The sequence below is a fragment of the Lates calcarifer genome, linkage group LG13 (assembly GCF_001640805.2).
Source record: "Lates calcarifer isolate ASB-BC8 linkage group LG13, TLL_Latcal_v3, whole genome shotgun sequence".
NCBI lineage: Eukaryota > Metazoa > Chordata > Actinopteri > Centropomidae > Lates > Lates calcarifer.
The window spans coordinates 21,907,947-21,980,035 of record NC_066845.1 but is presented as its reverse complement, the minus strand read 5'-3'; the positions used below and the strand labels follow the sequence as shown (position 1 = coordinate 21,980,035).

The window sequence follows — 72,089 nt, the reverse complement described above, 5'->3', positions numbered from 1 at the left end:
GAGGCACACAACAAAGACAACACATACAGGACACCATACACACATAGTGCATATACATACACACGCACAAACACACACACACACACACACACACACATTCAGGATGGACATTATGGAAGGAGTCCATTTGCTTATAGTACAACAAAGACAGGTACACACTGGCACACACATGCACACTCATAAACTTAATGCACTGCCAAAATAAAGCAGAAAGCTTCCACTTATGGTCTGTAACAAAGACAACACTGAACAAAACACACACACACACATGCACACACAGTGGACACAGAGCAGACAGTGGCAAGGCCAAATTCAATCCACTCATAGTCTAAAATGATGGCCATCACACAAAGGGTACACACACAACCAGCAGGTACAGCCAGTACAGCATACACTCTCACACACTAGTACTATATTTCACAACCCAACCACCCACCCACCCACACACACACACACACACACACACACACACACACACACAGATATGTTGATATGGTTAGATTGGGGAGCAGCCAGCCACTGAAAAGATTATTCTGGTTTTGAATGTTTTTTTTTTTTATCATTTGCTAAGATATGAGAATGTGGTGATACCACAGACAAAACTGTCAGAGCATCAGACAGGTTGGGAACAAGCTTGTTCCAAACTTTGTCTCACCTCTCTTCTTGCAGCAATGTTCCCACGTTGCCAAATCTTGGCTATTAACCTATAGTACATAGTACATAGTACAATGTTATTATTATGTCACCAATGGGAAGGATGGCCACAGCTATGAAAATAAGAACCAGACTGTAAAATATCAGAATGATCCTGACACATGTTTGAATTGATCAGAATACAGGCTGGGTATCATTTCAAGGGTGATTTGATCATGTAGTGTAGAGTTTGTTTATTTAATTTAATTCATTTTATTTATTTGTATGTAACCATGTGCAATATTAAACATAATATGCATTACTATTGTAATACAATAATAATGCATCCATTATTAGTGTGAAAACAATGTGACAATGTGAAAGGTGTGACTTGTAGTGATAAACCTAAAGAAAGTTACCGACTGAATCTGAAGGTTCTCTTAACTTTATGGGGCTTTATATAACAAGTTTTAGCTCATTGTTTAGCTGTCTGCTTTCCAACTTCATTGTTTGGTTCACTCTCACTGCTCTCATTGTGTTGTTTTTAGCTGCAGAAAGCATCTGTTTTCAGAGAGGAAACTCTAAAAAAGCACTGTACACTACCTGCTCAGCAGAAAACTGCAGAGAGATACAGTTAGAGACCAGTAATGGGAATTATGGCTCTTTTTAGTGAGCCAGATCATTTGACCCAGCTCAGCCACGGAGCTGACTCTTTTAGCTCCTAAACAACTCTTCATTTAGTGCCACTTTTATAACGTATTTTTATCATTTATTTAGACGTGTAAATTAAATAATAAACTATCCACAACACAAACCATTCAAAAGAAATCACAGTCAAAATGGAGCATGGTGTGCCAAATAACAAATGTTGTGTTCACTAAATGTTGTTTCCGCTGCCACTAAATTACATACCACACAGGGGCTGCACTAAACAAACAGAATTTACACAGTTCTACACAACAGTGCACATCCACACAATGTCAGCAAGAAGTATATGGTGGACTTGTTCAAAGCAAAGATATTTATATACTTGATATTGTATATTTGATAGGGCTGCCCAAAAGGACTGTTTACCTGAGTCACATTGTAAGCTGGGGGACATGTTAGAAATTCATAAATTTGACCTTAATCATTTTTCAGAGTTTTTACAAACCGACATCCAAACACCTCTGACTCATAATACCACTGTGCTAACTACTACAACCAATGGGCTAACAAGTTTGGATTAATTTAACAACAGGGGTTAGCTGTCACTAGATGAGACCCGCAAAAATGCTGTTTGACATATATTTGTTCTTATAATGTGTCCGTTCATTAACGGCTGTCTCTGTATTTGTCAAACATATGCCAGAGAAGCTGTTTTGATTATTATGTTGTTTAAATCATGCTCTTTGCTCTCCTTGTAAAGCACTGATGGAGCATATCTTATGTGTATGTCTACAATCTAGAAATGTCAGGCGTAGACTTTTACACTCATAAGGGACTCAGTGGTATTAGATGACTGAGATCACAGAGTTCATTCATTTATTTCATGAAGGATAAATGTGTCTAAGTACAGTATAAAACTTCCTAAGGTGTGAAACAAGCAGAGAAAAGATACTTTTTAAGCCACCTGCTCTGGTGAGCTGCCAAGTCCCTGTCAAGCCAGTAACCAAACTTTCAACTTAATCTGTTCTTCCCTAAAACTCTACCCTGTGATCAAGCTGGTGAAAGTTACCTGCCTAAATCAAATAACGGAGTGGTATTGTGTGTGTGGGACCAAATCGGAAGCTTCACACCGCTCCTAAATCTACCCCATGGCAGGGAGTACCTGCTGCCTGCTATCTCAGTCCCTTCTGTAGCCTGAGGCCATGAAAGCAGCCTTGGCTAACATTAGGCTGCATTTCCTAGGGCTCAGTGAAACAGAGTACCACCTGTCCTCCTCTAATAAAACAAAAAGTAGCATTTCCCTCCTCTCTGTCTTCCGTCTTCACAAAGACAATGAACTGCTGCCTCTTTTACAGCATGCATTGAGGTTTGGGCTGATGGGCAAACCCTCCTTCAGGCTCAGGAGGAGGAGGAGGAGGAAGAGGGGGGAGGAAGAAGTCAGCTGTAGCACCTGCAGTGTCACAGCCTGGCTTGTCTGTCAACCAACCAACCAACCAACCAGCCTCCAATCTATCCCAGTCGTTGTGCTGCCTGTCTGTTGTCGAGTCTCAAGTATTCTCCCAATTCCCGCAGTTCAGCTCGGGATGACAAACAGCTAATTAATTTCCCTGATGCCGGGAGAAGACTCAAGCTGGGGAGGAAGACTGCCTTTAGCAAAAAAAGAAGTGGGGAGATTAATTCATGAAGCTTTTTTTTCTCTCTCCTGGTAGCATTTGTATGAGGCGTTCTTGTTGTGGACTTCAGAATATGCTGTCCTCTCCTCTCTCTCCTCCTTTTCACACACTTACTCACACTCACTATCTCTCTCTCACACACACACCTCTAATTCGCATTCACCTCCTCCTTGTCTGTATTTTCCTCAACTTTAGCCTTTGGCACTCTCCCTCTCCAATGACCTCATACGTCAATATAAACCAAAATGCATATACTCATTAAAATTCATGTTAAAGCCACTACATTCATAAGAATTAAGAGGTAAAATAACATGAGAATAAAGCAGGAATGTGGCTTTACCCTTTATTGGCCACAGAATGAACTCTACTTTACCTGCTGAATTAGTGTCTGAGGGACTATTTATGTAGAATAAAAAATAAGAGTTTACTGTACTGCTCTGGAGATAGAGAAAGTTGTCAGACTAAAAGGAGTATTTGTATGCATTTTAAAAATCTGATCTTTATCATTTGACAGAGAAAAACAACTTCAACTGTTCCTGTTTTTTCCTAAGGCGAGGGAAGAGACTGATACAGCAAAGCAATTGATCTCATTATGCCACTGCTGAATAGCGTTATGCTCATTACATCACAGCTATACTATAATACACTATAATCGAATTATGATGTATTGAATTCAATTCCTCCTCATTGCAGATACTGAGAGTATGTCTCTGTTTCCAGTCTGTCACATGAAACAGGTCATTATTAGTTTCATACTAAAAATGATGTACATAAAGGGTACTTTAGTGAAACAATTGGCCCTTTACTTTTAATGAGTGCATATATCATAAAGCAATCTGAAGGCAATAATCATTCATTGTTATTGAGACGATGATGCTGCTTTGGGGACCTGAAAACTAATTTCCTTCAGGCTAGAGCAGAGGTTTTAGAGACTGTTCACTCTGCAGCAGAGAGGATGAAATCTGATTGTTAGACTCACATGGTACAGATTTTCTATTTTCTAGTCAGTGTTAACAGAAAAAAACTGCAAAGGGGCACTTTCTTTTTATTCCAATTTGGATCACACGGCTACATACAAAACCAGATCCAGAGGCAAATTGCCAAAGGTTCCATGACAATGCAAATCTCCCATTTTATGTCATTCACCTGAAACATCTGTCTTCTTTCCTTTTAACATGGAGTCAGTGCCACAGCTTCTGCTGAGGACACTGAGATCAGCCACTGCAACTGTTTCCAGTAACATGGAGTTTTTATTCAACAATTAAACATTTAGATAATAAAAGGCCAACTCAGACAATTTTCGATATTCTACATTTCATGACAAATTATAGGGGAGCAAAAAAATAAATAAATAGATAAGTTAAAATACTACATACAGACAATATAACTGGGAAAAAGCAAAAAATTTGAATTAAAATTTTTTTTGGTGCCAAAAATTTGTGTCAAAATCTTGTGGGTGGGTAGACTCAGAAATAGTCCTTAACCCCCATATAACCACATATTATACTTTAAAAAAAACCTATGGATTATACATATATAACAGTAATGAATGGATGTTGTTACCTTTGGACAGAGCCAGACTAGCTGTTTCACCATTTCCAGTCTTTATGCTAAATTAACATACCGCTCTTGTGGCTGTAGATTTTTATTTACTGTTCCACTAAGCAAGTGCCCCTAAACACACCCTAATCATATTTTATTTTCTATACACACCAGCTTCCCCCAATCTCAACCATGGTGTAGTTGCCATGTGCAGATATTAGAAAGCAAGAATTCTAAAAATGTGGGCAATGAACAAAGAAAAAAAATGCAGTCAAGGTGCTCTGCAGTCATCAGGTTACTGAACTGGGTATAGTTCATTTCCTAAAATAAATGAACTAAAAAAAATAGTGCATACAAAGAAATTGTAGAGTGGGAAGATCCAAAAAAGCAGAGAGAGCTCTCACTTAAGTTTGGTAATATGAAAATGTCGATCTGAGCAGAGATGTGTTTCAGAGAACAGAGTGAAAGAGATGAAGAAGTGTCTCAGCATGTGTGTGTGTCCCAGTCCCTAAGCGTAAGGTGAGAGGGTTGTTGTGCTCTGTGTTTTATTGCACTCCAGCCTGCAACTGAGCCAGACTTTTAATTGCGGTAGCGGCAGTGGGAGGGGCTGTTGGGGCGGCTCGTCACCCTGCTGCCGTGAGCTGGGAGGCTGGGAGCCAGGGCAGGTCCTGATCCCCTCCCCGGGGGCCCTGGGCCCCAGCAAACTGTCACTTCTTCTGTCACACCTGAGGCTCCCAGTACAGCCCCCCAAACCATCCCACCCACCCACCACCACCACAACCTTCTCAACCTTCCACCCTCCCCTTCTCCACCCCACCTCCCCTCCAGCCCTGCACCCGCCAGGCCTGCTGACATTATACAGCTCAAAACGTCTGTCTCTACGTGTCCGCTGATCAATAGACTTGACTCGGAGCATATCGATGCTGGCATCGGCCTCATTGATCACATCCGGCCTCCATGGTTGGGTTTTCAAAGATAATTGGGCCCGGGAACCTGCCTCCTTATGAGTGACAGTGGGCTGAAATGATAATCAACTGGAACCAGTCCAAGTACAATCCCAGCAGGACTGGCTGGACTCAAGGCAGACAGGGTTTCCTATTTTTAAAAGGATGTTTTAGTTAAGCGGTAGCTTCCAACAGCCATTCAGAAATCATAAATACTGTATCTATGGCCATTGAAAAACTGCTGTTATCACTATATTATGACAATATGTGCAAGAATCACGAACAAAATGTTTAAGGTAAAGCTGTGACTATCAACAACAAAATGTAGAAGAAAGGCATAATTTACCAAACCAAAAATATCCTCCCACTTGGTCCCCTCTCAAATTATGTGTCTGAGAGATGATGTAAGGCTTTAATAAAAGGCCAGGCTGCTGATATTGATATTCATTATTATGTGGCCTGAGCTAACCCCATTATGTTCCCATTAGGGTTAATAACACATACAGCTAACTCATTTGTTTCATTTAGCCATTCTACATATACAAAATTAAAAGCCACTGAATGGTGACAAAAGGAGATGGAATGGTTTCACTTGATTTGTGCACATTTTCAATGTGTGATGCTGTTTCAAGGGTTTTAAGAGAAAAGAGAGTCATCTGAATATCAAAAGACATCTATGAAGGATAATGAGCATGCTAAATCAATATTTCATATGGAAGAGTGAGATTTATAGTGTATTGTGTGTCAAGCAGTTCTTTTTTCCTGACACAAATTCATAGCTGCTTTCCAGCAGGTAGCCACAACAGAGGATCAGCAGCACCAGAATAGTTTTGTGAGGTAGTGATGTAGCTGGTGAACTGGGTGAACAACGGTGAGCTCAGGGCATAGGCCTACATATTCAGAGAGAAGAGGACTCAACCTGCTTTTGGAGGATGAAGGCTACTAAAAATAAGCCAGAGGAGCAGAAATCACAGAGACAGAGAGAGGGAGAGAGGAGGAACTGCCATCAGCAGGCAGGGCTGGGTTTTGCCCCTCACTGATTTAAGCCAGAAAGCTCCCACATCTCCACTGCTGCCCCCTCTGCCCCATCTCTGAGAGCAAACCCCCTGTGAGACGCTGTGCCCCTGTGCTCAGGCTGTCAGGCCAGCACACCAGCTCGCTACCGAGAGGCATTATGCTAATGGGAGGGCCTCCTTCCTTCTCTCCCTCTCTCCCTCTCTCTGCGGCCCTTCACTACTCGGTGGATAGGCTTGCCTAAGGGCCCTGCTGCTTGTTTTGACAGAGCATCCCCTGATAGTTGGGATTAGTCCAGCTTGTTTGGCTAAACTAGGAGATGGGGATCTTAGGCTACTTTGAGTTTTTGGAGCTCCGCTGGAGCCAGATGCCTCCTGCTTTTATCCCCACCAGGAGAGGGCCTGCACCCCCCAAGGCCTGCCTACAGCCATGGGCAGCCATAACCATCCAGGCAGTGTCAGGACCCATACTGCACACACACACACACACCCAGCACAGAGAAACACAACACACTTTTACACACACACACACAATCCTCATATCATATCCAGAAGACAAAATATTCACAGTACATAAATAGTCAAACAAAACCGTGAGAGGAGAAGGCAGATACAACCCACAACCATCACAAGCCTCCTGTGATGCAACCTGGAAATACAGCAAGAGCTGTTCCATGTTCCAAGTCAGAAACCAAAAATCCAAAACAAACATGAAACCATTTGACACACAGTGAAAAGAGTTAAAGAATTATAGTGATTGTTTGATTCTGTCATTCTGGTTGCAGTTTTCCTGGCAGGAGAGAGGATAAAACACCAGGGTCCCAGCACTACCCACGGAAACCTTACATGAGGAAGTGCTGTTTTATGGCTACATTCCTGCTCTACATTAATGGAGGCGTCGGGCTGCTATCCCTTTGAGAGAGGTTTGAACCTCTCTATTAAAGTGGCTGACCTGTGGTCGGTAGTTCAAACAGCCGGTATGCACATTAACGTCACATTCCCGGCGTTAGTGTCTGAAGAAAGAGGAAAAGAGAATAAATAAGAGGAGGCGGAGTGATCTCCCTTTCAGCAGCCATCCCCAACAGGAGGCCCACACTATAATTTATTCACTAATGTCAGGTGGGTTCAGGCAGACTCAGGGTCATCCTCAAACTGGCCTGCTCCCCTGTTTTCATCAAGGTCAGCTGGATGAAAAATAGAGCTATCCCCCATTAGACTGACTACAAAACACTGCTGCCAAGGCAAAATGCACAGAGAGGAAGATTTAGAAGAAGGATAAGAGAAGGTAGGAAAGGAAAGTGAAAGTGAAGACAAAACACAAAAGCTGAAAGGAGGGGAAAAGAAAGGAAGGCAAAAATGTGAAGAGAAGGTGGCGAAAGTCAAGAAGAACAGAAGCAAAAAATCATAAATGGCATGAGAGGAAATGGAAGATGAGGGCGAATTGGAAGTGGAATTGGAGTGGAAAAAGGAGATGATGAAACACAAGAAGAGCATAAACAGGAAAAAAATAACACAAGAAAATGGAAACAAAATGAAGAAAATGAGAAAAACAAAAGATGTTAGGACAAGAAGAATGAAGAGGAGAAAATTGATTTTATAAAGAGCAGAGCAGAGGAAAGAAGAGGTGATGAGGAAGACGAAAGAGGAAGAAAGTGAGAGAAAAAGAAGAGAGGAATCAGAGAGGAGAGGAGGGTCTCAGGAGGGCTGGGTCATGGAGGCCCAGGGGTGATGTCAACCTATTAAACTGATTTCACAGGTTCCCTTAACGAAGCCTCTGGCATGTTAAAGGGCAGGAAGCATCCTATTTCAGCCTTTTCTTCCCTTCCCCGTTAAAGCAGAGAGAGTGTGGGACTTATCGACAGCTCCTGACAAACAGGCATGAAGGAGGGCAGCTGCTGGGGCGCTCCTCTCAGGACCCAAAACACAAGGTGGTATTCAGCGGCAGACCTGCCGCTCTTCAAAACCCAGCCAAGCTCCATTTCAGTGCTGCACACTGCCCTGACAGAAACCTGATGCTGAATGTTGAGCTGTGGGCTTCCACTGATGAAGGGTTATTCTGGGCTGATACCACAGTAGATATTTTTGGAAGGAAGCTGCCAGTGGAGAATAGTTTGCACTTTACTGTTTTTGAGACAAAAAATGTTCACTCAGATTGGGTGCCAAAATTTGGAGCTTGTCAAACACTGCATTTTTAGTCATCTTGTAGATTATGTTAATGCACACTAATTTAATCAGACTTCCTATGCAGCCAGAACCTGCAACTTTTATGCTCACACTGTAGAAAACAATTGACCAGCCATGACATGAAGCTCAAGATGAAATGAGAGATAATGGTTTTGGTTAAATATTGAAAAAAAAAGTACACTGGAGAGTGAGGACAATTTTGCAAAATCTAAAAAGTCTACATCCTATGCAAACTTTTGTCAAATCATTGCTTCCTATAACATCTGCATCACCAAGATTAATGTTTGAATTAATGAATGGATAGTGATTACGGTAAATAAAATATGATTAACTTATGGTTAGGAAAGCTACTAGCAAAGATGCTGGGGGTTATATTATAGTTATATACGGATGTCAGAGGAGAGGACTAGGGCTAGCCACCCTGACAGCAAAGCCACCGTTGGCAGATCACACAAAAAAAACCCCGCTGATATTGTGGTCTGGGTTTATTGTGGACTTTTCCGACGTCTGGCGTCTGTCCATCTTGGATTTTACAGACTTGTAACACTTGCACTTAACCTGGCGAGTTGTCAACCTGTCTCTGCTGCGGCTCTTCCACTCCTGTGCACTGCCGCATTCGTGGGCTGCCCAGTCAAGGCAATGGTAGGAGAAACACTGCTGTTGTTGTGTTACGTTACCAGACCTCAAACTGCGCACAGGTGGGCTACAGTTTCTGTTTTAACACTCTCGCTACACGTTTGAGTAGAAATACGTATATTCTTTTCCCATCAGTATGCTGTAATTATTATCTGAATTAATGCAATGATAAATATTTATTGTTGCTGAGAATTAAGCGTGGCATTTATACTGGGGCACAGCTCATTTATACTGGGGCACGTGCCCCCACGTCCCTGATTGACGTCCCTGACTGACAGCACAGAATTATCTCTCATGACAAAACCACTCTGACAATGTGTTTCTGTTGTTTGAGAGCTGAATTTGAACTTTACCCATGCTAGAGAGTAGCTGAATCCAGCAACACTGAATTATGATTCTTACTCAACAATCATTTGTAAACCAACATAGTTTTTACAGGACAGAGTTCTTGAATATCTGAAGAGCTAAATAATAATAATAATAATAATAATAATAATAGTAATAAATTAAGGAAATTGAGTTGTTTGCATGAAATATTGACTTGTATGACTTTTTCAGATACGTATTGTGTGTGTGTGTGTGTGTGTGTGTGTGTGTGCGTGCACATGTGCGTATCCTCTCCTTCCCAAACATATACTCAATCTGCTGAATCGTCCTGTCTGTTATCTGCACCTGGCACTCTGTTGCCTTGCTGTGAGTCCCTGCAGCATATGCTACCAGGTGTTATCTCCCTCCAAACGCAATCTTTCATCAAGGTAACCCAACTGCAGACAAATTAATTAGGAGAATATCAAGTCAACAGAGCTGGGCCCAGAAGTTGAAGGTGGTGTATCAAAGCAAAGAGCCAGATTTCTTGGCTTCTGTCCCCTTCTTTACTTGTATCCCTATCAAAGCTCTTCTACCCCTCCCTCCAAACTCTGGGAAGCAGATTTTCTGTTCATGAAATCTTTAGTGCATTTGAAAATCAGTGTTCTTCATGTCATCATATTTGCAACTGTGAACAGGAAAACTAACAGCAAAAAATACAGGTTGGGGAACCAAAAGCCCCCCAGTTAAACTCAAAAGTTTAAAACTGGGATTATTTTATCAGTGACTGGGGCATATTTTGGTTTCAGGCAGCAATGATTTGGAACTAAACAAATAAAATGGTTAAATGTTTGTGTCATTTATCATTATTTAAGGAGGTCCCAACACAAACACTTACAAGAACAAAGAGGCAAAACAATACATCCATTCATTCATACATTATCTATACAGCTTATCTTATCCATTAAGGGTCGGGGTGGGGGTGGGGGTTTAAAAAAATACAGGAAACTTTTAACTCAAACGTGGAACCTTCTTGTTGTGAAGCGACAGTGCTAACCACTGCACCGTGCCACCCCAAAACAACACAGGACACGAGAAATAACACATAACAACCATATAAAAATAAACATATCCAATATTTAATACACTCAATACTCCATAATAACTTTTTTTTTTCAAATTTATTAAAAAAGTGAAAAAAAACTGTTGGGGTCTGAATCCTTTCTGACAATATTTACAACCAGTGTAAATATTCTTCTTGTCCAACCAATGGACAAGAAAATGCACAGACTATGTAGTAAGAGTCAGTACTACTGATAACACATGCAATTTGTTTTGAGACTGAAGGCATAGAATGCATGTGTACAGGTAAATTATTCCAATCTGACAGAACCAGAGCCAGAGGATCTTGGTGAGTCATTGAGATGTGATGGACAAAGAAAATATGAAAGTCAAACTTCAAAGAGTTCTGAATTTCTTATGTAGAAGATTTTGATGTATAATAGTTTCATTGGCAGATGACTGAACATATAGTTAACATGAAGCTTCACAGGAAGTTAACAACTAGGTCACCTTTGGTGAGATCAGACACAGAAAAAAAACATAATCAGTGAACTTTAAGAAAGCAGTACTTCTGTTGTTAGGTCTAAAACAAAAATCAGAAATCGAGTTAGGAATTATTAAGGTAAGATAATTAGTTAGAAATACTTTTTTCAAATATATAAGCAATGGAACAAATCACTGAAATAGGTCTATCATTATTGGGATGGAGTGTGTCACCATCTTTATGGACACATGTTACATGTTCATATAGCAGGCAAATCATATGTAGGTAATCACAAATTAAACAAAGTGGATACATTTCAAAGCTCTCTATCAAATCACAATATCATACCTTTACTTTTCTCCAAAATTATTTAGGTTTTTAAAATGATCAGAAAGGCATTCTAAGGAGTAATTAAATATTAAATATGGACTTAGACTTCTTAGACTTTTGGACCCCACTGTATGAGTTCAGAGTTGCCTTTCACTTGTATGAGTTCCAGGGGACATGTTAATCAACCAAGCATTTTGTATATCTGGTATTATTTGGATCATATCAAAATTAATACCAATCAAGTCATTAATAAACAAGTCAGGATACACTGGAATGGAAACTTTTAAAATTCTGTTTGGATGTGAGACAAATATCCAGTCAAGTGGATCATTAATGGTTCATTAATCAGTTGTGTTACATTCAGGTTAGAAAAGATCTTTTCTACAGGAATTAATGGTAGAATTTAAACAAAATTCAAACATAAGCTGAGGGCGTAATGGGTCAAAAACTTTATGAGAAGGTTGTACAATTAAGGCACACTGTTAACATGCTAATAAACATAATACTTATCATAGACAAAACAAAGAATACCACAGGACCTGAAACAAAAATAAATTCTGGCCCAACACCAGACCCCAAACCACTAGGCAAGGACATCTCAAAAGCCATACAGAGCAGATCTCTATGAGAGATGTCACTTCACACCACAAAAAAGAGAAGAACACTGTAGCTCAGCAAACTGCGATGAACCACTCATAGTAGTCCAATAAGGACTACAGAGGAACCTGAGAAATAAGATGAAAACACAGATGTCTATATATGTGAAACAATATCACTGAGGAATACCATATCACTTCATTAATCAATAAATCATTTGATAAATGGGAGAGCATGAGGGTGAGGGAGAAGGGCAGGCAAATCGGAAAGAGAAAAGAGGGCAGAGAACAACATCGTTAAGACAGTCTGGTTTTATGACTGTTATGTTATAATTTATGAACGTAAAAGCTTCTGGATCAATTGGGACATGAATTCAAGGATGTTCTCCAGGTCCTAAACCAACCCTGTCTCCCAGAAATCATGTTTCTACACAACCTAACTCTGCAACCATATTATGTTTAATCAAAACAGAATGAAGAAATTAATTTACATACAGAAAATGTTTTCAATGACTTCAGACACAGTGTGTTCATTTTAACCAAAACCACAATCTTCCCCAACCTAACCAAAGGGCTTTTGTTGCCTGAACTACAGATGGGACTGTTGATGTGAACCTGGTCTCTAGTGTGACAGTTCTGTAGTTTGTACATCCTCCATCCACCCCAAATGCCTCCTACTCACTCTGCTGCCTTTAATAAGTGTGGCACTTCATTCATTCAAAAAATATGTTGCCTGTTAGCTGTTTCAATTTAGGTGTACATAATAAAGAAAATTTACATGAAAGTTTGGATGAGAAAGAAGCAAAAGATTGGGGCAGAGACCTTTAGTGTGTGTCATACTCCTTTCTCTCTCCCATTGTTTTTAATATGTTTCTATACAATCATATCTCCAATAAGGGTGAAATAGCTAAGAAAAAAAAAAGAAGCAATGTTGAATCACGACTGGAATCTAAACTGAAACTCAATTAATGAGCTGTAACATAACTGCCACTTAGTCAAAAATCAGTCTAGCTTCACATAGCCAAGACATAAATGCAGCACAACACAGTAGTGCAACAAAGCTTTCTACGATTTGCAGTACTTAGCTAAATGTGCTTTTTGTCAGCCAGGACTGAAATAGGCGAATCATCCTCTTCTTTATTATAGATAAAGTAAATATATCTTCATATGGATTTGAAGACTCACCAGTGATATGTTCATCATGATTCATACACACACAAACACACACACATCACCAAGAGGACTGGCTCTGTGCACTCACTTGTAGTCTTTTCACTGTTCAGCTTTTAGCTAAATGGATCTCAGTGCCATCCCACAGACTCCAGTGACCTTCAGTCATTTAGCAGGCAGTATGATAGGAACATAATATCAACACCTGAACAAAGCGCAGCGTAAAGCGCCACATCAAGCTGCTGTTTATTCATAGCGCAGTTGGTTGGGTCTGTCATCTAGAGGTCAGTCATTTGAATACTCCCCCATTACAGGCTACTGCCGTCCCTTTGCCTTCCAGTTAAAACAACCTCACATCAGCCACTTCAAAAGAGCCTGGCTTCAAACATTGCATTTCCAATATGACAAACGTACTTCATAGCAACAGCTCTGACAAAATATGCAGCAGCTGCCTAACGTAAAGGATGAAACGTGTAAAAATCAAGACTGCGCTGCACCCGTGTCAAAGAGACACAGAGAGACAGGGAACAAGAGAGTTAGAGAAGAGGAAAGGAAGGCAGAAAGACGAGGAAGAGACAGACAGAAAAGACAGGAGATGGAAGAGAAAAGCCCAAACAGGCTTTGTTTTAATTACCAGCGCAGGAAAGGCGGAGAAAAGCTGAGATTTTTGCTCGTTAGACTATCGCTTTGGATCAAACGCTATATTTACATATCAGATTAAATCGTTCCCACAAACGATAAGATCTGAGCAGTGAAGGCACGGCTAACGAGAGGAAGCCATCTTCCTGCACATATTTAACGGGGGGGAATAACACAGGCAAAACAACTCTGCTATACTTATTAGAACGAGCAGCATACAAAGACCTGATGAAGGCAGAACTCGGGGCAGAGGAGGTAGTTAGTGCAACATATACCGTACAACAAACCAATGGCACATCACATCATGAGGTAGACGATGTTGGAAAATTGAAGGACAGAGGAGTGGACTAAAACCTCGACATTTTGTGACTCTGGCAGGTCAAAGTGCATTATGGGAGGTGATAGGAGTTTAGTAGCAGCACAAATACACTGTCAGAAACAACTCCCCCTTCTTTCATCCTGCCTTTCTTCTGCAGCTTTTCTTCTCCCCCTCTGTAGAGGGAGAAGAGCTAGCTTTGTGGCTCAAGGGATCCAAATGACGGTCCATCATTATTCCCTCTCAGATACCAGTCTCCCTTCCACCCCCGCCCCAAACACCACCATCACTACCAGGCCTCCCTGACCCCCACCCTCCACCCCCGACACCTCTGCACAGACAGCCACATAAGCTAAAAGAGGCAGCGGCTACAGCAGAGTCTCTTTACCGTGTGAAATAAAGACTTCTGAGGGTGAAAACTCCATTACCACAGAGCCACCGCTTCTCTCAGCCATCAAATGAGTGAGAAAGAAAGTAAAGGACAAAAACAGTCAGTGACAAACAGTGATGAGTGATTACTGGTGTGTGTGTATGTGTGTCTGTGTGTGTAGGTGTGTGGGTATTACTTATCCAAGCTACCACTTGCAAGGCTGCCTTAAAAGGGAAAATGTGTGCCAAAAAGCAAATTCAGCGTCTACTGGAATAACAATGGAAGTGATTGGAGCTAACAACCCAAATCACTAGGCATGGGGATTTGAAACATATGTCATGTTGTTGCGCATCACTGATAAAAACTAATAACAGTATTCCCTGACTGCAATGTATGTGTAAGAGTCAGACACAAAGCCTTAGCTGAGCTCAGCCCCCCACCAACCCCATCCCGCAATGTCAGATATATCAGCAATGCTAATGCTCAGGCAGCATCCTGCGCCGCTCACCCTGAAACACCGAAAAGACAACCATTTAGGCCTTAAAAGACACACATAAACAAAAAAGGAAGGAGGAGATGAAAAGAGAGGGAAAAAATGAAAGAAAATACAAGAGGGGGAGATGAAGGAAGAATGAAGGGAGGCCAGGGTTGTGTTTTTTTTTTTTTTTTCGGGGGGGGGGGGGGCAAAGAGGAAGTCAATTACATATTCTGAACCTGGTCGATATAGTCCTCGGGGATCTGCCTCCGCACCTCAGGATCTGTAAATAATTGACAGATAATATTAATTGGCTTTGGATTAGTGAGCAAGCTCAGTATCACACATTAATATTTGATCAGAGGATGATAGGGACCCTGGCAGGGGATCCGAAGGGGCAGCTGAGGCTGTTTTGTTGATTAGGCCAGAGAAGGGAGGAGACGGAGGCAAGTGGTAGCAGCAGCAACAGCAACACAGCAGCTCCAGACACATACACTGGAAGTACACAGCTGTGGTTTGATGCTCCCGTTAGCTCCAGGCTGCTAAACCTCCTACTGCCAGCAAACTGCCTGCTCCTTGTTTTACCACAAAGAATAAGGGAAGAAAAAAACAGAGGAGGACTTCCAGAGCTACTTTGATTGCTTGTTTTTATTAGGATGTGTGAGTGTGGTCTGGTCGTCAACTAAGAGTATTATGGTTTTAACTGCTGTATATGCTGGGCCATGATTGGTCACTTAGTCAAAGCAGCATTTATTCAATCTTCATTCAGATTTTGAGTCTTAATGTTCCCATGATGGTTTAAATACTGACTCACAGGAGTAACCAGATAAGCAAGAGTAAAAATACAAAAAACACAATAATTACAGGAAAATTGTTGATCTATTAGGAATTTTTGCCTTTTGTCTCTTTTGCCTGTTTTGTCTGTTTGTGTGTAATTTACTCATAAATCAAATCAAGTCAACTTATTCCACCCCACAATCTATATAACACCCTCATCCCTGCACACTCTAATACATGATATTGCTCCTCAGTCCTCTTTTTATTTATTTGATTTTATTTATTTATTTTTTTAAATGTACAGTAGAAATACCCACATAAAAGATGATAAAATCCCACATCAGTTTTATGCACCATAAATAGGTAAAACTAAGGAATAAAATGACACTACAGGGAAAGCTTATTTCTGTCCACTTGCAAGTATCTGTTTAGATTAAAAATGTTGTGGTCAAAATGATCTTGAAATAATACCAAAGCTTATATGGGAGGCATAACCTGAGACAACCTATACTTACATTATGATGTGATAATTTTGTTTGAGTTGTAATAATAATAATAATAATAAGAAGAAGAAGAATTGGGGATTAAACTTGAAGGTGCACAGTGTTTCCTGCAGCAGAGGTAACAGGAGTGATATTCAGAATGGGAAAAAAAACAAACAAGACAGATTTACACAGCAAAACAAGCTGGCAGACATACATGCACAATTAAACTCATGGAGGCTAATTAAAGTGTTACTGGAAGCACGCAGCTAGAGTGTGACAACATAATGAAAGATTGAAGAAGGGAGGAGAGACATGGGACCCCCACTCACTACAGCCCCCCAATCCTTTCTCTGAAAACAATGCCACCTCTCCCTTTCTCGACTCCCCTCCTCTCTCTCATCTACCATATGCTGCCATTTGTTTAGTCAAATCCCCTTTAAGCAGTGCAGATCTATGGCTCTGAGGCACTGCTTTGCTACAACTTGGATCACTCTCTATAGACACATCGGCAGCTCGTATTCCTCATGGCCTGTGTCACTCGGCCAGCTAGAAGAGTCTCCCGGGAGTGGCTTTTTATTGCTTTTCCACATCATTTGTCTGGCGATTACAGCTAGCCTCTCCTGAACCAGGGGAATAATCACAATATTTCAATTTAAAGATAGCAGCTGAGAGAGAGAAGGGCTAGTGTGGCTTGGGGATTGTTTCTGCACCATGCTGCGAAGAGGGCACTGACAGGACAACTTTACTGACACAAATGATTACTTAATGTAATCAGAAAACCTAGGTTAAAACTGTACTGTACATACACAAAGTGGGATTTACCTGCTGACAGGAGAGGTTTCTGTGATACTTCCTAAAATAAAGTTAATTTCTAGGATATAAAATTTCATATATTCTCATATGAATGTCTGTTTTATTATGGTAATGTATTTTATGATCATCTCTAATCACACTCTTATCATAATCATAGTCTATTGTGATCAATAACTCAGCTGTTCCTTTATTAATTTATTGTTCTAAACACCTGATGTACCACTTTCATAATATATCAGTAATACAATACAGTAATACTCTGTATTATGTTGACAGTACATTCTTTGCTGGGTGCTGAACATCATTCTGTTCTAAGCTGAGATGGACGACATAGCGCTGCATTAGGCTGGACTACTCTATATTTTGCCAGATGCTCCCACATTACTCCTCATATTAAACAGCTTCATCAAGGGGACTGATGCTAAGCTAAGCTTGGCTATTAGTATGGTTTTTTACAACGTCAAACAATAGCCTGCTACTAACAGCAATCAGATAAGCTTTCATGCTTGTTGTGCCACCATAGTAGGCCACTTTGCAGTGTGCCACAAATGTTCAGGTCCAATTCTGATTACAAACTATAGTTACATAGTAGTTATAGTTTTATTGTCAAGTGACATCCAGCAGTTGTACGAATTAGCCTCAGTGGTTCCAGCAAATGCCTCAAACCAACGTACTTATGTTCAAGTGACAAAGCCCTCTATTGGCTGTAGTATGATGGGAGCAAAGGAGGAAGTCAGATGATGAGGTATATAGAATACAAAGTCTGTGTTAAGGCCAGTTTTGAATCACTGCTGTAGCTACAGTATAGATACTGCGTAGCTGCATATCCTACTCTGTAGCCTGACATACACCTCCCTAGAAACTACATGTTATGGAATTGCAGACCATAACAACTGTGATTGGTCCACTTGGTTGGCTTTTACATGTCTCTCAAACAAGCTCAGAAAACTCATCCTTCCATTTTCATAAACATTATCTCCTCTGACATCTTCTCTCTTCTCTGTGTTGCAGTAGTGTCAATAAAGGTAACTGCCATTCAACATTTACTAGGCTCTGTATCAATCCTACACAGAGCTACGAACCATGAAATTTTTTGGTCAAGGTATTATAGTTATTTAGAAAAAAATCATCAAAAAAATGTGCCTCTTTTCCAGCCGGGAGCTGCCTCAGTACTGCTTTGTGTTATAGCAACATCAATGTCAGAGCAAGCAACGAGGGAATTTAATGACAATTTGACATTTTGGACCAAATCTGTATGATTTTTATCAATGTCATCACACATTATTTTCATTAGATGGATATGAGGTTTTTACTCAGACCAACCCTACAATTTTTAGACTGGGTTGTTAACATCACAACACAACACAAGATGTGTTGTATCTGCTGGCCCTGTACAGGTGAGCCATTCTGCCTGTAGACCACCATAGTTCATCAGTATTGAAGTCACTATTGACAAGCAACACTCTAGACTAATGGATTTAGGAGAAAAATAACAGAACAAAAAGGAGATGAAAAGCAGATGTGAATAAGGGCAATCCATTTCAGAGAGGATTGCCTGAGACTTTCATGGACCCCATAATCCCATTGCTCCATTTCATGGAGGTTTACCCAGAAGATCTTATCCCTAGCATCTAACCCCTCACATACTCTGTTTGGTAAGATGGGAACCAGACTGAAAAAAGCAGGGGACTGATGGGAAAGTTCCTGAAGAGGACTGTTGAGTCCCATGAAATTCACTGATTAAGAGATTTAAACGTCTCCAGACTTAAAATTAATTAACCCTCCAAATGAAAGTATCAAATTGAATGTAATTTGGAGAGTGGCCAATAGGTCTGCTTGCTTTATACTTTAGATTATACTGTGCTCACTGTAACAAGGGCCTACATGCCCGCCCTAATTTATATATCTTAAGAGATTAAGATAGACTTTATTTATCCCACTTGTGGGAAATTTACATTACATTTATTTAATAGACATTCATGATTGTTTCTGTAAATGCATAATGGAACACGTTTCAATTTTGATAAATTATTGAAAAGATTGAGGACTTACACATTAATGGCCGAGTCCTCCATTTAGTGATCTAAAAATCATCTTGTGTGGCTACAGTGAATCGAGTGATAAAGGTCTGAGAACATTTAGCAGCTTTAAGACCAAATAGCAATTAATCTCAGTGGAGCATACAATTGTTCTGTTTTTTTTTGTTTGTTTTTTTTTTGCATTTATAGCTTTGTAGTGAGTCTAATCATTGAATGAAATAATAGTATTATGCTGACCATATACTGACCATATTGTCTGTGGCACAATGGAAGAGCTGCTGAGTTTAAACCATTTAACTGGACTTCTTGGTTCACATTCAACATTAAATAAATAAATAAGTAAAAATAAAAACAAAAAATGGTTTCACATCAAAAAAAATCTATAGCTTCCATTAAATGTTTCCACCTAAATTGAATCATCATAGCTATTCCTTTTTTACCTTGCCTTATCAGGCTGTTGTTACTGTCATGTCTTCATGAGGGAGACTCACAACAACAAACTGGTCTTTGTCTGTAAAGCAAGTGATACTGAACCTGCATCAGTTGGGTTTGTGGGAAATGGTATGTGATTTTCAATATATTAAGTTTCTGTTTTTTCTTTTGTTCAAATTTCCTCTTTTTTTCTTTCTTTTCTTAAGCAGACTCAGTGTTGACTTGTGATGGGTTACCAACCTCCTAAGTCTTTGAAGGCTGTAGCGAAACAAATGCAAACCTATGGCTGTCTGGAAGGTTGCACGTTTGAAAGTAAAAGACTGCAAATCTCACTGTGATGAATATATGATTGTTCTATTTGGGGTATTCACTTGAATTAGATTTGTTGGGTCTCTTTCTGTAAATACTATATTTTAAAAAGTACAGTCTACACCTGCTCTAAATGAAAAGTGCCTTGAGATGACTTGTGTTGTGATTCAGTGATATATAAATAAAATTGAATTGAATTGAAATTAGACAGCTTTATAGTGAGTATCATCAAATCAGTTAACACACACACACAAAAAAAAATATACACAAAGTTAGCTCTACATCATGTTTCCACTGAGGTAGGGGTCAAAGTAAAGGGTCAGACTTTAAAGGGAAAGTCATTATGGGGTCCAGCTTTGCAGCAACAAGATAATGTTCAGTCTCTGGGGAGAATTTGATGTGAAATCATCTTCAAAACAAATCAGAATTGAAATGACAGAGAAATATCTTGCCCCAGTATAGAGTCCTTTATCTGAGAGAGGTGAATGAAGAAGCTGTAATACTCATATAACTTTCTATCTATCTTCCTCCAGAGAGAGGGGGATATAAGTCCCTGGACCAGAGAGAAAGATGCTGCTGTGATCCAGTCGTAGCCTTTGATCCCTGGGATGACCTGAGCCACCGACTGGACTCTAGAAATGAACACACCAGAGGCCTGTGGGACCCAATCCATCACTGTTCAGTCCTGCACCTAGCTCTGCTGTGGTGTGTACACACATATGCAGCAGCAACACACACACACACACTCTTTGGTGCGCAAGCAAATTAATGACACGATTTGCAGGCCTAGCAACTCACTAATATCTCCTTAAGTGCCTCAGTATGTTGCTAAAATGTAAGATATTTAAACACATACCCTACTGAGCAGGTCACACTCATACATATTGTGCAGTCAGAAAATACAAATAGGACTATTCATTCATCCATCCATTATCTATACTGCTTATCCTTGAGGGTTGTGGGGGGCTGAAGCCTATCCCAGCTAACACTGGGCAAGAGGCGGGGAACAGTCTGAACAGATCACCAGTCCATCACAGACAAATAGGACTAGAAAGACATATTTAAAAATACATGAGCATACAATTTGTACACACAACACACAGTCATAAACACACAATTCAGTATGTTAGCAACACACAAACAGAAAGCCAAAATCAGTCTCATAAGGAAGATCAAGTGCAGGAATGAGGGAAAAATTCATGATATGGAGAATTAAAAGACATGCAGTGTTATAAATGAACAGAGGAAATTATGTCTCTCTTTCCAAAAGATGAGTGTTGTAGCAGTGCACTTGGGAGCACATGTTAAATCTCATTAGACAGAGCAATACCCGGAGCAAATTAAACCATTAGCCTCCGACATGTTTAAAGGAACACTTTAAGATCACTTCCTATTAAGGCTTGCCAGTAAACAGGCCTTTGAAATGGAGCCCTCAACTCGGAGCACAGCACTGTTGCAGACATCTGCCATACCCAGCCAAGCCCACAGTAAACTGCAGGGGAATGCTTTCTGTGCAACACATCGCTCTACATAACTCCACATGCTTGTACATGAGAGTAAACAAACCCTGGGGATTCATGGCCTCATAGTGTAGAGGGCATAAAAACAAGACTTAGGAGTATACTTTGGGGTTCATGTAGTGAATTTATCGATATGTTCATTGCATCTGCTTTAATTTGAAAATTGAGAGTATGAAACTGTGTTTCAGTTGTTCTGATTTGTTCATCATAAAGGACAAAATAATGCGCTAACACAGTCATCTCCTCTGTCACCAAGTTATGAACTTAAAGTCTCTTCATTAAAGTCTTAAAGGATGTGTGCATTGTGTCCCACTTATGGCATTTTAACACAAAATACCAATACAGTGTTAGCTCTGCCTTTAACACAAAGAGTAGCTTTCTGTAAATTACTACCATCTGCTAAAGTTAGCATAATTCACAAAGGAAATGGAGACACACCCCCCGAAGTTTACTGAGAGGAACAGGGGAGTGGAGCCCTTAACCACTGTGTAAAAACACATTTTAGATGACAGGCCATTTTAATCCATTGCCTGTATTATTTTAGGATCCTTATGTTGAGAAGATTGTTCCTAAAAGCTGGAAATGCTGAGGCTCAACTCATAAACTCCATTGCATGGTGACATTTAGTTTTTTTCTGAGAATAATTTGTTGGAAAAGGAAATGTTTTTGTTTTACTTTTACAGTTTTTTTTTGTTAAGATTTAAATGAAAGAATTGGGTGCTAGCCTATTTGTTTCATATTGACAAAACAGTTGTTTAAATTGCAGAGCTTTTTTTGAGAGATTGATGAACAAAATTCAACAAATGCATTGTTAGTAGAGGCTGATCGATTTGGTTCTTTATTCTGATTGATACTTTTGGGTAGGTTATTAGGGTAGGTTAATTAAAACAGAGCCAGAGCTAATTTAGCTACTGTGAGTTGAACAACATGAGAATATATTTATCAGAGAAGATGATTTTTCCACTGACCATTAGAAAAAGTACAGCTAAATATATTATTAAATAAATTAAGTTTTCAGAATGTTTTCTAGTTAGCGTAGTAGCCTATGTTGGCGACCATATGTGCAACTTCATATTTAAAATGTATTTACATATTATAATTTATGTATGGATATGTTTGTATATTCATGTTTTTATGTATTACTAAAAATCTAAAGTAAGTACCACACCATTATATATTACATTTACAATACAGTACATAAAATTATGTTAATGTTTCAAAAGGCTTTTAAAATATCTTAGAAATCTTGGAGCTGGGCTGCACCAGGAGCTCCAGTTAAGCATGTACTATGTATTAAGACTGAGTCTGCACCACAGCGGGTTGGGTTTGAATCCAGCCCAGACCCTCTGCTGCATGTCACCCCCTCACCCCCACCCCCCCACCGCCTTTCCTGCCTCTCTGCACTGTCACTATCATGATGAAGGGAAAAAATGCCAGTACATAAAAAACACTTTTAAAAAGAAGTCTTTGAATTGACACATCTTGTCTAAGTTTTAAACTCTGAATTATTTGATTTTTCTTCTTACAAAGTTAAAATTTGAATCTGACATCTGTAGAGAGTAGAGTTAATTTTTCCACACTTGTGTACTCTGAGGTCTTGTGTGGTTTGGATTCAAGCGTCAGTGGTTAGGCTCTGGGGAGCTGCTTGTCTACTATGGTTGAAGCCAGTTCCATGTGTTGAGAGCAGTTTTAATAGGGTGCTGGGGAGGAATAACACTGCTGAGAGGAGCGACCATAGGCTCTCTGCAGGAGGAGTGAGAGACAGTTGTGCCAGCCCCTGGTCAGAATCACACACATTCACATTCCAGTCTAACTGGATATTGCCCCAAAGTCCCCCTGAGGAGAATAACCACAGCTGAGGGTTAACTCCTTCAACTCTGTCCAGCTACCTACCTTTCACCAACAGATTCCTGTTCCAACACTTCTGTCAGGACTCCCTCTGCCTCCATTACCTTATTTTTTGTGCACAATTGAAATGTTCCACCCATACCACTCTGTGGCTGCACAATTCCAGAGATACCAATAACTTTGGAATGAAACAGCTGATGTTTTTTTGTTCTGGGTATTTTCGATTTTTAAATCCTTATCCATCACACAGTACCATCAGAAATGTGTCTGATTGCTTCACGGATTCATACTGCAGCAAACTCAAACATATAGCCAGAGTCATGAAGCATTCCAGAGAGAAGTTGTCTCAAGCAGTCCTCTCTGAAATGGACTGTCCTTATTCATGCCTGCATTTTTCTCCTAAATTGATTATTTCAAATTGTTGCTTGTAAATAGAGACTCAAATACTGATGAACAGTGGTGGTCTATAGGCAGATGGTCTGGCCTCCACAGAGCCCTGATCTCCACATGAACAACATGGAGTCAGTAAATAGATTACATGACAGACACAAGACACTGACACAGCCTAAATCTACAAGGAAACCAAAATTCATTTTTACTGTTTATCGCACTGTATGAAGTTTGTTGAGAAATAAAAGCTATTTATGGCATTACTTTTGAAAGAATCCCCACTCGTCCTCAGGTCATTGAAAGTTTTGAACAGTATACTCTGTCTTGATCAGGTTGATGGCAGTGAAACTGGGGGCATTATTTTGTGACAAATGGCTAGATGTCCACAGACTTTGCTGTGGATGTACATGGTTTCCAAAGCATGAAACCTCAGGGGGAACTCTAACCTTCTTCTGTAGCTCTGCCACCAGGCCAGAAATTTGATTGGAGAACTAAACATCAAATTTATCTGTGCTTCCCAAAGGGTGAACCCTTTTCATTTGATGCACTCCTGAAACTTATTTCATCTGTATTTAGGGATTTCACAATGTAACCACTAATGTAAAGCTTTTGCTGCCAATCCTATACATTTTGTGACATTAAATCATTGAAACCTAATAAGATTCAGTTCTGCTCTATGAAGTTGATTTTATTAGAATTCACTTCCATGAAATCCTCCTTGCTGCAAATTATTTTAGTTTTATATGTTTGGTATCTTCCTCAGTGACCCAGGAAGATACCAAGGGGGGAGCAGCTTTTTGTCATACTTATTATTTCAGATCAGGCCAGGTTTCTAAATGTAACTGCATAAAAAATATGAAATTTCTTTAAAATATTTCTACCATATTGAAAACCTTTGAAAAGTAATATTGTAGCATTGTCCTGTGGCCCAATTTAAAAATAAATGCACAATATCCAGTGTTTAGTGAAACTGTATCTTGTCCATCATGCCAGACAAGACTAAAACTAAGTAGCCAGTAACTGGATTGTACTGGTCCCATATGTTAGTGTAAGCATGTGAACAACTTTGATGTAGGCTTTGCTCATTCTCTGTCCTCTCTATCATGTCATTCCCTTTTCTTCCTCAGCACTGTCGAGGCAGACAGTGATAGACTGGGTGTCATTTTGCTCTGACCTGCTGTATCCTCACTGCTTTGGTCTGTCTGTCCGAGGCTATAAATCTCTATGTATTTCTATGTCCTTTAGTCTGCTAATTGAGCCTGGGCTCTTTTGTATCAGCTCTTGATACAGTGACACATGGATTTTCATATGTTTTTTGTGAAAGAAAAACACATACAAGTCAAGAATCATTGAAGACTTATAATATTTTGATTGGAATGTAGGTTTTTTGATTTGATGTGGTGATAATTTAAAGAATAGGGGGGTAATCTATAATGTAAAATCAGCCTCCTCTAATTTACATAACGGGCCTAAATGCTTCCAGTGCTACAGGAAGATTTCAATAAACTTGAAATATAGTAGTGTGCAAAGACTCTCATAAAGAGCAAATACATACAGTTTTGGCTGCTTGTAAACATCCACTCTCTATTTCTTGTTTGCTTGTAAAAGCCATATCAACTTACACAAGTGTAGATGTCTCAGCTGTTGGCATATCTGCAACATGTAGCCAACTGCAAATCCCCAAACATCTATTTACAGTTTCCATAAACTTCCCAACACTTTCCATAGATAACCCATACCATGACCGAGTACCTAAGTGTTTGTAGGGCAGAGCAGATGCTTTTATTTTATAAATTGAGCTGATGATAGTTAATATTTTCAGTTCATACTCAGTATCTACAAATCATCTTTTTATGACAAAGAACTGAAGAGATATAGTGGAGTACTAGTAGTCCATAATCAAAAGAATGGTCTGTACCTAACACACTCTAGTCCTATTTCCGGTTTGATGTTCATACAGGCAATCCCCCCAAAAACACTCCAATGCACACACTTAAACATGTGGGTTGTCTTGGTCCTGCAGGCTTGGACCCCAGGGTTCTCAGAATTAACCACTTCCTCTGTGGTGGCAATAAAAACCCAGCCATGAGCACATCAGCGCTGGATGCTTTACTCACCCTGCCTCCCATCTGTGTATGCTGAAAGTTCTGCGTCCTTGAGATCCAACTTTTAAGCATCAAACACACAGAAAAGTCATACTAATTGATGGTGAATCTGATTAAAATAAGTGGCTAATGAGAGTGGAACTAGGAAGAATGCAAGAGAATTAGTGTTCAAGCTCAACTTTTAACCTTTCTGTCGGAGGGCGAAACACTTTGATGTTCCTTGGTCTTTTCATCAGGCCCGTTTTTGGTTATGAAAAAGGCATTTTCAAAGTACAAAGGCAAAACTCACATTTGTAATTTGTCTCCTCTTCAGGAACAAATGGTCATCAGAATCACCCTTTTTTCCCTATGAACTATGCAGAGGGGGACTATAAATAAAGCTGCAAAATGAGAGGTGAGGGGGCTGAGGGCTGTGCTATCAATCCATGGAGTAGATTGCGAGGTTTGGTTCCACAGCCGTTCTGCCTGGAGTCTTACACCCAGAGCAACTATACTGTGATCACACCCTCTACAGACTTAGAGGCTCTCGCCTAGTTAGAGGGAGAGGGAGCCGGAATTGGCGAGGGGTGGTAGGGATTGTACATGTGGGTGTGTGTGTGCATGTGTGTGTCACTGGGGGTGTGAAGGGGAGTGCAGGCAGTACTTGGATGGAAATAAAGGTCGAAATCCTTGACTGCGAAAACTGTCATAGCGGGGAACATGTGCAGAGCCTGTTTGCCTAATAACCTGGGTCTTGTAAAAATATGAATGTGGAGTCCTCTGGAGCATATAATTTAACACCCCTATGCCAGGGGAGATGAGTGAGAATTGAAGCGGGTACACCTTGACAAAGGCTATTCTCTTGGTTTCACACCAGCAGAGCGGTACCATGCAGGGTGCTGCTGCTGGGGCTAGGGGTGGCACACACACCAGCCTATATGAATCAAAGCTGCACAAAAAGTCACATTCATGCAAAGTCACTCTATACCCTTTACACTCATTCTTAACATGGCAAAATATGCTATAGATACATATGATATAATCACTGGCATGTATTTTTTTAAAACATGAAATCAAATTTGCAAAGTGAACACAGTTTTGTAACAGGACCTAAGATAATAAACATAAGGTTAATTTAGGTTATTTCTCATTGCCATCTTGGCTGCCAAAAAATCGAACTTTTGGCTGCATGTTAGCAGCCTGTGAAGAGCTGCTGGGGCATGAACAGACAGCAACCAGGTTGTGAGTGGCAGAGATGCCTGTCAGTCAATCAAGCCTGCCTAAAAACCTTCCTCACTTCTCATATACTCAATTTTAAGCTGACACATACAGCTGTAGAATGAATTGTGCTGAAGGTTGCTATATTTAGATCATGACATAAAAAGTGGCAGCAGTGACAAACCCTACTAATCTTTTTGCCATTGTTTGTTTGACAACAATCATGTTGCCTAATATGTATGTTGACCCCACATGCAAACCTGTACCTGTTTATATACAAGTAATTTGCAATAGCAGATAGGTTTGTTGGAAAATGTAATCGTGACTGAACTACATTTTCTTTTTCTGTAATGAGGATATGTTGTAAATTTATTTATTTGGCAAGTCAAATATAATAATATTAAAAACTCACTTTAGTACAGTGTGACAACATTTCACTTGCTTTGACCAGTGCAGGTGGTGACTGACTGACACACACAGAGTGAGAGTGAAACCATTCAGTACTATAAACCAGCATACTCCACTCAAGTCAGCTGCTGCTTGTACCAGCTCTCGTACAGATTCGCTGCCCTTTGCACTTCCCTTACATGGCAAACTGCAGCCCATGCACCAAAGAATGTCTAAGAGGCCGCTTGGAAGCAGAGTCAGAGAGTAGACTGTTAGTGTAATAGCTTGTTAGCCTGTGGATATTACTTCTGATTCCTGCTGTCTGAGGACTTTGCTGCTGCAGTTTGGTTAAGCTGATACAATGTACAGTATGTTTGTTTATTTACAGGAAAAATAATACATAAACCACATATTACAGTGACTTAAATCCAAACACACTGCTTTCTTAAGTTAGTTACAGCTTATTATTTCCACATCCAAACTGGCTTCCCCCACTTAGTTCCACTAGACTTTTTAAATGGCAAATGATTCCCTGTTTCTAGTTTGTCATGTTGGTCATGTGCATCTGACTTTTTGTGAATAATGTTTGGAATTTAAAGACACTGTGCTTGTTTCATAAACTTTCACTTGATCAGGCTGATTTTTTAGTCAACATACTGTCTATGAGACTGCAGTACTGTATGGTCATTGCTGAAAAGCAAATGCAGGGTGTGCTACAGAGCAGCATGACCCATTCTTATTCATAGGGTCCATTGGGCACACAGCTCTTGACTGGCTCAATCTCAAGTCATTCACTCAGTTCAGTCATGGGGTTTTGGAGGACTTTTGCTGCTGGGATGGAATGAGAAACAAGAGCACTGCTTTCTTTTGTCTCCTTTTTCTTGTTCCTTGTACCAGCGCTGGCTCTGTCCTGCATCTGCGAGGCGGATTAGGCCGACAAGACGGAGTTTGCATTGTGTCCCGGGGGGGGCTTTACTGTAAGGTTCGCCACCAGTTCTCTCTCCCCACTTAATGTACCGCTTCACTCAAAAGCAGCTAAATCTTTGTTAACAGGGAAACTATGAACTCACAGGGAGTTAATCAGAGTCAGTGCAATGCTGGGTATTTGCATGTGAATTGGCTGTGGCTGTATACCAGGCCTCTTTATGTCATTCACTCCAAAGTGCCTCAGGCTTCTGTCCTCTGAGACATCACACTGCCATAGGAGCATGTTGGGGAGAAATATCTGCAGGTCCTTATATACTTCAAGCTAGGAAATCTGGCACTAATACAGCCAGAAGAACCCAGAGAAGTGATTTTAGTTTCTATTGTGCACCAAGGAAATTCTAACTCTATAGAGATTCAAATGTGCATTAATGCAGTCAGGAGCATGTGATTCTGATATCAGTTTGAGATGGTCTCAAAATCTTTAAATATTATTTTTCATGAAAAACTGATGCACTCTTTTTTTTCTATTTTTCTATTCTTTTTCTATTTTGCAGTTTGGCCACTTTTTATAGTTGCAGTTTGTTGGGTGCTTGTTGTAAAATACTGCAGTACATGGGCTGAATTTCACAAACGTATTTCAGATGTAATCTCATGAATTTCCTTATCAATATTATTCAAAATCAAGAAGCAGCTATGTTAACTTCTGCTCTTCCTTAAAAGTGAAACTTCCTTGTTGTTTTTCTATATGGTTTGATTTGGAAAGGTTATTGAGGGGGGAGGAGAGAAGATGTTAAAGGAGAGAGTAAAGCTGATGTGGAAATGTAGACTTAGTAGGATTTATCCATTTGAGAAAAGACCTTTTCACTTGTTTTGTTGGTTTATCCCCTAAACCCCATCTCACCCCCCTGCCTAAAAGCTTTTGACATCTTCATCTTGTTCACAGTAGGCAGGCTTTGTTTGCTCTGCTTGAAAAAGCGGATGGGGCTCGGCCCTCCCCTCTCTGTGGCACAAGTGTAGGACTTTGCCATGGCAAAGGGGGGATTTCTCTTTCCTCCTGCCCCCTCCTTTTCCACATAACTACAATATGGTCATTGTCTGCCAGTGAATAATGTGGCCACTCGGGCAGCATGGACTGCTCCTCAGGCTTTGACTGTGAACCAGCTCTTTTCTTCAGCGTGAAAGGACTCTAATCCATGTAAATATAAGACTCTGGGTACAGCTTGTCCATGGTGGGGAGAGTGAGAGGGAGGAATGGAGGGGAGGGTCAGCAATTTAACCTTTGACCCAACAAATAAGAAGCATGTAAGTTTTAGAATTGCTCTCTAAAGAGGGGCTCCTGTGGCAGAATGAGCTTCTTTTGTAATCCTCGCAGTCTGGGGCTGATTGACAGGGGCTGGGGTGGGAGCACGGTGCTACACAAAACCAGGAGAAAAACAGAACCACAACTTTTCAATGAGAAAGAAGATAAATGGATGATGCTAATTATTGATTACCTCCATCCAGCATACAATGGTGGTCAAGGAAAAACCTCCTAATCTTGTCAGTTTTACGGATTAAAAAATCCTTTTACCAGAATGAAAAGATTTCTGTGTTTCTGACACATTTTGAGGAGTAAGGGTTTTTTCTTATTACAACACCTAATATTACCTCCCATGGTCTAACACCTTGACATACTATTAAGAGTCATAGTACAATAGCGATCAGATGTGTATGTGAGGTCGGTCAGATCCAGTTGAAGCACCTTTCTGTATGATGTACAGTACTGTCCCCTCAGACTGAAAAAAACCTCTCTAATGGAATAAACCTCCCTCCTGTTTTTCTCTTCTTTGTCCATTTTGAACTCCAACCCTGACATCTGTTGTCTTTGAAGATATTTTCTTCTGTTCAGTTGCTTTTGATCATTTCAGACATAATTTTATGTACTTTAAGTGTAAAGTAAAGAAACTGCAACCCAGTCACTATTATACAGACTTCTTCAGTACCTTGGACCTCATGGTTTATGTCCTGACGTGCAGTGTGACTTCTGAGACCTTGTACCCACTTCTAAACTATGTCCAATCAATTCAGTCTGTTACAGGTGGACTCTAGCCAGGCTTTGAAAACTTTTTTTTTATTTTTATAAATTTGCAAATAAAATTGATTATGACAGTTTTCAGTCTGTCGTTATGGGTTATTAATTTTATTAAGAATTAAATCTACAGCACAGTTGAGTGTGTAAATAGTGAAGAGGTCTGTGTACTTTCTGAAGCAACTGTACATATCATTTTACAAATCTGCTGAATAATACACCCAAATTTGTGTTAGTTGTAAAACACATCAGGCAAAAGCAAACACGATATTACTTGTTTCACAGAATAGAGTATGCTGTCACTCAAAAATTCATCAGTCATCATTTGGTTGCCAATTGCTGTTGACTTTTCACTTTGTTGACCTGTGACCCACATGTTTCAGCCCTAAATGAAAACTCAAAGACACAAATACTAACAAATGCTAACTTATTAAATGCTAACAACTGTCTCTTTTAATGTAGGCCATCTTTATAATGGACATTTGGACATTTGGTTGTACAGCCAGTTACAATAATAAGTAATATACTGTATTTTACAGTCTTTTGCCCCAGATTTGTCCAAATGTCCGTAAAATCTCCAAGATTTGCAAATAATCTTGAACATTTTGTTTTCTAAATATAATTTCAGAGTCTTTCTAATTATTAATACATTGCATCTTTTGTACACATCTGGTGTATAACCATAAAAAGAATCATTTCCAGCATATTACATCTATGCCAAATCTGGAACACCATGCCTTTTGCTGTTTTTTCCAACAACATGCCAGTATGAACATATGCTGCCTCAGTGTAAGCAGTGAATCCTGGAGTATGTTGTGCTGGAAGGTGGAGAATAAAGAAGCATCAAGGCAGTTTAACTCAGAGCGGCTGTGTTGTTCACTGCTTCCCTCCTACATTCACTGCACTCTCCTCCTGCCATTACTGTGACTACCTGTAATTTTGGACGGCTCATTACAGTGTATTCCTGTTGGGTCTTCCTCTACATCACTGTCTGCTGTGTATTTTTGGATCCTTTCAGTCATTGGTGTTTTTCCACAGTGCTTCAGGGAAATCATATGTCAATCAAATAATATGATACTGTGACATCTCTTCCCTGCAGTTAGTGAGGTTTCGGGCTAACTTTAAAATACTTCCCATTTCCTTCCCCAATCTTCGACTTTCAGTGTGGACCAGAAGAGGATTTCAGTGCTGCCTTCTCACCAGCCCTCCCAACTCTTTGAGACATGAATGAAATAGCTTCAGAGGTCTTATTCTGTGAAGCTTTTGCAGATGAAACACAATAGCAACCTAAACACATAAAATCAAACTGAGGAACTTTGTACAAACTTTGTACAAAGTTTATTGCTCGTATCTGATGTTTCTCTGTCATTTGTCCTTTCAAAGTAAAATATAAGTTAGAAAAAATATTTTCTTTCTAATCATTCATTAGTTTTTTAACAGTTGGGTAGATGGATGCAACATCAGAGGCAAGTGTCCCATTTTTCCTTTATCTCATTCACTCCATCTCTTCCTCTTCTCATGTTCTCCAAGTTGCTTCCTGCAAGGAATCAGGAGATTGCCTGGCTGGACAGAAAAACATTTGCAATGTCAAATCTGGATACAGTTGTATAACACAACGGCTCTTCCCTTTCCCTTTTCAACTTTACCAATTTTAGAATCCTGAAAAGGTGAAACTCTACAGTATTTCACATGAAAACAAACAAAAAGAGCATGTGCTGTTGTCCAAAGAAAACCAGGTTCTCTATCTTAATTTTTTCTGATAAACTTAACAATTTGATGTTTCATCATACACTGAGGAAACTCTCCAACCTCTTAATGTAAAAAGAAGTTTTTAAAAAATGCTTGTGTGTGTGTGTATGTGTGTGTGTGTGTGTATCGGGAAATGACCGTAGTTAATGGTTAGCTGTTTAACCAATAAGATTTGAGAACAGTTTCCCAAGGTTAGGGCCAAATTATAATCAATAATAAGCTCAGTGTTTAGGATACTTAAGATTTTATCCTAAGGTCAATTTACAAGCTGTGGAAGACCATGAGATGTAATTGAAAGCTGTGGAACAAGTAAGTGAACTGCATGAGTTATTATTATTATTATCATTATTAAGTCACACTAGTGTTTTCAAGGGCAAAACATGTAGACAGAGAGTCTAAAATGGCATTTGTTTAGATTAGGATGAATGTGATGGTTCCATTAAATTGATGCACACACAGTGTACTCCCAGAAGAGAACAGCACTCCTCACATGCTCTCTGTGGGTGAGACTGACACCACAGAGGCTCAGGTGTGCTATCTGAAGCGCTCTGTGTTTATGCTTGTGATTCTTCCTTGCATTAAAACTGAGCGTATGAGAGTATGTGTACGACAGCATGGATGGTGCACGTACAGTGATTAGGTGATCCGCTTTCTCCTTTTCATGTGTTTTTAGTCTCCTCTGCTTTGTTCCCTTTCTTAATTACAGCCGAGCTCTCCTCAGAGAGCATGTAACCCACTCCCCACTTCCACAGCAGCATCCCATTAAAGCCATGCACCCGACGCCTCCCCTCTACCTTTATGTTGAATACAATTAAAAACAGGAAGAGATCAAAAAGATGCCAGCAGCCTGACGAGAGTGATGTTTTTCTGAGAAATGCAGATTTGTGTTATTGATGGCTGCCCCGTTTGGAAATCATTATGGGACAAGGAGTAATCAGTGGAGCTGCATCAGCATCTTAGTCGTCGACAAGCAGCTACACCACCCCCTAACACGCATACACACACAAGGGCATATGCTTTCAACAAAGTGTTTAAGTTAGCTGCTCACACTGTTAGTTTTTAGTTCAATAGTGTTTATTGGGATATGTGCACTCTAAACTTGTAGCATTTACCCAATTAAACAACAGTTTTACAGTAACATGAGCCTGATATCAGGTCATATTTGACTTTTATTTTGTCTCCATTATACATTCAGTTGTTCTCTCGGAAAAGGCTGACATAAACAGTCTCATAAGTCTGAGTGTTAGTGTCCTCAAGCTGTTATTTCTGACTTTTTACACCTTGAGCAGAGAGACATTTTTGGAAGAAGCACTGAAACTGTGAAAATGTGACTTCTTTTATTAACAGGCATTAATATTTGAGAAATATTGGTCACATCATTTGAACCATCGGTGACTGATATGGATAAAACACTCATCTTAATTCATGCAATTTTAGATAGTAAATACATTTACTATACCATTCAGGACATTGAGAGCATGTCCTTAGTATCTCTTTAGCAACCTGAAGGAAGTCTAATTTCTACAATATGTGCAATACTGATTTCAGTCATTATAAACTCAATATATTTTGAAGCAGCTGTTTTAGGCTAGCAGACAAATATAAGTGATGGGCAGGTGCCAGAGGGACTTTCAGATTCAGTAACCGAGTACTCCCAAAGTTTTGGTTACAGCCCTGAATATAATATCATCATGTACTGTATCATGATGACTGATTTAAAAAATACCTGAAAAAATAAAACACTTTATCATGTTTATGCAAAAACTATATCAAAATCAAATACTGTCATGAAATGAAACAGTCCTGCTCATTGTTTTCCAGCATTACACACAATGGCCTACACAGCCAGAAATGATAACATGATAGTCACCGATCTCTGGTTAGAGTTAGGATTGTAAACTGTGTGACACAGTCTCTGGCAGTAGATAAATGTATAGTGTGTTAATGTATATACTATCATATGGTTCAAACCTGATATGAACCCCTCTGTAACATTTACAAAATAGAATAGTGATACCAAATCTTTTCAACCAAATCTCAGAGACAAACGTTAGAATTTTAGTTACAACAACAACATACTGTATATTCAGAATAATTTGCTGGAGAATGGGCCCATACAGAATTCATTGCCTCTAATTTCATCATTAGTGTTTTTTTAAAATGATTGAGGCACTAATGCTTTGAAACAGAACCTGGGATCAATTGTTTCAGTCTGACATCGGTTCAGCACTGAACAGAGGATTGTGGGATTAACCCTTTTATTCAGCTATTCAACTTTTAATGTTGAAAATCTGAGTGAGGTGTGTTTTTTTCTCATATATATCACAGTGAGTATCAACAAATTGATGGAAAGTTTGTGCTTAAAACATAAATAATGCTTCCATGACATGACATGACAATCAGCTGGCAACTATGTTGGTGATAGTTTGTCTCATGATTCTCATGTTTTTATCTCCCAGTGCTGCTGCCCCATATAAAAAAATAAATAGAAAAATGTGTGTGTGTGTGTGTGTGTGTGTGAGAGAGAGAGAGAGAGAGAGAGAGAGAGAGAGAGAGAGAGAGAGAGAGAGGAGCAGTGTGTGCTGGGTGAACTGTAATTAATTCAGTTTTACCTTTTTAAATAAATGTAACATAGATGAATTCAATATTGGTCTGTTTTAACCAGCACCCCGCACTCTGCCGTAACACGCTTGATACTGTTGTTAATTATCATATTGTGACTTTTCTCCTCCTTTGCAAAGAATTCTGTGAACACACATTACTGAGAATATTCCAACATATAATCCAGACCTCGGCCTACATTTGCATGAATCATCTCTAAAATTCTGTGTAAACGCGTTTTTTTATTCTGACAAGTGACTTAAATCAAACCAGAGAAACAAGCCAGCATTTGATACAAATAGATACAAACTGATATGTTTTCCTTAATCTTACATTACCGCCTAATATCATATTTCATACACGCCCGCAGACATGCCCGCTGTCGCTATGTTTAATGTATAAACCCAGCCTTATAGCAGAAAACGCAGATGATAAATATGCATGTATTCAATTAAGGGTATTACAGGAGGGGTGATTTGCATAAGGATTTCGGAGCTTAACATCATATTTGTGCAATAAAATTTCACAATAGCCTAAACAGGGACTGTTATGCGTGGGAGGGGGGAGACAGGTATTTCTGGGAAAAGCAAGGAAATGGAAAGGAATTAGAAATATTCAAAAACGTAATTTCTGATTTTGTTTTAGCGAATAAATCTGCTACTGAGATATTGTTTTTATATTTAAAAATATAGAAAGAAAGAGGGGGGTGATTGGCCGGATGGATTTCTTTCTTAATCATTTCACAAACTGGACCGACTTCAGTTTCAAACAACAAAAGCAGAGTGGTGATGTGTTAACATGTAATTTTCTCCCACACCGCCGCAACTACCGTCTTTTGTGAAAGATCAAACCTTTCCTCCGGTCCTCAAACACGTTCTCTGATGACGAAGTCCACTTTCCCCTCCCAATTAAGAGCAGAGAGCTAATTAGAATGAGCGGATCCCGGATCTGTTCAGCTTCACTTTGCAGCTCCCGCTGCTGAATCAAACTGCTTTCTCTGTCTGAGGTGGAAATACAGGGAGCCGCTGGCTTCAAATGACATCAAATCACTGACTGGAATTCAAAATATGAAGCTCTTTCTAGGAAATATACACATTTTTAACAAATAGAATCGAGGATACATAAATGTAAAATAAACACTCAGGATGCCAAAACGATTTTTAAAACCCATTTACACAAAGTTTTAAATAAATCATATAATAAAACAATTATAGAATTGTATGAAGTTGCAGTTTCAGTTCATTTCTGCAGGTTGATTGTCTCGCGTTGTTTTCCTCGATTGGATTTTAATATCTCTGGGTAAAGGTGGCACAGTGTTTTTACATTCTTAGAAAAATAAAGCGTTTCATGTGAGTTCTGAGAAAACAGTCACACTTACAGGCCAAATGTGAGTCAAAGTTGTGGATGCAGTTTATTGTGAGAATTTGACATTCACCTCCAGAAGCAGTGGTGTGTTCACGGTTTGTTTTTGTTTGTTTCACTTAAGTGTTTCTGGATCAAACGGATTCAAGAATTAAGAGTTATGTGAGTCTTTATGTTATAAACCATTTTGCCAGGACTTGCACTTTAGTCCACCCCTGCAGGATGTGTACAGTGAGTGTTGGTGCCTTGGAGAGGGTGTGAGCAGCAGCAGCAGCAGCAGCAGTGTGGTGCTGTGTGGAACCCTCTCTGTGCGTCACTTGAGCAGGTCCCAGCAGACCTCCTTGGTGCGCACATACACACAGCTCCAACACTTAAGAAGACTGAGCGCCTCTCCTGCTTTGACTTCTCTCCTCTTTCTTTGAAACTGGCCTTTCAAACCGCAGCTCCGGACAGACAGATGAGGGAGACGGCGGTCGGTGGAGGCACAGAGGGTGCTGCTTTTTCAGACCGGTCGGTAAAAGTATAACCAAACAGTTCGGTGACGGCGGAACAGCCAATGAACATAAATGGTGCGTCGTGACGCAACAGGGCCCCGTTAATAAGGAGCGGAGAGTCCAACCGGGACTTGAGAAGGAGGAACGGCGGTTTTGGGGGGCCAGCTAACACTCGCCTATCATCAGTCAAAATAAAGCCAACTCCTCCTCTTCTGCTGTTACGGACATGAACGCGGCCTCCTTGACAAAAGACAAAACATTAATTTAACAGACTGCTGTAAAGGAAAACTGCTTTTACCAGACGACCGGTCGGATTTTATAAAGCAAAGGCTATGTGTTTTTACATTTTTCTATTTTTCTACAACTCTGCAAAGCAAAGAGTTGTTTGAGCGACAGAAATCAGCTGCTGTCCGTATCAACTTGGACTGTTGAACCCAGAGGGGAAGAAGCCTTTCTCACAGCCTCCCTGTCAGCTTTTTTTTGGAAATATAATTTTGGTTCTTTCTGACTGTGATGCAGTAACAGGCTGCTGCCTAGCTCTGGCAGTGTTAGTTGTAAAAACTTACTTTATTGTTCTACAGAAAAAAGGGGAGAAATTATCGATGCCTTGCAGACTGTCGAAATCCTGAAATATTACTCCCGGCGAGGAGGAGGCATCGGTGCGAAGACCCGTGCTGCAGGGGCTTCCATAGTTGGTATGTTTATTCAACGTAAATGGAAAAGAAAACATAGAAAGAGCAGTTGATAATAACAAAAAATCATCACAATATCATAAATAAAATCATACCTAAGAGAAAATAGATTCCAGTGATAGAAGCGGAATCTGTGCGGTTATTTATGAATTAATCAGAGCTTATTAATAATGAGAGCTGCAGAGATTCGGATGACGGTTTCCATTGGTAGATGAGACGTAGTGAGGAGAGCACGTGTCCAATTTTTCCCTCATATTTTTTCCTCCCTGATCTGGATTTCTCACTTGTCACGGCAAGAAAGGAAAACCTAAAAAAGACAGAATTTTGAGTGACATTATTGCGCCGGGTTTTGCCTCTGATGGACATCTTGGCTTGCAGATCCGAAGAGAACAGTTATAATATTCTCCCCTCTGCGGCAACGATGCTTTTCCATGGCCTCCCTGGAGGCGACGTGCACGGTGTGGTGGAAGAAATGGACCGGAGAGGAAAGAGCGAGTCAGCAGCCATCAGCTCAGCCATCGATATGGGGGAATCAGAGACGGTAGGAAAGATTCATTTGGCCCTCTCGGCTTGTTAGCGCAGGCAGCATGGCAGCCTGGAAACATGTGACAGTGGCTGCGCTCTCACAGCTCCAAGCACTTAGTTTCAGCTCTGAACACGTTTTACTCAAAAAAGTCTCCACTAACTATCCCAACTTATTATTTAGTTGCTTTATAAAACAGATATTGTTCCTTCCTCAGCCACTGTTTCATCTAAAAAGCCCTTTTCAAACGGCTTCAGAGCTGAACAAGCTGCATTTTTTTTACACATTGCATTTGTCCTTAAAATTATTAATTTCCCTTAAATTAGCTTTCAACAACGTGTTCAAAACACGCTAAACGCGATCAAGACGGCGCTCAAACAAGACACATTTTCAATGATTCATAAAAAAACATGAAATATATTTTTCCAAACATCAACAGTCAAACACGGTCACACGTGTCCTTATTATTTTTATAAAAGAAAAGTAGCGTTACACTCTCTCCTTCTTTTCTATATCTACAGTTCAATAAAAATGCAATTATTAGAATTTGAGAGGTCAGTGAAAACATTTAAATGTCACTCAGTGGAAATAAAAGAAGAGACGGAGACGATGGGACAGAGAAACATTTTATTCCGCTTCCGTCTTTATTTACAAATGATTATTATATGTGCGTGTCCATGTGTGCCTGCACGTGAATCTATTTTGGAGGCCTCAAATAAATCATATTGAACGAACTAAGCCTCTAATTAATAAGGCTGTTATAGCACCTTTTATTATTATTATTATTATTATTATCATTATTATTTGCACAGACTCCAGTGATGTACTCAACCAAAATAAATATATTTCTAGAATCCCAGACTCAGTAGTTCTTAATCGTTGATTTATGTAAAAATGCAGATTTTTTTCTCCTTGTATTTTCTGCAGTAGGGTGGAATTACCACAAATATTATAATAAAGACATTAAGTGCTTAATATAATTTCCTGCGTTAGCATTGTAATTCATATTAATCATAGTAGAGAGTCTGTCTGTGTGTTAACCCATAATTTCCTTTACCGTAATTAAAATACTCCCGGATCATTTCTCATTTCTCAGATTGTGGCAGTAGCAGAGTTCACTGACCTTTTCTTACTCAATCGCATTTTAGAACCCACAATTTTAATTCAGTATCATTATATTTGTGTATGGTATTATTGAGGTTGTCCAAACGGTAACAATTCACCATTTTAATGTAACATTTCTGTATAATATCTCTATAATCTCCCAGTATGTGAGTGGTGGCTGTGGTGCGATGACAGAATTGATTTCATAGAGTTTTACTTCCTCTCCCGTGTTATTTTGATTTAATATTGGTCTTTCAGAAGGTCGTGTAGATTCCTCTAACTTTTTTCTCAGTAATCATGTCCTGGCGCTGTGGCCTCGTGCCTCTCTCCTTGTTGACCTGCAGTCCATGCCGTGTATGACCAGCGAGCGCGTGGCTCTGTGCGCGGGCTGCGGCAGGAAGATCGCGGACCGCTACTACCTGCTGGCCGTGGACAAACAGTGGCACATGCGCTGCCTCAAGTGCTGCGAATGCAAACTCAACCTGGAGTCTGAACTCACCTGCTTCAGCAAGGACGGCAGCATCTACTGCAAGGAGGATTACTACAGGTAGGAGGGCGCACACGGCCTGGACCTGCACAGTCCACCCAGAGGTGTCCGGGACGAACCGGTGTTTGTGACAGTATTAATGACGCTAGTGACTGATAGGGATATATGTGTTCCAAATTAACTAACAACTATGACTGGAAATATTTGTATTCTCTTACAGTTAAAGTAACACCTCAAAAGACCAGGTGTTGTTTGAAAAGGAATTACAATGCAGAGATGCGTCAATAAAAACTGTTTTTTTGACAGTTTTGATTTGGTTCCAAAAATCCAGGAAAAAATGAGGATAAGCCTCATTATGGGCCTGAGAAAACAAATGTTGTTATTGACAGCTAATGACAGCTGATATTTTGTGGCATAATTAAACATCAACATTTTACTGTTTACAGATCCAGTATATTATATGTTTAGGAAATGGTGTGTGGGCAGACAGAAACACACTGTTTGTGGTGAAACTCTTCACTGAAATCCAGATAATCAAAACGCTACTTTTAGGTTTAGCAGCTGTCTGTGGCCCCCTCCTCACACTCCCACCAGTTACTGACAGGGAGGCCCTATGAAGCTTTGGTTCTTTGAATAAAGAGTTATTGTTAAATTAGAAACGTGAAAATGCCACAATTCCACGTCAGGTTTAGTTTAAAACGCCAACAATCGTCACATCGGGCTGATATACACATTTCATTACTTTCTAAAACTGGTGCACAGCATGTGGCTGACGTTAAAGTCTCGTGTGAATTCACATCATTAGCAGACAGGGAAACTTTTTGAACTGCGTGAAAGTTCGACTGCTTTCACATAAGCAAAGCTGGTCCAGGCTGGTCCATACTAACACCGCAGGCCTGCGTGGCTCCGTGTCCAGCCGCTGATGAGGTTTCTGTGTTGTCCGCAGAAGATTTTCGGTGCAGAGATGCGCTCGGTGCCACCTGGGGATCTCTGCGTCGGAGATGGTGATGCGAGCCCGGGACCTGGTCTACCACCTCAACTGCTTCACCTGCACCACGTGCAGCAAGATGCTCACCACCGGGGACCACTTTGGCATGAAGGACAGTCTGGTGTACTGTCGGCTGCACTTTGAGACTCTCATCCAGGGAGAATATCAGACACATTTTAACCACGCGGACGTTGTCCCGCACAAAGGGCTGGGCCCGGCCAACACGCTTGGACTATCCTACTTCAACGGTGTGGGGACAGTGCAGAAAGGCCGGCCTAGGAAGAGGAAAAGTCCCGGGCCGGGTGCTGAGCTGGCTGCATATAACGCAGGTAAGAAGGCCATTTCTACAAAGACTCTCAAAAACAAGGCAAGAATGTTGTTGTTATTCAAAGGTGGGCAGAGTTAATCATATTTTTTTAAAACAGCGTTTTATTATATGTAGATTATTAATACATGGTTCTAATTGTATCCAACTTTGATGCTGATTGTACCGAGAAAATAATTATTTTACTTACTACAACGTAGCGAAGCAAAAGTTCAAAATGGAAAGAACTAACTAGAACTAACTGACTATTGGAAACTAGATCTCACTCCACAGTTTTAACAGAGCCACACAGCATGAGTACAATCTGATCAAGAGAGACAGGTTTCATTAGTGAAAAACCTTTTGAACAGTCCTGTAGGGACTTTTATTGTGTCTGTCCTCAGCATATCTTTGTAACAGAAAACTTTACAGTGTTATATCATCCCATGCGGTTCAATATTCCTATAATATTTCTATGGGGAGTTTGTAATGAGTTTATCATAACTTCATCGCAATGACATGACAGTAGGACCTAGTTTTAAACCCAATCCTGGTGTCATACATATTGTATTTAATTTAAGATTTAAGAAGTTTTTGGAAGTTCATTGTGTTTTAATGTTTTCTGGGGGTAGGGTGGGTGGTTCCATTTGAAAGTTTGTCAAATAAACTTAAGTTATTGCATATAGTTTTAAGCTTGAATGTGTCAGATATTTGGATTGAATTTACAGCAACACCCACCCACCCCCCCCCACACACACACACACATATACACACACGTAGATAATCGATGCAGCAGTTGAACATTTCTTACCAAAAACTTTCATCTAGTCAAGAAATAATCACTTTCAATTGTTGGTGGTTTTTATTCAAGTTTCAGTTTAGGCTGTTTTTTTCCTCTCTTTTTCTGTGTCTTTGGGGAATAAAAGGAAAAGTTGTTTGATGTTCTGGCTTTTGCTTTCACCCTTTTCCACTTGTCAGGCTCCATAGACATCTACAGACCCTAACATCCCTCCCCATCACCACGCACCACCCCCAGCCCCCACCCCCAACCACACACACACACACACACACACACACACACACACACCACCACCACCACCACCACCACCACCATATACACACTGCTGGAGCCTTTTTGCACGGGGACTCGGCCAAACTGTGCACCAGTGGGATCAATGTGATTTGATGAGTTATTGAGTGGAAGAGAGCACAGGGGATGCAAAAACTTTATTACAGCAGCAGTATCTGGTTAGAACCTCATTTTGACTTTAGATAATTAATCTTCCAATAGTTATAATAAAATTATAAGTTGATTAGAAACTAATCATTGTGTCAGAATCTAAGAGTAGTCAAGAACAGTGATAAAGTTAGTTTTTCTATTGGGATTCTATGTCAGTTTTGTTGATTCTCATGTCTCTTTTTAACAGGTTAATCAGTTTAGTTCAAATAGCTGCAACAAGTGAAATAATAATATTCCCACTTCTTTCCAATGCAAATGAGTCTGTTTCCTTTTTATTTTCCTCCTGGATTTAGCAGTTCTTTGTTGAGAGAAGAACGGTCACTTTCTTTATTTTAAGATGCTGCCACTTTTTTGGTGGAAATCATGATACAAGTGAAACTGCTCTAAAACAAGTCAAATGATTTCACCCAGAAAATACACATTTTCTTGTAATATGAACACAAGATTTCATCACAAAGATAAGAAGGAGAGGAAGTCTAATTGGAGAGGAAGACATTCTTAATCTGGAGAAAAGACAAAAAATCCTAGTTTTTTTCAGTGTGGTATTTAGTGAAATTAAAAAGAAAATGCGCCTGAAGAAGATGAATTAGAAGCAGAATGAGAAGGAGAGTGAAGTGGCAGTGCGCCCTCTTCTGATAACAGCCAGAAACAACATCAAAGCTTCACCTGAACAATCACATGAGAACATGTGGCAGCCCTGAGCAGCACACAGCTCTGAGATGTTGTTAACACTGTGAATAAGATGTTCTGTATGGGGACGATGAGCAGGAAACAGGCTGGGTTTTGTTAAAACGCTGCAGCATATGCTTTGGCCGGAAAGCAGCATTTGTTCTGCCTGGTGTGTATGGGCTAATTAAGTGAAGTGTTATTCTGATGGTTTTCACTCACTTCATATTCATCATTTGCAGCGTTCTGATATTGAACTGTTATGCATGCAGCAACACTTTGAATGTTGCCAAGAAATTTGCAGACTGGGACAAATACATGTGTGTTGTTGTTGTATATGTGTGTGTGTATGTGTGTGTGTCAGGCTAGTAGCCAGGCTAGCATTTCTTCCCAGGATAGAGAGACATGTAGACAGAGACAGACATACAGACAAGGTGCAGAACGGAGGATGATCTGCAACTGGAAGAAACAGCTGTCAGGTCACAGTGTCACTGCAGATTGGATTGATTTTATGGAAATGAAGAAAAGGAGTCTTGTTTGAAGTGAGAATATTTATCTGAACATGTTAAGAGGATAGATGGTAACAGTAAAAAAATGGTTATGACATGTTAAAAACACAACAGTGATTTGCATCTGAAGCACCTTACAACTGTTCTTTTTCTTTCCGACTGTCTTAAATTCATGAATTAGATTTCTTCTCTATTCATGAGAAAAACCCTAAAGTCTCAGATACAAACGCCCATTTGGAAGTAAGAGACTAAACATATCAAAGTGATCATTGGTGACTGGATCAGAGTTTCCTCTGTCTAACAAGTTCTCTCCCCTCCTTTTTGGCCCACAGCGCTGAGTTGCAATGAGAATGACGGTGAGTCCATGGATCGGGACTCCCAGTACAGCTCCAGTCAGAAGACGAAGCGTATGCGGACATCGTTCAAGCACCACCAGCTGAGGACCATGAAATCCTACTTCGCCATCAACCACAACCCAGATGCCAAGGACCTCAAGCAGCTTGCCCAGAAGACGGGCCTCACCAAGCGGGTCTTACAGGTAACCACAGCAGCCACTCACTTCAGATCAGATCCTGCCTTCCCTTACTCAGGGGAGGAAAAGAGACAAATGGCAACAGGGATGAAAGAATTTCTCTCGTCTCCAGTGCAAATCAGTTTGCTTCCAAGTATGAAATATATGAAGCGAAATTTTCCTGAAAGAGGCTGCTTTATGTTATTACTGTTTTTTATTCCAGTGAAATTCTTGGAAAATTTTGAGGAAGCTGCAAACAAGCTGAACAAAAAAAAGGAAATTGATTTTCTTGCTGTCTTTTCTGTCCTTTTACTCTTTCTAATTTCATTATAAACATGATTTAAAAAAGAGAAAAAATGACTGAAGAAAAGCTGCACTGAAAAGAGGAGTTGCCTCTTGGAAAAACAAACTGATAAATGTTAATGGGTGTTCATATTGGAATGCAAAATTAGCTGAAAATGAAAGCAACACCAAAAAACAAAAACCAAATGTAATCTTTTTCAGTGGATGATGTGATGTTATGTTGAGGACTGAGGGATGAAAAACAAAAAGCTCTGTATCACACACGAAGAAAGAGAAAGCACAACAGAATGTTTGATTTCCACAAAAGACGACAGCAAATTATCAGGGGGACTGAAAAGAAGAAAAATGAGACAAAAAGGTTTCTGAATAAAAAAATTTCTGAGAGGGAAAAAATCATCCCGCTGCTTTAATTAACGCTCACAGAAAACAAAGCAGTCGTTTTGCTTTGATGCGTTGGAGTCTTCATGTCTGTTATTCCAGCTGAAGCGCTTCTCCCTCTGCTTGTTTCCCATGGCTCCATCATGATACCATCACTAACACACTCCAACACTCAGTTCATCACAGACCGCTGCCTCAGTCACTCCATATACTACTTTACATTACAAAAAAAGAGAAAAAAGATTGTGCAAAAAAAAAAAGTATTTAAAGAATGAAAATAAATTAACATCTCAGACACTGAGGAGCAGTACACTGATTCCACAGTTGAGGTGCAGAGCCTTTGTGAATGGGTACCAGGGACAATGAGAATAAAACATTAATTTGCTATTGCTAATATGAGAACAATGACTGAAATCATGGCCGCTTTTCATTGATACACACTGTATACAATTCTGTTTTTTTCCCCATTTTTGACAAAAACTGGAAGCTAAGGCTTCCGGTGGTTGTATAAAATGATAAAAGAAAATGTCTATTTTTCTGTTGCTACCGCTGCTTTTTTCTGTGACCAGCCATAAGCAGTAGGCTTTTACAATGTTTGTATGCGGTAGAAAAGTACGCTGGCTTTGTGTTTTTAACTGTTTTATTCTTGAATCCAGTCTGAGCATCTGCAGATGGAGGGAATGGGAGGTGGTGGTAACCTGCTGCCCCTTTCAGCAGGGTGAAATAAACAAAGTTGTTCATATGACTGTGTCTTCATCAGCCACTGCTAGGATCCCATGAAGCCCCCACTCCCCGGCTATGTCCATTCAGCTCTCAATAATTTTGTAGCGTTTAAATGAATCTCTCTGGTTTGGATTCTATTTGTACTTGAACATACAGACTTATTTTTCTGTTAACAGTGTTAAGTTACTGCTGATGCAAACTGAGCATTACCTGCTGTTGCTGCTTCACATTAAGAAGTCTCCACTCACAACTCTGTGGGATGCTATTATAATGAAGAGGTTATAGGAAATGCAATGTCTTTATCACTGAGTTAGTGGAACTTAATTAGCAGTTTAGGTAATTAACTTTATCTTGTGCGGTGCAGAGGAGAAACACTCATACTGCGCCAGCACAGCTCAGCTGCTTGTGGCTGTTAACAGCATTGCTCGGTACAACTATACTGCCCACTACAATGGACCCTTATATGTTCACCAGCTAATGGCTAATTTAGTCTGTCGGCTGTTTGCTACTGAGCAGGTAGTTAATAGTGGAATAGAGATTTTTGGCTGAAAACAGCTGCCTGCCTTTGTTGAAAATGACCCTGATAAGGGCGGCACAACTGAACAGTGGAGTCACAGACCAGAAAACCAAAACAATGAGCTAAAAAACATAGAAATGTTTCTTCAGACCAAGCAGAACTAGAGACTTAGGTGATTTTTGAGTCACTATTGTTACTCTAAGTGACCATCTCCACATAATACACTCAAGCCATCAGTCATATAGAAATATTGATTAATGTGGCTTTAAGCTTTTCATGGTTTAAAGGTAACAGTGATGAATGTAGGTAGATAATGGAAATGGTCGACCCACCCATCCACCCAATCTTCCCTTCACAAGGTTTTGAGGCTCTATAACAATACGGCACTACTTCTCACTTTGGGAAACACAAAGATACATCTTATTAGGGCATCTGAACAAGCAGCAGGTGCTATATTTTTTCTGGGCAGGACAGTCTGACCAATGATTACTTGGCAGTTAACCACCCACCAACACAAACAACAGAGTCAGAGATCTTTGAATGTGATCTTATCACCTCTCAGGCAGCCATAGGTCTCCATTCATTTTACAAAAGGATCAAAATAATTTACAGACACTTGAAACATGCCTCAGATACAGCAGGTAATCCATCAGATCTGCTTTTATTTGTGTCACATTTATTATTGCTGCGTGGTGATGCAGTTGTGAGTGTGGACTGAGTTGAAACACCAACACCATTACCTGCTGTAAAAATTGTGTGTTCATAGGGACAAATCTTTGTGAACTTTTTAATCAATATTGAAAGGGACAGAAATCAATGGCTGTCTGGAAGGAAGAAAATCTAATGGCATGCAGTGTTGTTTAGTATAACTGATGTTTACTGTTTTCACTGGGCTCAAATATGGAAAACCACAGGAGTGGTCACTTAACCAACAAATGAACAAAGCTGAACAAAGCTGAAGATTGAACAAAGTCGGTAGGGCAGTGGTATTTTTAAATGGTCAGTTCAACTAAATAAGACAAAAAACATTTAGTTTCACCCCTGGTTTTACTTTTGCCCAGGTTTTGAGAAATGTATATTTAAGTTCTGCCTCCATCCCAGTATAATGGAATTTATTTTGTGGTACTCTCAACAATGAAAAATTACAAATAATAATAATTATAATAATAATAATAATAATAATAATAATTTATTCCTGCAGGTCTGGTTCCAAAACGCTCGGGCTAAGTTCAGGAGGAACTTGCTGCGGCAAGAAAGCACTGGTGTGGACAAGGCATCCGACGGCTCCACACTGCAGGGTGGGACACCGTCAGGCCCGGCCTCAGAGATCTCCAACGCCTCCATGAGCCCTTCCAGCACCCCCACCACCCTGACAGACTTGACCAACCCCACCATGCCCACTGTCACCTCTGTGCTCACCTCGGTGCCGGGCGGCATGGACAGCCACGAGTGCCGGAGCCCATCACAGACCACACTGACCAGCCTCTTCTGATGGACAGATCCCTTTACCACAGCCTCACCCCTCCCGACTCTCCCTCACCTCTATTCCTCCCTCCTAGATCTCAAACTGAGCACTGTTGACTCCTCCGAACATTAAGTGGATTAGAGAAGAGAAGGTAATGGAAACAAACAAAAAAAGATTTCATTTTGCTCTGAGCCCATTAGAGACTATTTGCATAGTGAGGCGGCCAAGCCTTACAAATGGAACAGTTGTTGTTATTTTGATGTTGTTGTCTTGTTGAGAACTGAGACTTGATTTGCATTTTTCAATGTTTACAGAAAGAGACTGCGGGAAAAAAACTGCTTAATTTTTGGAAATTCATTTTTTCCAGCACAGTATTTATGTTGTTGTACAAGAGTCACTGTTAGAAGGATTGTAAAAATTCTTTTTTGAAAATCTGAGATTAAACACAGGTTCCCATATCCTCTGACTGCCATGTGCCTTATAGTTCATTTTATCTTTACTGCTGTACTCAGAAGCTGACCTTGAACTCAGAAGGCAAATAGTTTGACTGAGAAGAGGTTGGTTAAATGGTAAAAGACCTCTACTGCTTGTGCCCAAGAGTGTGTGTGTGTGTGTGTGCGTGTGTGTGTGCGCGTGTGTTTTATGGTTCGTTCTCCAGTGCAAATGTTCCATTTTGAGGCAAACTAATTATTCTGACATGGACATCGTAAAACCTGCCGTCATACTCTGCTTCTCACCTGATAGAATCCTCCTCCTCACTTTGGATTTTGTGATTCTGTTTGAACAGAAACCTAAAACCTGCTGTACACGAGAAACAAATATTTCAACACTGGTGATTTTTTTTTAGTTTAAGGCACCGTTAGCTAAACACAGATTAGTTAACGTTCCAAAAGCATCTTACCTTTTCTACACAGATATGGTTCACCACATCAGGACATTTCAGATATTCATGTAAATTTTACACTTTAACATGAATTGTCTTACCAGATTATTTTTGGCTGTTTTTCATTGGTCAAATTCCAGCACTGTTGGAATCAAAGGTAGGATAACACAAACCATGAAGTATTTGTAAATACCTCTTGATCTGAAGTAGGATATGTAATTTACACATTGTGAAGAAATATTTCCTATCAGACAGCACATATTCTCTCTGTATTTTAACATTGTATATGTTTTATGAAGGGCGTCACACCACTGGTGAGGGGACTGTTTTTCAGCTGTAAGGTAACTCAACAATAATCCAGTACATGAAAAACTCCTGCCTCAGTTTGTATCAAAACATATCACATAAAATATGCCAAGCTGAAAATGTCAGTTAAAATTAATGATAAAATCCTTTTTTCTGTTTTTTTCTTTTTTTTTCTGAAGCAAGTGAGAAATATCTACTGTTAGGATGCAATTCTATTATTTATGTCTCTTAAGATAGACAGTCCAATGCTATCAAGATTATGTGTTAAAGTGAAAATGTTTGGAATTATTTCATATTAATGGCAGATTTTCTTTCCTGTCTCAGTTTATAATACTTGTCAAGGTAGATATTTTTGTGTATGATAGAAAATACATGCTGTGAATGGGAGGAGAGCTGCTGGTGAGGCACACCGATCAGTCCCAGACTGCTGTGAGGATCCTCACTGAACTTCTCTTGCTGTGCTGCTCCTGCACATTCTTGTACGAATCCGTGTTGTCCTCAGTTCTGTGTGAAATATAAACACTACCAATTCTGACACTTTTTTTCCAAGATAATTTGTGCCTCCAAGTGCAAGTATTTTTCATCATCTGATGTCTGACGTGTTCATACAAGACTGTCTTCCTGCTAAAAATAAGCCTGTGTGTCATCTGTGCAAACAGGTTATAATGACCAAAGGTTTATTGTTAGGTGACTTCTAATGGATGCAGTGATTTTGCCGTAAGCAAAGGAGGAGGTCAGGTGATGTAGTGTAAGTCCACGTTATGAGGAGGTTGGGATGGATGGATAGGTCAACAAAACACAGAACTTGCACATAGATAACTGCTGCTCATTTCCCAAGTGAAATCATTAGTCATTGCTGTTTCCTTTCCGTTCTGCAAATTTAAGGGCGTATATTATTGACGACAGAGGTCATCTAATCTTAAGCAACACTACTTTTAACCCAAAACACAATCTCTTCCTAAACCTAACCAAGCAGTTTTTATGTCTGGACCAGACCAAACGCAAACCATTCTACAACCTCAACTGCTTGTTTATTATTGTTACCAAGACAATGTAGGTCCACTATGCCTGCCACTGTTAGGAACAAATGACCTATATGGTAGTTTAAGTTGGAGTTCTTGGTACATAAAGTGTATACACACATCCTAATGTATGTCAACATAGTTAAGTTGAAATTCATCCCTGTTCATAACCACTGACCTGTTTAATGCACACCTGACCTGTTGTTTAGTTATTTATATCAAGATGGAAAAATAGCCTTTTTTCACTTGGCTCAGGTGGAAAAGTTGGTCTGTCAAAACAGAAAAGGTCAAGTGAAGGTTGAAACAAACTTTTCCATCAAAAAATGTTGAAATCTGCAACCATTTCCTCTTCTTTATCCTGTTCTTCTTCCTGCTCTGCTTTTATTCCTGTTAGTGTATAAAGTCAAAAAAATGAAAAATGGCAGTAGACACCTTCACCATAAACATACATCTTCATGATGGGATTAAATACTGAAACACAATTTCTTTTTTACAATTAACATGTCATCATTTATTCTTTTTTTTTTTTTTTTTTTTGCAAATTTGGGCAAATTTGGATAGAAATATGCTTCCCCTAATACAAACCAGTAAGCCAGTTAGCAATGCTTTTATTTAAGACAACAAATTTACTAATATCCTCCGGGACAATGACCATCCGTGTCTCTGGAGGGTTAGGTCCCTGGCTGGAATCAAATGGATTCCTCTGCCAGTACCAAGTTTAATATGACATGTAGTTTTAAACATGATAAAGCATCAGACTGTGGTTGCGGCTCCATTAAAATTAGTAAAGCAGTTAAAACATGTTTGAAATCCAAGTTGCTCTGTAAGAAAGAGGATATGCATCACATTTACTTTGTTGGCTCAGAATATCATGTATGGTGCCCTGTAGTATTTTATATATCTGTGGAGAGAGAACATAACAACTCTATCCATGTTATTTAGTTCAAGTGCAGTTTTCAACAAACAGCAGCACTTCACACTTTTGGCTATAACCTGCAAAATATCACGGAAATAGCTGTGCATGAGCGACCTTGGTAGTTACAGGGAGGGAGAGGTCTTTCACATATTGACTAATAATCCATCCATGTTTCAGTGCAGTGCAACTATATATCTAAAACTAAAGAAAGCTGGCTTAGGCTCATGGTTACATTAAATTCTTTTGAAAATAACCTTTGAAATGCACAGAAGATGCAGATGGGTATATTAACAGTAGATAACTGTACACACACAAACTGGGTGTTAATGTTAACAGTCTTTCTGCAGACCTGACCTTCTGCATGCAAGCCAACTTTGAAAACATGAGAATGACTCATTATCATGCTCATTCCATACAGTGAGAGGTTACTATGTCATGCATCACAGCAGGAAGTGTGCATGTATATACTGTATGCATGTGTGTGGGCTACAACCTGCTGTCTGTGCACATTATGTTTGATTGTACCATTTTATAAGGACTGTTACATCCAACCGCTTTTGCCAAATATGGCACTAAAATAAAAAAAAAGAAAAAAACTTCACTTTAAATAAGCATCTGTGCCAAAGCTGAGAGTGATAGTAGTTGGCAGACTTCCCGGAAGCGTAATCATAAAAAATCTGTTTTCATGTGCAGCTTTTCCTCACTCTGTTGGAGCAAAATGTCTTCAGTTTTCTCATGGCTCCAGCAGCAGGGACTTGAGCTGATCATAAAGGTAGGAAGATTTTCCACTTAAAAATATCAGTTTATAATCTGTTCCAACACAGAAGTTTTACAAGGAAGTAGAGGGTGGGTGGGGGGCTGGTAGAATAGCAGGCTTTACACTTTGTAAGCAAAACATGAATTCTGAAAAACAGACCTTAACTTCGCCCGCAGTGCATAATTAGAAATGGGTGTACATAAAAAAGAGAAAAGTCCCTCATAACGCATAGACTTGGTAATTATCTCTTCACTGGTGTGAGGAGTTTGAGGACATGATTATGGACAAAAAGAACTACTAGTGTCAAAATCTGCTCATCTTGTATCCAGAGCACTGACCACATCTCTTCAGGTCTGTCTGCATGTTCAGTAAAAAAGATTATAAGCTGTGAGTGTGTGTGTGTGTGTGTGTGTGTGTGTGTATGCATGCATGTTTGCAGCCCTCACTCCAGGAAACCAATCAGGTCAAACAAACATATGGATGTCTTGGCCAAGCCTGGCTGAAACTGCATTCAAGTGCAATATAAGGACAAAACATATTCAGGCTAGAAATTCTCACTGTTGGGGGGAAAAAAAACATATTTGGCCACCTGCATTACGTTAATATGTGATGTGAATTTGATCCAGTAATTACAGGGAAAGGAAAAGCCTTGGCAGCCATCACAGAGACACAACAACAGGCTCATAACCAAAAATTTACTGTGTGTTAATGGATGCTCATGTTTTTATTTTCCCAGAAATTGTTATTCTAAGGACAATAAACTGTGTATTAAGGATTTTCTTCAGCAGCTGGGGAGGGTTCAGTGGCTTTACAATTTTTAAAACCAACTCTATCTTCTTTTCGTTCTACTGTGTTTACTATTTCAAACAGCTGTCTGTGGACTGTCAGTTTGTCAGTTTAGTGAGAGACAGAGTGGCACCAATCTAGATTTGACCTTTACGCTTCTTGTTAATAACATGGAAGGTAAAAATAATACATCTGATATGACTTTGAAAGTATCATATGAGTGTCCATGTATATTAACTTCATACTTTACTTATGACCGACAGTAGTTACCAGTAATTCCTGTACATCACACCATCAACATCACAAGACACGAAAGGTTTCAGATGGAAGGTCTGCCATCTATTTTTCTTAGTGTAATTAAAAATAACAATGAATTGATCAAGATTCATTGTCCATTAATTGTCAGAAAATAGACATTTAAATAATTTTCCAAGCAAAATGCCTTACATTTTCTCAGTCCAGGTTCTAAGAAGTGAGAATTTGATTATTTGCTTTGTCCTATATGACAGAAAACTTGTTTTCAAATACCTACATCTTCAGGAGGAACCAGTGGGTTTGGGGCTGATTGTCACAAACATGGCAGAGAAGTCATAAAATACTAAGAGACCAACAAACACATTGTTGCTTTTGGTTCTTTTCATGGGATTTGCTGACAATTTAATACATTTATTTTTGTATAAGTTACACAAGTTTTAAAACAAGTTTTGCAGAAGCAGTCAAATGTGCAAATTACTGTAGATAAATAATGTAAATTTAATTAAATTAAAAACTAAAAATTAAAAAAATTAAAACAAAATAAAAAATTAAAAACATCAAAATGGTCACTGCAATACCTTAACTATTGCAAAATGAAGTCAAATCAGTGGAAACAATGGCATATCATAAAAAAACATTCAAAATCCAACAAATTATGACATGCTTTGGAAATGGTTTGCAGTCATGTAAAATATATCATATTATTGCAAAAACACTAATATGGACCAGTGAATCAAAACAACAGCAAAAAATAAATAAATCATAAAAATCTGAAATTTTCAGGATGCAGGTGCCAATAATTGTTTTTAACAGTCATTACTACATTATCATGGGTTAAACTGAGCAGTCTGCTCTGCAGGATCTGTTGCAGCTGAGCCACATTCACATTTGCATTTCAGGCATTTAGCTGGCACACTTCTCTAGACTGACACACAACCACTTACAGCTACTTACAGAATAGCAGAAGAGGCTTAAATTCCTGGATCACCAACATTACAAGCAACCAACAGTAAGTAGAGCAAGGGTCAACGTCTCTCAGACACACAGGCACACAGCTCTCCAGCCTGTCCTGATTCTCCCAGCCCAGCTTTCCCAGAGGAGTGGGTGCCAGGCAGGCTGGGTGCAGAGAGCTTTTAGGTCTCATGTTAGGTGTCTGAGCCAGAATCCACAGAGGATGCTAAATATGTTGGCCAGATGTACCCACACACTCATATAAAGTGGTGTGATGAAGGCTTTACTAGAGAGAGGCCAGTCGTAACAACATATGACAGGCAATATAGAAACACTGGGTCCTGTAAAGTTTAATATGCAGGAACAGTGCCAAATTTCAGCATTAGAGTAGCTTTCCAAATACTCTGAATTTTCTTCTTTGAACTCTCTCTTTCTCTCTCACACACACAGAGACACACTCTGTGTGTGTGTGATTAATAATGGCTGTCCTGAGTGATTAATAACAGCAAATTAATTGGCATCTAATTAACATGTCATCCATTTAGTGTGGGGTCAGGTCATTAACTTCCTTTTGCTTATGTATTTTATATTTATTATGTATGTGTTAAAAAATGTGTATTTTATTTCATATTTCACATGTGATCTAGATAAGAGTTATATAAATGTCTGCATACAAATTATTTTATGTAGAAAATACTTTAAAAAATATTTAATTTTTTTATATGACAGATATTACATTGATTATACATACATTGATAAAGGTGTATTTTGGGGGGGCAGGAGGGGAAATGAGAGCAGGGCAGAAAACTTGAATGTAACAAATAATGAAATGAGCTGGGTTCTGATTCTCCTTCCCATGGTCATTATGTGGCCATTTAGGCCAACTTTAGCCCTTCTCCTCTCACCCTGAGGGCCTCTCCATCTCAGGGCTAGCAGCTAATTAGATGACACGGCTCTCACTCTGATCATATTCATTCAATGGCTGCGGATGCATGGAGAGATGAAATTAGAGTGATTAATTAGGCTTTGACACTCCGCCAAAGGTTCTCAATTTAGCACTGTCACATCAATAAAAAAGGCATCTCCTCAGCTGCACGTTGGGGTAACCGAAAGGAAAACAATGTGGGGGTATTACCAACAATTAAGACCAATTAGTAGAGCAACCTTCCAATAGGAAGATATACATAAACACATGACAGAGCACTTACAAGCCAAAGTAACCTACTACAACTGAACAACTTACACTGGAACAAAGCAATCTGTTATTGTTATAATTATGTTATAGGCTCTGTAACCTTAATGACAACTTAACTTTTCACTTTAACTTTGAATATAGATATTTTTCTTGTTAAATGCACATTCACTGTGACTGTGTTGTACATTGAAAATATACACCCACCAAGCACTTATTAGGAACACCATACTGATACTAGGTAGGGTCTCCCTTTGTTGTCAAAACAGCCTGAGTTGAGGTTCTGCTCCATATTGACATGGCTGGATCACATCATTTCTGTATATTTATTTTGCTGCACATTCATGCTGTCATGGAATAAGATTTCCTCTCTATTATTCCTGGTGAATGGGGAGGTTCACTGAAATACACTGAACCATAAACTGATGAACATGGTCAGCAACAACACAACACTCAGATGACCAATCAAACTATGACTGATCGGTATTAAGAGCCAGAGCGAGTCAAGAAAACATTCCCCACATCAGTACACCACCACCAGCCTGAACTGTTAACACAAGGCAGGTTGTCTCTGCGGACTCATGCTGTTGTGATGCCAAATTCTGACCTTACTATCTGCTGCTTCAGCAGAAATCCAGACCCATCAGACCAAGGTTTTCTAGTCTTCAACTGTCCAGTTTTGGTGGGCCTGCATACACTGTAGCCTCAGATTTCTGGAGCAGAACCTGGTCTTCTGCTGTTGTAGTCCAGCCAATTCAAGGTTCAACATGTTCATTGAAAAGAGTGGTTATCTGAGTTACTGTAGCCTTTCTGTCAGCTTTAACTGGTTTGGCCATTCTCCTCTGACCTCTCTCTCATCAACAAGGTGTTTCGGCCCACAGAACTGCTGCTCACTGGATGTTTTTTTTTGTTTTTCACTCCATTGTAAGCATGTGTATATCCTCCTAATCTGTTTCTGTATGATTTTATGAATTTCACGGGTGAACAGTTCCTATTAAAGTGCTCTGTGAGTGTAATTCGGCAGTGTTCTTCTGAATTGTGCTAAAGTTATTTTTTCCCACATTGGTTAATGTGTTTTTCCATTGTTTTTGGCTGGTTTTAACCCAGATAGTGGTGTTGTTGTTAGATACAGGTTTACTAAATTTGTGATCTGTGCCTTCTTGCAATGTTTTCAATACAACTGAGACAGCTTTAACAAATCCTTACAGATTGAATGGCATAATGGATTCTGGTGGAAAGTGCAGTGGTGTAGACAACCAAAAGTCAGTGTCCAAACTTTGTCACAGAGCATTTCGAATGAAAGGAGGAAACACCTCCCAGGTACCCGGCTCTATCATCACCATTCATACTGTCAAAATATAATGCTGACTTGTTAAATTTATATTTTCAAATTACTGGTCCGTCACCATATTAGTCAATACTAATATTAGTAAATAACTGCGTACACACTGACTGTGTGTGTGTGTGTGCACGTGTTAGCACACTGCGTTGTTTTCTACTTTTTGTTGCGGTATCAAATTAAGTGAAACATTTTATAGATCACAATTTTCCTTTAAGTGCCACCCAAAATTGTTAACTTGATTTACCATTCATTGCTACAGTCCAACATCTGTCACCGTAAATGGTCTCTTTTGTTAGCAGCATGATTTTTAAAAGTAACTGAAGGTCAATGGTTAACAAAGATCACACCATTTATTATATTTTATTTACAGTAATCAAGTTGTGGCCTGTGAGAAAAGTCATTTCCATCAGGATTTAGGACATTGCACAAAATGGTAGCAAAGCTAACTTCACTGTCAAAATTCCACCAGACTTTGCCTATTAAGTGATCCTCTTGAGACTTTCCTTGACAGTGGGATTGGCTATGACTAAAACTATCTATAGACAGTGTTTTCAGTCAGACACCTCACTTTTTTCATTTTGCACCTTAATCATATTCATTTAATACCCTTGCAGCTTAAAACAAAATCCAAACATTTCCACAGATCTCAACCGTCCTCACCTTGACAGACAAGGAGGAGAGCTCATTTAATCCAATCCAGCCATTACCATGTCTACAGGAGAGGACTGCCTTGAACAACCAGAGAAGAAACACTGCTTCATTATCCTCCTTCCTAGGTGACAAATCCTCTCTGAATGGAGCAGAATGTAAAAGTTTCCCTGGGACACACTGGGCTCCTGCTCTATTTAGATATACAGTGAAGTGCTGTCAGGGCGGTGTGCGGCAGGTTTGGGGATCTGCACTTAGCATAGTGGTGCATGGAGCTGGGTGGGGAGCTGCCGGGCTCTCCCCGTGGGTGCCGGTGTGAGTTCAGCATAGGCAGCTGTCAGCAGAGAGGTGGCATTTCCTGGTCTGACGCTGACAGAGGCTGTCTGCAGGCAGCAGGAGCACAGCCAGACTGACACCCTGTTTATTCAGAAATGACATCCAGGCCGGGGATGGGTGTCACTGGCATTTTGATTCACCTAGCAATGTGAAAACTTCCCTGAAACACTGTGTGATGAAGTCTTTGTAGAGTACACATAACCAGAATAATTGAGGAGTTCCGGCATACGTGGGCCCCATCATCCCTGCCACCCGGCTGTGAAAGGAGCTAGCATGGAACTAACACACATGTGCGTGCGCACACACACACACACACACACACACACACACACACACACACATGCATATAAGAGAGAAAGAGAACACATTTTCTCACATAGTTCCACCCACACATTCAGTGTAAAATCTGTCCCAGATTTGCCGCCCCAAAAAACACGAAGCGGAAACCAAAATTTTCCTTATAAAAGCTGTAGATATCATAAATGTACCATATCCTGGAAATAAAATACCCACCTACTCACAAGACCTGTCTGACATCTGTCAGTGTCAGACAAAATTATCATGACAGCCATGAGAATGTGCATGATTTAAGCTTCGGCAGATAAATATAGTGCAGGGTAAAACCATTTTGGTTTTCCTTCCTGTTTATGTGAAGTATATAAAGTAGTTTTAATGTCACCTCAAGGTTACCTTACCATGAAGGTATCCCATATCTTCATCCACCATTATCTCAATAAAATAGTGTATGCTTTAAAGGATAACTTTAATTTATTGCAACTTATTTTATAAGTTATTTTTTAAGTCATCACTCCTTTTCATGCACTATCATAGTATTTGCCAATTCACTATTCACTGTAGAGATCTATAGAGCATGATGGCATTGCTACAGTTTATCCAAATTATCTAAACCATTTCATTTAGAGATCAAACTGAAAGTGGGCACATCTGAAATGTGCTCAAAGGTCAAAGCTGAAACAGGAAGTGGATTTGTAAGGTGTGATAGATGTTTACAGTGGATAGTTATGGGAGTAATCTTACTTCATTTTCTTCTCAAGTCTGTTGTCTGATGTGACAACACTATGGTTAATGTTTGGTTAGGTTCATGTTAAAGGAAGGGGTCCTGTGTCATCATAATTACAGTAATAATCACACGGTTAAGTTGGTCATAGTTAAACGAAAACAATGTTGACTTTTTGTTGGAAACAGGAAGTGACCAGTTTTATGCTGTGTTGACCATCCATCCACTCCAACATCCTCCCTCTGTGGACGTGGATTACAGTCATAAATCCTACAGCCACTAGAGGGCTGCGTGACTTGAATGTCAACATGTTACTTTTGAAGGATTGTTTCACTGTTGTACACCTTTTTTTGTCAGATTTCCCAGATACATTCCCAGATGTTAATAATTTACTTAGTGACTACAATGTTATTATTACTAATCAGCTTTGCTAGATTTGATTCACACTAAATAGCCCAATCAGAGCTTAAAACGCACCCAAAAAGTAGCCTACTTTTTAATTTCTATTTAGATTAATTCTTTCTTTGGTCTGTACACATGATATTTAATTTATCTTATTTTGTGGAAAATGTTCTTTCCTAAAATATGATGATCCTTTGTTAATTTATCAAAGCTTTGTATGAACTCTGCTAGGAAGTATTGGGAAAGAATTCTCAAAGCCTCCCTTTAAACTGTGTGATGGATATATTAGCACGGGAAGAAAAAATAAGCATTTGGTCCCAACCTGGGTTTTCTGTACAAGTTTGGACAAACTCAACAGTACACTTCAAATGATGAAAAATGATCCACCCCAGGTCTTTTGGATTACATTAAACAGTATCTATTGTTTCTGTATAAAGACAGTCACAGCTTTTGTAAGGCATGATGAAATAATATTTTGAATGGGAAATAAAATCAGATTTCTTGTAGTTGAAATGTCCTCTGGTCTTGTTTATCAGTTTTCAGGAACTGCATGTCAAGCTTACTAGACCTACATTAACCTCAATGTTAATTAGCAGAGAGACAGAGAGAGCAGAGATCTGATTCTGCAGTGACAGTTCAGTACAAAAAGATAATACTCCTCAGTTTTGATCTAATCACTGCTGAAGAACCCCTAGGAAAAACACCAAGGGCCACTGGAGGTCCCTGAAGCCTACTTTGAGAAGCATGGTTAAACAATTTATTTGATGCTAACGCACAATGAGGAATTTTGTTTCCATGAATCATTGATGTAAAAATGTGGGACAATTTGATGGCACTGTGCTGAATTTTAAACTTTGTAAATTCTGGAGTTTTCCAAAGGAATGAAGTCCAACTCCAAGGACTCATTCATTGGTTACATTTATTTATGTACGATAGGTTTGTTTGTCCTGAAAATTCTGAAGATTGGTGAATGATGAGATGTAAACTGTTCATTTATATTGCAGCTTTGCACTTTTATATTGATAGGTAGCTCATCTAAAGTTGGGGCTACACTGTAGATAGATAGATTAGACAGAATGATTGCTGATTATTCATGTCACATGGTACAACATTTACACATATAAGCGTGAGATTAAAACACTGTTCATGTGAGAATAAATACTGAAAGTGCAGCTGTTGTGTGCATGTTTTCTCTCTTCTTCTGTTTGTTTGATCATCACACTGCACTGACTTTGGATGGGTGAGTATACAAGCCTTTCATTTTGATATAAATATAGCATAAAAGCAGAATTTTATACCATGTATCATTAAGAGGTAACACTTTGAATAATCTTATGTCAATTTCCAAAACTTTCAAATCTTTCAGGAGGACATTTGTAAACTGTTACAATGCTACTGAAGGAGCAAGATGGGATCCATATTTTTTTTTTGTGGGGGGTGGGGTGGGGTGGGGGGTGGATTTACACTAGCTCTGATGTTTTGATATGTTTCTCCCCGATGAAGATTTCTCCGAACACTGGAATGTACAGTGTCTCAATTATTGCAGCTGAGATTCTTCTCTTGGCTGTGATTATATAAAAATTTTAACGTGCAGCCTAACTGTGAAAATCAATCCACTTGACATAATTATCTAAATTAATTGTCTGGCACATGTTCTGCCAGATAAGAAGATAAGGGTGAGCATATGCTGTGCACAGAGAACACAAAAACAAAATTATAAATGAAAAACTGTGTTTTCTTGCTACATAATACAGACACAAAAGCTTGCACCAAATGCACAAACGCACACACAGGAGAAGCATGGCTATAAATAAAGTCAGCAGCTCATAGAGCCAAGGAGCAGTGGCATATGATTGGAGGGAACATGCACATGAGAAAGGTTACAACCAGCCAGTGGCCCATTTGTCTTGTTTGGATACAAACTACTTGATTCCCCAAATGAGTGGTGAGGAATCTCTTGACATCAGCACTTAATCACAGCCTGTTCACCATTATAAATCAGTTGAACTACTGACACCTGAACTTTATTCTGTGCACACTGTAAAGGCCACAGGCACAGGCTCATGCTATTAGCAGGAGCCTGATCCATTGTGTGTGCATTCAGGTCAGAAAGCAGGGCACGGGATACACACTGCATGCATCACCTGAGCTTTAGGAGTGCAGAAACAATAATATGACAAGAGGGAAAACAGTGTAATGGATGAATGATACCAGCAAGAGGATTTTTTTGTCTCTTTTTATTAAAAAGGCTCCATATCAGTGTTTTTAGTGTACAGTTTGTCATCCATCTGTGTTTCTAGTATTATACATGTAACTGAAATAAAACAGCTGATGAAAAGTGTTAAAACAGCATTTTCACTGCTGGTTGAAAATAAAAACACCCGTAATTTTTGTTTCAAATTATTTTTAAAAAGCATTAGGTATTAGTAAAACATATGTAGTTAGCTCTGTGTTGTTTTGCATTTTAATTAGCAATTAAAATGCTTATTTATGGCCTTTAATAACTAATTCATGTCCTAAAATTATTTAGAACATGAATAAATACTGATTTTTATTCTATTTTATCTAAATATATTTATATTCTACATTTATTTTTAAATGTAAACAAACAAAAGTTATGTTTATATCAAGTCTTACTCCCAAACACTTTGCATAGATCCTTGAGGGTCCAACAAATCTGCGGAATGAGTTTATAAAACATTTGCATGGCCAATTTTGAAAAAAAAAAAGAATTCATTAGTTTTTACAGTTATGTTTACTTGCTTACGTGTTGGCACTTTATTATGCTTTTTTGGTTCACTTAATATGCTAAAAATCATTTGATGAGTGGAGTAGCATTTAACAGGATGAATCATGATGCATGTGCATCCACATAAAAACACTGCTCCTAGACTACACTAGTAGTCAAAAACACAACAGGGTACCCTAAAATGTTTATTTTACAATGCATTAGGCAAGTACATGTGGAATGACTACAGAAGAATAGGTACATCAATTCCAAAACACAGCTGCTTAAGTCAGACACCACCACACTCACTGGGTGCTCCTCCCTAACTAAAACCACACAGACAATACTTGCTGGTAGAATTCTTAAAAGGAATCTCAATCTGGTCGCAATTATGTTTCCTAAAAAACATATATGCTGTAGCAAAATATGTAAATGTTATTACACTATGTAAACATAATCTCTATGTGATAGAGTTGGTGCACAAGTGAAGTTATACAAAGAACAAATAACCAATTTGTGTTCACACACTGAAAAAAACATTTACGTTTAACCCCTGCTGGGTCTTGGTAGCATTCCACTTTTCTTTTGTTGACATCCTTTTTCTCAGTCTTTTCACAACCCTTTTTCTGAATGGAAAAAAAGCTGAATGGAGTATATGTGAGTCTATGCATGCAATGTTGCTGGGTTTATTAGAACTGAGACACACTTTCTCCACCCATGGAGCGTATTTGTAGAACCACAGGTTTCATTTCCTCCATTGTGTTCTGGCAAAGCTCAACAGTCATTTGTTGGGACAGGCCCTATTACAACAAGACTGTTCAATAGATGACAGTTCTCCCTTTTACTCAGAAACCAACATGAACCCAGGCTGATGAATATGGGCCCGCGTGTCACAGCCTTCCCATGTCTACACAGTGTTCAAAACAGCTATAGTAAAAGTGTGATTGAAGAAGCAAAGTGATATATCACTATTGTTTGAAGACAGTGAAAGAAAAAGAAATCAATTCCATATACATGCAAAATTATTAATAGCAAAAGTTACGCATAGCTCTAGTTCTAGCTCTGATATTGTGTACATGTATGAGAGAGTGTGTTGTACATGTTTTGATTGAACATGTGGAGATTGTGTGTGCATGTCTTTGTCTCATTTACGTGAAGAGCATCACACCACGTCTCTTGATGCATCAATGACATGGTCAGTAAGTATGTGTGCTCTGCAGTAGCTTGTTGGGCTGAGTTGTAAAGCCTTGTCCCCGGCTCGTCCTGCCTTTATGTGGCCCAGACAATAGGCAGACCTTCCAGCAATGCAGCTGGGCCTGGCCCTCCATACAACAGCACTTGTCCATACACTGTAAAACTTCACTTTAGTTAAATTTACTTATCAGCTTCTTGATGTACATTTTGATCAGCAACCATTCTCCATCTAATAATATAGTAGTAATGCTCTTGAAAGTGGAGATCTCTTGGTAATGGTCAGGAATAAGGCTCTGTTGTTAGTAGAGAACTAAACACAATAAAAGAAGCACAAAGTTTTAATTTAATGTATCACAGACAACATTCCAATGCTACTCCTCATGCAGTGTTTAGGTAGCACATGGTGGGATGCAGCAATATGGTAATGTTGGTGTATGGAAAAACATAGTGGTGCAGTATAGAATGGTCTTACATCTACAATGCAAAAGATGCAGATGCAAATTTTTAGTTAATATTAAGTTCATTTAAATGTTCAGTAAAAATTCCTCATATTTTGTTACAATATGTGAACCTTTACATTCAAAACTGGGCAATGGCAAGACCTGGCACTCAGTGTGTTTACACAGATGGTGAGCTTCCAAGTTCACAAAACACTGGACCAGATGACAGGCCCATTCAGCTGTGATGTAGTCTTGAATGCTACCAGGAGTTGGAGCAGGAGTATTTGAGAGTATTGATGGAGGAAGTCACATTTCAAACTATTGGTCTCCCAATCACTTGTCTAGGCAGATGGATTAATTGATTTAAATTTGCATCTATTTCCCCGGTGTCTGTTTTGATATTACCATTGGGGTACAGTGGCCACTCCAAATCCAAAAATGCAAAAGTAGTTATAACAGTGATCCAAACCTTTATTAAGTTTTGATATTTTAAGGGGAAATTTGGAAATTTGCTCAGATGTTTTCCACCTGCCAGGTGAGACCAGCGATTATCTCTGCAGCTGCACCATTGTTCAGATCAGTCTCTTTTTATATGTATATATATGATACATCATGACATTTCAATAAAAATGAATATTATATAAAATGAACAGAGGCAGTGTGGTCTATATAATTTTTTGCTTTATTTTTTTAAATACACATGAAACAGTGTGTATTTTTTCCACACTCACCATCAATTAGATTTTCTTTTTTTGTGAAATAGTAGAAGTGGGAAAATTTCAAATATACATAGTGGCTTTACTGCTTCATCACACAGGTGTTTTGATGGATTCATATCCTGTGAAGCTTTAGTGTATTTTCAGGGAAACTGTTAAATTTATCACTATGTAGTAGTGAGTTACAGTGAGTTCCACTGTAACTGATTGTCAAATCTCACTCAGCTTTCACACTTATGGAATTTCAAATCAATCTGGGACCTTGTGTCTCCAGGGTATCCTACATCTCTCAAACACATCACTAAATATAACATTTTGTTTTCTAGAAGTCTTCTCAGCAATCAATATATTTGAATTTTGGAGAAATATTTTTTACAGTGTAGTCACACCAGCTCCTGTACTTGGGAAAGGTTCTTGGTGATTCATCTGTCACTCATGGGTGGCCAAAAGCCCAGTGAAAGGCTCTGTGCCAGCTGAGTGGTAAGCATTTCTGAGGCCCAAGCGGGTGGGGAAGAAAGGCCTTTGTTCAGAGCTTCCCACTCCACTGGACTGCTTTTGGGGTCTCTGGAAATGGGGCCACAGTAAACAAACAATACATCTTGATGAATGGATAATGATGCACATGTTTACTGAGTGAGATTTCTGCAGCACATTCTCTGTTCACTCAGCAAAAAAAGAGACACACACATAAAGAGGCATTTCATTTCATATGATCAACCTTTTGTGTTACACCAAAGGAAAAACACACAAAAGGATTCTCAGTCTCAATTATAAGCAGTCTCAGTTGTTGAAAGTTTAACTCATGGTTGATCCTTTGGTCATTCATTTACACCTGTGACTCAGTTTGGACACTCAAAGACAAAGAAACAAAACCTGATTAAACCACAGTATCCAGTACTGTTTTATTTGTGATTCTAAAGCTTTCACAAACAGCATATTAAGTTCTTCTGTATTTCTGATTCCTTTTAAATTAGGCACCTTAGTAGGATTTTTTGACCTTTGGGGCAAAGGCCTGACAACACCGACTGACTGATTAACTCCTAGTGTACTCCAACCCACCAACCCAAAAATGTGTCCCTGTTAGGAATAAAGGTGGTTTCTAGTTAACCAGGAGGGATTAAAACATCAGGCAGACAACATCAACAGATTGGACTGTAGAATTTCTCCTTTGTTCCAGACAGACTGGGAGAACTGGGTTGTATTGTTCAGTGTGCTGAACATTAGGGGGCTCAGGGTCTTTGGTGCACCGGAAGAGAAAATGGGAACAATAGGCTGCACACAAATCCTTTTCCTTACCTCACAGGGCCTCTGCCTTCCATTCCCATGCCAGAGAAGCATCAGGCTCCAGGGGCAGCCCATCAAAGTCACTTGACTCAGGAGAGCTCTTCTAACAGAGGCAGGGGGCAATGTCCTCTCAGGGGCCATTAAACACAAGCACCACAGAGGGTACTTGTTGCAAGTCTGAAGGACTCCGTCTGCTTGTTAAATTATGGTTCCTCATGATTCTTCTCAAGTAATCAGTAGACATGTTCATAGAAAAAGGTGTCTCTGTGCTGCTTTAATATAACACAAAAGTTTTATGTTTTTCATTACATTCCCTGTATGTTGGGACTAAGCACTGTGAGTGTTAAACCAGGGGTGACATGCTGTTGTGAGACACACCATGAAGAAGACTTTTCTGAAACAGTGAAAGTTACTTTTTTTCATCTTACATCAGCAAAATATTGTGAACACAGTTTGACAAATGAATGTGTATATCATTCAACAATGGAAACAGATGTAGGATCATAAAAAGAGGATAGGTATGGGATACTATCCTGGATGACATAAAGAACTGGAAAACAGCTTTTTCTCAAGCTGAATTGAATTGAAAAAATGTTCAGTGTTCAGTGTATATCTGCTGTGTGGTTGTTTTGGGTATTCCTGTATGTTTTACTCGTGCACATGCAAAATAATGATTTCTTCCTCAGACATTCAAAATCTAATAAAGCAGCACAGATTCCACCTACTTTGTGTCATCAGGGTTATCTCAGTTGTGCTTGAGACGACACATACACATTACAGATATACAACAGAAAGCCTGTGTTTACTGAAAGATGCTGTCAAGATTACAGGTGTAGGAGTGGTTGACCCTGTCTCTGAGAAATTCTATTTCTATACTAATAAACTGAAACAGCAAATACGTTTTGTAGGAAACATAATCTCTGTCTTGATTACGCTCACAGGCAACATATTTTTTGAATGAATGAAGCACTACATTTATTAATGGCAGTGGAGTCAGGTAGAGGTGCACAACTGTCAAACCAGAGACCAGGGTTCACAAAATGTAAATAATCGGTTGGTGGATATTGTACAGAAAGATCAGATATTTTGATGGAAAACAAACGTGAACATTTTAGTGATATGTTCAGTATCTATACTTGTGACTTGCCAAATATGTTAATTCATTGTGTTCATCAAAAAATGGAATCTACTTACACTTACATTCCATACAAAATGTCAGTTGTACAGAAACTGTGTTGCATTCAGAAAATATTCAGAGCCCTTCACTTTTTTTTTCACATTTTGTAATGTTGCAGCTTCATGCTAAAATCCAAAAATTTTAAATTTCCCTCATCAATCTTCACTAGCATAATGGCAAAGCGAAAACAGAATTTTAGAATTTTTGTAAATGTAAATTTATTAAAAAAGGAAAAACTAAAATATCACGTTAACATAAGTATTTTGCTATGTTGAAGGTTCCCAAGTGCACAGTGGCCTCTGTGATTCTTACATGGAGGACGTTTGAAACAACCAAGACTCTTCCTAGAGCTGGCTGCCTGAGCCAAACTGAGCAATCAGGGGAGAGAGGCCTTGGTAACAGAGGGAGTAACCCAGAACCTGATGGCCCCTCTGGCTAAGCTCCAGAGATCCTGTGTGCAGATGGGAGAAACTTCCAAAACAATATCACCTTATTTAGAGAGATGTGTGCCTTTCTAAATGTCCAATCATTTGAATTTACCACAGGTGGACTTAAGGAGAAGAAACTTCTCAAAGATGATGAAAAGTAAGGGGAGGAACCTGAGCTAAATTTCAAGTGTCATAGCAAAGGTGCTGAATATTTGTCAATGATATTTCAATTTTACCTTTTTAATAAATTTGCAAACAAATCTGTTTTCGTTTTGTCATTATGGGGTATTGATTGTAGACTGATGAGAGAAAATTTAGATTTTAGCATGAGGCTGCAATATTACAAAATGTAAAAAGTAAATACTTTCAGAATGCACTGTATAAGAGGTGTGGCTATTAAATAACACGACTAATGGTGTAATACAATTTTATTTAACCTAAACATTTTTCAGTGTCTCTTTCAACATATTCCCCTTCTGCATCAACACTCTGCTGCATTCATCTCTTCCACTGATCAAAGCAGTGCAGTAGGTCTTCTTGGGACAGTTGTCTCAGATCCTCTGTCGTTCTTTTCTTTACTTCTGACACAGACTCAAAACATGTTCCTTTGAGCACAGATTTGATCTTAGGAAAAAGTCACATGGTGCTATAGGTGAACAGGGAGGGTGATCAAGCACTGTGATTTGTTTTTGGGCCAGAAACTGCTTTATTAACTGAGACTGTCATTCTTATACTGAGTCCTCGATCATTTTAAATGATTTAATCCCACCGGTCACAGTAGTGACTGTAAAAAAATGTTTCATTTCTAAGGCTATAAAATGTTACTGAATGATCTATCAATGCATTTCCAGCAGATATTGAAATAATAAAGGGTCTCAATGAAATATGTGCAGTGTTGCATGTTTACTGTAAATTGTCACATGACCAGAACTGTTTACTTCCTGTTTGCGCCAAGAGAAGAGGATGGCAGCAAGAAAGCTCCCAAAGAAAAAGTTAGTAAAGTATGTTAACTGTGTGACTGTGAACCATGTGGTTTTATCCTCATAAGCACAGTCTCATTATTTAATAGCCATACCTCATATGTGTACATGTGTGTATCACTATATAAACTTGTGCATGTTGATTATGATTATTATGCAGTTATTAAGTTCATTGTTTTTGGGGTGAGAATTGTTTTGAATATGAGGAGAGGTACATGAAGGGGTCAGTTTGATGATTGGCTAAGAAAAATGTATGATGTTTTTCAACATGCATTCATGCAGTGTATACAAAAATGAAATGTTTGCCCAGTCTTAACCAAGTGGTCTGACTTGGTTAAACATAATCATAAATAGATAATAGTCTATTTTAGCTCCCATACACAGAGATTGTAGGGAAAACAAACGAAACACATTTACAGGGAATGTTTTAGAGGTATGTATAAACAGCTGAAACATTTTGCACTGGCACTGAACATTTTGCAAATATAATGATACTTCCATTTTACACTGACACACAAATCTGGTCAGAGTTAATTTACTTACAAACATACAAACTTATTTGCCATTATTATTGGTTGTACATGGAAAATATTTTCAGGAGACTGGTTTGTAGCTCTTCTTCCCATTGTGTCTTGTCAAATGATTATTCCTCTGATAGTTTTTGAGGCTAATCTGGCTGATACATACAACAATGACAGTTATGTAAGATTTGTGAGAACCATAGTCTTTGTGCATATACTGAAAGGCCTAGGAGATGAAAAGTGGGCAAGGAAACCTATGACTCAGAAATGCTGTTTAATTTCTGATTATTACTGTGTTAGGAGTAAATAAAAGACAAACTGACAATTAGAATTAATAGTGATACTCACAATGAAATGTTATGACCCCTTTGCCTTCAAAACAAACAGAATTTACTTAAAATGCAGTTAGAAAAGAAGGCTAGAAACAGTGCTGTTCTTCATTCCTGAAAAGTTGACAGTTTGGGTGTGATGCTTTCAAGTTCATAAAGAATAGGAAAGATACTTGAGAAGATAAAAAAACAGAACAGATCACAAAATAAATTGAATTCAAAATATGAGTAGACTTTTCTGCAGATATCTAATGTAGTAATAATCATCTAATCATCTAAACTTAATTGTTATTATGGAATGTTTCTTGTTATATTTTGTATTTCACTGTAATGTTGTATGTTTGCTCAGTGCAGTTTGTTACACTGACAGACACCCAGGCAGATATCAAGAGAAAACACACAAACATGTTCTCTCAGTCTGTATCTTACTCTCTACTTCTCTCTCTCTCTCTCTCTCTCACTCACACACACACACACACACACACACACACACATCATGAACCTCCTGTGCAAACTTCAAAAGGTGCTTTGATCAGAAATCTGGCACCCAGCTCTCTTGGATTCTCTTTTCTGAGGTGTATTATGTCTTTAACGACTTTCTCTTCTGTTGGCTTATGAGCATCAGAGCTGTGCAGGCCTTATGTTTGTATTGTTGTATTTTAAGGCTTTGCCATGTGCCAGTCACCCGTCATCCTTAGGAGTACAACAATGATCAAAATCATGTCAGAAGGCAGATTAGGAAGGGTTTTAGCTGTAGGATTAATCACAGAGAATTTAACTCTATTTCAACATGCAGAGATGAAATAAACAAATCTTACCTAAAGGTGAGAAAAATATTTTTCAACAAACTATGATGACCACATTTGATAAAAAAGACACAACCAGAGGGTAATTATTTTACTCCTGCATGATGAGATGCACAGAGCTCCTCTATTATAACAAATTGCTATATGAGGGACTGTTACACTGTACGCTTTATATACCCATGAGTCTAATCATCTGCAATATGTTATGTGTCCCTTTATTGTCCAATAATGTCCTGATCAAGCTTTTAGCTGAGGAAGGGGAGTGCAGGAACACAAGCGGGTTGGAGGACTGTGGATATATTATTCACATGAAAACCCTGTCACAGAAACAGCTTAATCTACCTGAGCTTCTCCCCAAAGGTATGAATTATGAGGGCATTTATGGCGCCCCATATATAGCTATGTTTATTCTCAATTTATGGCTGACAGAAGCGAGAGCAGGAAGGCCACTTTGAAACCCTTAAAACCCCTGTGTTTTATTGCGCCACCGCAGTACTGCACAGTTACAGTAGGACCACAAACGACTCCCTGCAGACCTGCCTCCACAACCATCCTTACATTCTTAATTTCTGAGGCATAATTCTTTTCAGAAATACTCACCCACCACAAAAGAACACGTTTATAAAAGTGATGAATTACCCTCATAAAGGTAGTTTTTTATCATCAAAAGCAGAAGATGAAAATCCAGTCTGAAGATTCAAATAAAGAGGAAACCCCTGGGATGTGGCAGTGCAGATGATGATCTGCTGGACAAGAGGAAAAATATTTTTGGATGGAGCAGAAAAGTGTAGCGTATGAAAGAAAATGCAAGGAGTAGGGGGTTAGGAATAAAGTGTATATGGGCTGTCAAGATAAAAATAACCAGTTTTTGCATGTTATACAATGCATGCATGGATGAGGTTGATGAACTGTCTATGCTATGCTATGCTTGAATTGCACACCTAACAACTATTAATTTTTGTTTATTTGCAATTACAGATGGGTGACAAATAAAAGAAAAAAACAAAATAAAGTGCCTTAGTAAGGTGGCAGGCCACTACATGCCACCAGAACAGCTTCAGTGTGCCTCAGCATTTATTCTACAAATTTCAGGAATTCTGCTGGAGGGACGCAACACCATTCCCTCAAAAGATATTCCCTCATTTGGTGTTCTGATGATGGTAGTGGACAGCACTGTCCAAAATCTCCCATAGGTGTTCAGTTGGGTTGAGATCTGGTCACTGCAAGGGCCACAGCATATGATTCACATCATTTTCATACTCATTAAACAATTTCCATAGATCTAAATGCAGATGTCACTTCAGTCACTTTAGAAACCAGAACAGCCAGTTGAGCAGTCTTTGTGACTGAAGCTCCTGCATCTGTGCCCCAACAATGAACCCTCTTTCAAAGTCACTTGGATCTTTCCTCTGGCCATCTTGATACAAAATCAGAATCAACTGGGCATGCTCAGCATTTATATACATGCCACAGAGCATGATTGGATGTTAACTGTTTAATTGTACCATGCAGTTAATTGTTTTCAAATGGTTTTCTTTGCACTTTGAATTGCCTTTGTGTTTAAAATGTGGTAAATAAACCTGCTCTGCTTTACCTTGCCTTGCCTTCATATGAACATGTGAATAAAATTAAAATGTCTGTCTTAACTCTTCTGATTCAATGTTGAAACAACAAAAAGAACCAAAAATTGCAAACACTGTACAAAACATTGCACTTTATTTTACACTTAATTTGTGATAAAAGACCTTACATTTCCCATTTGATATATGCTCTGTCTAGTCTTCATTTTTTATTTGTCTTGAAGGACATACTTTGACAAATCTAATAGCTGCAGAAAAAAGCTGCTTTTTAAAGGAAAAATCTATCTATGTATTTTTGGTTTGAGGCATTAGTCCTCTTAGCGTTGATTAAACTGTACTCAACAAAGTAATTGCTGAGATCTGGGAACACAATAAGGAAACAGCTACACTCAGTTACAAAATCAGTTACAATTGTGTTACAAACTCAGCTGAGTACCTTGTGATAAAATGTAGCTGCTTTGAGCGATGCAAGTGGTGACTGAATCCAGTTTTCCCCTCAGGGCTTACTGTAGATGTATGTGCTTGCTGCTGACACTCATGTCTACAAAACCTATACACACTCGACTCTGCTGATGCTGATACCAGCTCGCGCACAGATGTGCTGCCCTTGAGAATTTCCATACTTTGTATGCCGAACAGTTGCCCTTTTTCACAGAAGAATGCCAAAGCAGACAACTTGGGCATGTTGGGGTGTGCCAGATTTGTTCATATATCAGAGTCAGACAGTTGACTCAGCGCTTGTTAATCTCTTATTACCCCTGATAACTGCTGCATGTGGATTTTCAGTGCTGCAGTTTGGTAAAGTTATACAACTTTTAGTGCCTGTTGATAACTGTTTTTGACTGAGATTTAATTACTTTTATCATCTTCAGGTTTTTAAAAGTTATGTATTTCTGCTACTCTAATACTCAAAAATGTAACCCTTACATACTGCTCAGGTCAAATTTGATCTGTTTTGACATTTAGTAACATTTAGTACCCTGAATGTCATTCTTTTAGCCTGAAACTTGACTTTTCCTAAAGTGACCCAAAATACACAAAAATTTGTATTGTAAAATGTTATACTGTTGTACAGGGCCAACTTTGACCCAAATCTATTGAGATGGATTTTAGATACACCAGTGTGGGTCAGATCAGAAAAGAGGAAAATTCAGAGGAATAAAATGGTGGTTTTAGGGAATCTTGAAACTGTTAAACTGTACATGTGGTGTCTGTGTGTATTTTCTATGGGACAGTGGTGACAGAGTTCAAGGGGGACCTTGACACTGTCATGAGAACTGTTCCCACCTGAACTGAATCAGATTGAGATCTGGGGAGTTTGGAGCCCAGGTCAACAGCTTTGGCTCTTTGTTGTGTTCCTGGAGACATTTCTGAGCAGTTTTTGAGGTGTGGTGGGAACATTATCCTGCTGGAGGAGGCCCCTGACATTGGGGAGTGCTGTTGCCATTGGAGGGGTGTGTGCTTGGTGACAATATTTAGGTGGGTGGTACGTGACAAAGTAACGTCCAAATGAATGTCAGGACCAAAGGTTCCTCAGTAGAACACTGTATTATAACGAGATGAGCACAAATAGAAAATGAGCACACCTTAAATATCTTTAATTGCACCAAAACTTTTGGACCAGGAGGTCCACATAACTATCATATCTAGAACTACAGTAAGACAGTAGAAGCTGAACAAGGAAGTTGTCTGTCATGATGATAGCATACACAGTTTGTGTCATCATTTTTACAGTTGTTTTGTGCTTCTTGCCCTCACTTCTTGCCCTCAGCAGTCATATAGGTTTGTCCTTTCACTGATAGATGCCATAGGAGTGTCTCCTGAAATAGTGTCCCAGTAGGCATATTAAACCTTCAGTGTTATGCTTACAATAATAAACACACTGAGTATATAATAATAAACATGTAGTTAAGTTCATGGAACAGTCATGGTTTGGTCAGGTTTCAGCACAAAAACTGTTTGGCTAGGTTGGCTAGGATTGTGGTGTAGGTTAAAATAAGTACTTCATTAAAGTTACAGGACCTTTGTCATCATGTTCACATAATTAATACACAGATAAGGTTGTAGAATGATCATGGTTCAAAGAAACAACAATCACAATCAGTTTCAAATGGGATTCGAACATGATCTCCTATGTCAAGTTCTTAAACTTTAAGAT

The 72,089-nt window shown here is 39.2% G+C and overlaps 1 protein-coding gene across 2 annotated transcripts; it reads left to right on the top strand.

Annotated features, from left to right (window-relative positions):
- The first annotated feature begins 36,507 nt into the window (after positions 1-36,507).
- On the top strand, positions 36,508-48,677 carry lhx2b (LIM homeobox 2b). Of its 2 annotated transcripts, none has more exons than XM_018669732.2 (5): positions 36,508-37,757; positions 39,188-39,390; positions 40,280-40,647; positions 43,370-43,575; positions 46,671-48,677. In XM_018669732.2, exons 1-5 carry the CDS (start codon positions 37,575-37,577, stop codon positions 46,959-46,961), a joined length of 1,251 nt encoding a protein of 416 aa, XP_018525248.1. In that variant the 5' UTR covers positions 36,508-37,574; the 3' UTR covers positions 46,962-48,677. The 2 variants fall into 2 exon arrangements, with proteins under 2 accessions (XP_018525248.1, XP_018525247.1); XM_018669731.2 differs by having other exon boundaries at positions 36,510-37,757; positions 40,277-40,647.
- The last annotated feature ends 23,412 nt before the right edge of the window (positions 48,678-72,089 follow it).

Bases quoted from the DNA above. Each gene is read 5' to 3' on its own strand.
- lhx2b (XM_018669731.2), top strand. From the start codon at position 37,575: ATGGACATCTTGGCTTGCAGATCCGAAGAGAACAGTTATAATATTCTC. The intron at 40,648-43,369 runs GTAAGAAGGCCA...TTTGGCCCACAG, and splicing joins GCTGGCTGCATATAACGCAG to CGCTGAGTTGCAATGAGAAT. The intron at 43,576-46,670 runs GTAACCACAGCA...TTATTCCTGCAG, and splicing joins TCACCAAGCGGGTCTTACAG to GTCTGGTTCCAAAACGCTCG.